The sequence below is a fragment of the Salvelinus fontinalis genome, chromosome 5 (genome assembly GCF_029448725.1).
Source record: "Salvelinus fontinalis isolate EN_2023a chromosome 5, ASM2944872v1, whole genome shotgun sequence".
Classification (NCBI taxonomy): Eukaryota; Metazoa; Chordata; class Actinopteri; order Salmoniformes; family Salmonidae; genus Salvelinus; species Salvelinus fontinalis.
The window spans coordinates 31,081,279-31,153,367 of NC_074669.1; the positions used below are offsets into that span (position 1 = coordinate 31,081,279).

A 72,089-nucleotide genomic window follows, 5' to 3' on the forward strand; every position below is an offset into this window, starting at 1 on the left:
TGGTATCTAAAGTTAATGCAAACCTCCCCCTCAACTTTCCGGGTTTCAATTCTACCGTCAGTCTGCAGTGATGGAAGGTTTAGATTACAAGTGTCCTCTGATCAGTGATTGGAGTGTTCCTCTCACCTGATTGCTAGAGTGGCCTAATTAAAATAAACATTTGAGTCAATATTCTCATCATTTAGTTTCCAGAATAACAGTTGACACACACACACATTTTGTATGAAACATTTATTAACATTTTTGTGGTACATTCATCCATACAGGTTTTCCTCTAGTGAAACAGAGGGAGAGGGTTTTCGATACAGACCTCAAATCCTCTCTGCTGCTCTGTAATAATCAGAATAAAACATGCATCAATTGAATCTCTGACAAGACACATCTCTTCTATCAATGTGATGAATATAAAATGTTGAAGTCTCATGAAGAACCTCCTCAGAATTCCATTTTCATGACAAGTTAAAGACTTAAAACTGGGAAAACCATATTTTTGGTTTACAACATTTCCTAGAAGAAAAACTTCCATAAGTGCCTCATAATAATAACTGTAGCTTCACAGAACCACATATGACCTTTTATCTATTTAGTTTAGGCTGGGTTAGATTTCCCAGACAAGGATGGCTGTGCTTGTTTGCACTTGTGCTTTTTAACATTCAACTGCATATCTTCCATATTCATCAGTGCCGTTTCTCAATTTTTGAGTTTCAGTCATGACTGCATCCCATTTCTATGACTATTTACATTATTGTAAGAATCTGAATGAATTATTATGACACTACGAAACAATAATCCTACATGAAAACATGAATAGTACTATGACAGTGCTGATGTTGCTGCTCTCTGTGTGCTCTAGGTCCCTGCTTGAAGGGAGAGAGGTGTCAGTCACTAGGCAAGTTTCCATTCATCCAGGTTTATTCAACAAAAGCAACGTTGGCAAAAAAAATTGCGACATTTGTAATGGAAACGGCAGTCGTAGGATACATTTTCGAAAGATCTAATACATTTATTCCATTCAAGGGGTGGATTTATTGTGACAAATGATGATGGAATAAATTAAGATTGCAAAAAGAATCAGAAGGTACGCTGGGCATGTGACGTTATCACGTAACTATAAAGCTCCACTCCACATTTATTTCTAAATGCCTACTGCTTGCAACATACATTTTTCCAACGAAAAAAATACTGTGTTTCTTCGCAAGTAGAGTATGGTTTTGACTTTCAACAATGCCTGAATTGCTTTACATTGGAACTTGAAGATTCACCATGAAATTGTTTCAAATCTTAATAACTAGTGCAAGTTACACCATGACACAGACCACGGCGATAAGTAGGCACATGAGAATGATAAAAATATGGCAAATATTAGTAAATTCTTGCAATCTATCCATTCTGGCTTTTGCGAGCTACCTGAGACATGAAACAGATAGGTGGGCACTTTATTAATGCACAATTTGCCAAAATTGATAATTTAAAACCCTTCAACAACCTCATTACATCTAGCTGTTTTTATCAACACAAGACAGTTCAATGTAAACGCACCGGGACGGACAATTGTTGCATCTACTTCCTATGCAATCTTTCTAAATGTCAACAAAAAATGACTGTACAAGCTAATGGAAACCTAGCTAGTGTCTAGCTGCGTACCGCCAGGTTAGTGACTTCCATGGTTCATGGCGGAGAGGTCATAGTTCTACTGCGCTCCTATTGGTGTAGGTAAGATCACCATCACCGACATAGCACCGACTATGTAAAAAAATGACATAATTTAAGAGAAATTGTAGAATTAGGCGGGGTTTATGAATTTGTGGCTGTCGTAACTAGCGACGACCTTACAAATCTAAAACAAACTTCAGGTCAGACTCTCTTGGTGTTCCCTTGGAGATGGAGGCGTGGCTTTCAGCTCCTCTCCTGACCAATCATCCACTGTTACCCCTGACCCGGGCAGGGCTTAGTCCAGTGCTTCCTGTTTGATGCAGATGAGGGTGGGGCCACGCTCTCCGTTGCTCCTCCCCTCCCTGCGTAGGACGTACTCGCTGAAATGGGAGGAGTCTACTCCTCCACCACATGCCCCTGCTATCTCGAACCCTCTCTGCTGCAACCTCTCCAATACCTGTCAATCAAACAGACATGCATTACAGACACCGCACACAAAAACACACACCATTGTGGTCAGAAGTCATTTCAGAGAGGGGCTGATTCAGGGTTGATAGTACCACACAGTCATATAGTCTGTGGAAGAAAACCAACATGTGTGTAAATGTGTTACTAACAATAGCACAAACAGTGCCCAAAATTCTAAACACAACATGTAAAGTGTTATACTCACAAAAAGCTTATTTTTCTCAAATTGTGTGCATTCATTTGTTTACATCCCTGGTGGAAGGCACTTCTCCTTTCCAAGTTAATCCACCACCTGACAGGTGTGGAATATTAAGAAGCTGATTAAACAGCATGATCATTACAAAGGTGCACCTTGTGCTGGGGACAATACAGTCCACTCTAAAATGTGCAGTTTTGTCATACAACACAATGCCACAGATGTCTCAAGTTTTGAGGGAGCGTACAATTGGCATGCTGACTGCAGGTATGTCCAACAGAACTGTTGCTAGAGAATGATGATTTCTCTACTATATGCCACCTCTATTGTCATTTTAGAGAATTTGGCAGTACATCCAACCGGCCTTACAACCACAGACCATGTGTAACCACGCCTGCCCAGGATCTCCACATCCGGCTTCTTCACCTGCAGGATTGTCTGAGACCAGCCACCCGGAAGCTGAAACTGTGGGTTTGCAAAACCGGAGAATTTATACACAAACTGTCAGAAAACGTCTCAGGGAAGCTCAACTGCGTGGTCGTCCTACTCACCAGAGGAGCACCTATACAAAAGTATGTGGACACCCCTTCAAATGAGTGGATTCGGCTATTTCAGCCACACCCATTGCTGACAGGTGTGTAAAATCGAGCACACAGCCATGCAATCTCCATAGACAAACATTGGCAGTAGAATGGTCTTACTGAAGAGCTCAGTGACTTTCAATGTGGCACCGTCATAGGATGCCACCTTTCCAACAAGTCAGTTAATCAAGTTTCTGCCCTGCTAGAGCTGCCCTGGTCAACTGTAAGTGCCTTTATTGTGAAGTGGAAATGTCTAGGAGAAACAACGGCTCAGCCGTGAAGTGGTAGGCCACACAAGCTCACAGAACGGTACCACCGAGTGCTGAAGCATGTAGCGTGTAAAAATCCTCTGTCCTCGGTTGCGACACTCACTATCGAGTTCCAAACTGCCTCTGGAAGCAACGTTAACACAACTGTTAGTCGGGAGCTTCATGAAATGGGTTTCCATGGCCGAGCAGCAGCACACAAGCCTAAGATCACCATGTGCAACGCCAAGCATCAGCTGGAGTGGTGTAAAGCTCACTGCCATTGGACTCTGAAGTAGTGTTAAAGCGTTAACTGGAGTGATGAATCACGCTTCACCACCTGGCAGTCCGACGGACGAATCTGGGTTTGGCAGATGCCAGGAGAACGCTACCTGCCCCAATGCATAGTGCCAACTGTAAAGTTTGGTGGAGGAGAAATAATGGTCTGGGGCTGTGTTTCATGGTTCGGGCTAGGCCCTTTATTTCCAGTGAAGATAAATCTTTACGCTACAGCATACAATGACCTTCTAGACGAATCTGTGCTTCCAACTTTGTGGACACAGTTTGGGGAATGCCCTTTCCTGTTAGAGCATGACAATGCACCTTTGCACAAAGCGAGGTCCATACAGAAATGGTTTGTCGAGATCGGTGTGGAAGAACTTGACTGGCGTGCACAGAGCCCTGCCCTCAACCCCATCAAACACCATTGGGATGAATTGGAACACCGACTGCGAGCCAGGCCTAATCGCCCAACATCAGTGCCAGACCTCACTAATGCTCTTATGGATGAATGGAAGCAAGTCCCTGCAACAATATTCCAACATCTAGTGGAAAGCCTTCCCAGAAGAGTGGAGGCTATTAGCGGCAAAGGGGGACAAACTCCATATTAATGCCTATGATTTTGGAAGGAGATGTTCTACGAGCAGTTTTCCACATACCTTTGATCATGTAGTGTGTTTATTCCCAGTCATGTGTAACCTATAGATGAAGGCCTAATTATTTAAATCGACTGATTTCCTTATATGAACTGTAACTCAGTAAAATCTTTGACATTGTTGCATATTGCATTTATATTTTTGTTCAGTGTATATTCAAAAATATATTTTAAAATATATGTTGCCATGTATTTTAATGAATGGAAAATTTAGCTTTTTACCTTACATACTGTAGCTTGGCTACATACAAATTAAATGCAGAAAACTACAAAGTGCAGCACTAAATTACAACAGCATGTTGTGGTGTAGTTTTAATGAATGACTCATGACTGAGAGAAATTGATGATAAAAATAGTGTGGGGGCTGTTTTGTTAGACTTCAGTGCGGCTTTTGACAATATCGATCAGTCTGCTGCTGGAAAAACGTATGTGTTATGGCTTTACACCCCCTGCTATATTGTGGATAAAGAGTTACCTGTCTAACAGAACACAGAGGGTGTTCTTTCATGGAAGCCTCTCCAACATAATCCAGGTAGATTCAGGAATTCCCCAAGGCAGCTGTTTAGGTTCCTTACATTTTAAAATCTTTACTAACGACATGCCACTGGCTTTGAGTAAAGCCAGTGTGTTTATGTATGCAGATGACTCAACACTATACGTGTCAGCTACTACAGCAACTGAAATGACTGCAACACTTAAAGACCTGCAGTTAGTTTCAGAACGGGTGGCAAGGAATAAGTTAGTCCTGAATATTTCAAAAACTAAAAGCATTGTATTTGGGACAAATCATTCACTAAACCCTAAACCTCAACTAAATCATGTAATGAATAATGTGGAAATTGAGCACGTTGAGGTGACTAAACTGCTTGTAGTAACCCTGGATTGTAAACTGTCATGGTCAAAACATATTGATACAACAGTAGCTAAGACGGGGAGAAGTCTGTCCATAATAAAGCATTACAGTGCCTTCTTTACAACACTATCAACAAGACAGGTCCAACAATCCTTAGTTTTGTCACACCTGGACTACTGTTCAGTAGAGTGTTCAGGTCCCACAAAGATGGACTTTACAATTGGCTCAGAACAGGGCAGCACGGATGACCCTTAAAAGTACTCAGGGAGCTAACTTTAATTATATGCATGTCAATCTCTCATGGCTCAAAGTGGAAGCGAGATTGACTTCATCACTCCTTGTTTTTGTAAGAAGTGTTGACAAGCTGAATGTCCCGAGCTGTCTGTTTAACCTACTAGCACACAGCTCGGACACCCATGCATACCCCACAAGACATGCCACCAGAGGTTTCTTCACAATCTCCAAGTCCAGAACATACTATGGGAGGAGCACAGTACTACATAGATCCATGACTACATGGAACTCTATTTCACATCAGGTAACTGATGCAAGCAGTAGAATCAGATTAAAAATCAGATTAAAAAACTGGTAAACATACACCTTATGGAACAGAAGAGGCACACACAAAGGTACAGACACACGCATACGCACTCTACACACACGTACATTGTAATATTGTTGTATGGTGGTATTATACATTTTGTATTATAGATATGTATTGGTGTAATAATGTTATAATGTTTAATCTTTTGTTTTAGATGCAATGTAAGTACCTTCATGTGTTTGGACCCCAGGAAGAGTAGCTGCTGCCTTAGCAGCAGCTAATGGAAATCCCTAATAAATACAAATACAAATGACCGACAAATAAAAGTGTGCTTTCAATAATCTTTATTTTTTTGCTCAAATAACTTGGTCCATTGTTGAATTGTGTCATGTTAGTCACTGGGAGGTGGAATCTGAAACACAAATTATAATGTACAAATTACCTCTGTGCAGTTAACATCTGTATTTGAACATCAAATTGATACAATGCAGATTCCTTCACCTCCAGTTTATATTTTCAGACTCACATGTTGAGAGTTACCCCGTGGATAACGCAGAGACAGAGTCAGTGAAACGCTTCCACATAAGATGAAGAATTAGGGGTTAATGTTCATGAACATCAAATTGATACTTAAAATGCAGATTCCTTTACCTTCAGTGTCCATTGCAGACTCAGTAGCCGAAGGTTACCCTGTGGATAATTTAGAGACAGAGAGTCAGTGAAACACTTCTACACAAGATGAAGAATAAATAAGGGGTTAATGTTCATGAACAAATTTAAATTTCATTGGGAACTAGCTAGCTAAATGATACAAAAGACTACTTACATTGGCTGTCCATAGGCAGCTGAGGCTCCAGACTAGAAGGATAATGGATAATGTTTTGCTAGAGATAATCTAGCAAGTATCAGAGACACCCAACCCTCACTAAAGCCAGCTAGGTAGCAAGCAACACAATGCTTGGTTGGCCAATAACATTTAATAATAGCTTTGGAAAATAAAATTAAAAAAAATACATACGGTGCATTCGGAAAGTATTCAGACCCCTTGACTTTTTCCAAAATGTTGTTAAGTTACAGCCTTATTCTAAAATAGATTTTTTTTAACTCAGCAATCTACACACAATACCCCATAATGACAAAGTGAAAACAGTTTTTTTGAATTTTTTGCAAATGTTTTACAAAAAAAAAACAGAAATACCTTATTTACATAAATATTCAGACCCTTTGATATGAGACTCGAAATTGAGCTCAGGTGCATTCTGTTTCCATTGATCATCATTCAGATGTTTCTACAACTTGATTGGAGTCCACCTATGGTAAATTCAATTAATTGGACATTATTTGGAAAGGCACACACCTGTCTATATAAGGTCCCACAGTTGACAGGACTGTGTCGAAGCACAGATCTGGGGAAGGGTACAAAAAAATATCTGCAGGATTGAAGGTCACCAAGAACACAGTGGCCTCCATCATTCTTAAATGGAAGAAGTTTGGAACCACCAAGGCTCTTCCTAGAACTGTCTGCCCGGCCAAACTGAGCAATCGGCGGAGAAAGGCCTTGGTCAAGGAGGTGACCAAGAACCAGACGGTCACTCTGACAGAGCTCCAGAGTACCTCTGTGGAAATGGGAGAACCTTCCAGAAGGACAACCATCTCTGCAGCACGCCACCAATCAGGCCATTATGGTAGAGTGGCCAAACGGAAACCACTCCTCAGTAAAAGGCACATGACAGCCCACTTGGAGTTTGCCAAAAAGCACCTAGCACCTCTCTGACCATGATAAAAAATAATCTCTGGTCTGATGAAACCAAAAGTGAACTCTTTGGCCTGAATGCCAAGCATCACGCCTGGAGGAAACCTGGCACCATCCCTACGGTGAAGCATGGTGGTGGCAGCATCATGCTGTGGGGATGTTTTTCAGCAGCAGGGACTGGGAGACTAGTCAGGATCGAGGCAAAGATGAACGGAACAAAGTACAGCAATTTTTTTATTTTTTATTTAACCAGGCAAGTCAGTTAAGAACAAATTCTTATTTACAATGATGGCCTACCTCAGCCAAACCCGGACAACGCTGGGCCAATTGTGTGCCACCCTATGAGACTCCCAATCACGGCCAGATGTGATGCAGCCTGGATTCAAACCAGGTACTGCAGTGAAGTCTCCTGCACTGAGATGCAGTGTCTTAGACCACTGCGCCACTCGGGAGCCTCAGAAGCAAGATCCTTGATGAAAACCTGCTCCAGAGCACTCAGGACCTCAGACTGGGGTGGAGATTCACCTTCCAACAGGAGAACGACACTAAGCACACAGCCAAGACAATGCAGGAGTGGCCTCGGGACAAGTCTCTGAATGTCTTTGAGTGGCCTAGCCAGAGCCCAGATTTGAACCCGATCAAACATCTCTGGAGAGACCTGAAAATAGCCGTGCAGCAAAGCTCCCCATCCAACCTGACAGAGCGTGAGAGGATCTGCAGACAAGAATGGTAGAAACTCCCCAAATATGCAAAAATGTCTAATAACCTATTTTTGCTTTGTCATTATGGGGTATTGTGTGTAGATCGATGAGGAAGAAAAACAATTTGATCAATTTTAGAATAAAGCTGTAACGTAACAAAATGTGGAAAAAGTCAAGGGGTCTGAATACTTTCTGAAGGCAGTGTACATGACATTAACTCTACTTGGCTCTATTCCAGGACAACTCTTATCAATTTTAATTTTCAAAACAATTCTTACCTTGGACAGGCACACTGCATGTTGGTGGCAAGCTAAAGAAGGAGCTACGTAGCTTTGTTAGCAAATTGATGAAAACTCAAGTGATCTTCTTCCTCTGTTACCCACCCGGTTAAAAACATATTTTAATTCAATGTTATGAACGTATAATCAAATAAAATGTCATTATCCACGAGAAAGTTTTTTGATGGTGGCACCTGCTCTTCTCCTTCTTCTATAGAAAATTCTAAATTGCAATGGCTGCTCTGTCAGTTGGAGGCGGGGCTTGGGAACGTTTCAAATTGTGATTGACAGCTCAGGAAATTTTTATTTTAATATATCTTAAAATATATTTACAGATATGTTCTACGTTCAAGTGACTTTTCGAAATAAACACCTTATTTAAGGTACAGTGCCTTGCAAAAGTATTCACCCCCTTGGCATTTTTCCTATTTTGTTGCATTACAACCTGTAATTTAAATTGATTTTTAATTGGATTTCATGTAATGGACATACACAAAATAGTTCAAATTGGTGAAGTGAAATGAAAAAGAATAAATATATATAATAAAAAATAAAAAAATGGAAAAGTGGTGCGTGCACATGTATTCACCCCCTTTGCTATCAAGCACCTAAATAAGATCTGGTGCAACCAATTATCTTCAGAAGTAACATAATTAGTTAAATAAAGTCCCCCTGTGTGCAATCTAAGTGTCACATGATCTGCCACATGATCTCAGTATATATACACCTGTTCTGAAAGGCCCCAGAGTTGGCAAAACACCACTAAGCAAGGGGTACCAGCAAGCAAGCGGCACTATGAAGACCAAGGAGCTCTCCAAACAGGTCACGGACAAAGTTGTGGAGAAGTACAGATCAGGGTTGGGTTATAAAAAAATATCCAAAACTTTGAACATCCCACAGAGCACCATTAAATCCATTATAGAAAAATTGAAAGAATATGGCACCACAACAAACCTGCCAAGAGAGGGCCGCCCACCAAAATTCACGGACCAGGCAAGGAGGGCATTAATTAGAGAGGCAACAAAGAGACCAAAGATAACCCTGAAGGAGCTGCAAAGCTCCACAGTGGAGATTGGAGTATCCGTCCATAGCACCACTTTAAGCCTTACACTGGGCTTTACGGAAGAGTGTCAAGAAAAAAGCCATTGCTTAAAGAAAAAAATATACAAAGACGTTTGGTGTTTGCCAAAAGGCATATGGGAGATTCCCCAAACATATGGAAGAAGGTACTCTGGTTAGATGAGATTAAAATCGAGCTTTTTGGCCATCAAGGAAAATGCTATGTCTGGCGCAAACCCAACACCTCTCATCACCCGAGAACACCATCCACACAGTGAAGCATGGTGGTGGCAGCATCATGCTGTGGGTATGTTTTTCATCGGCAGTGACTGGGAAACTGGTCAGAATTGAAAGAATGATGGATGGCACTAAATACAGGGAAATTCTTGAGGGAAACCTGTTTCAGTCTTCCAGAGATTTGAGACTGGGCAGAAGGTTCACCTTCCTGCAGGACAATGACCCTAAGCATACTGCTAAAGCAACACTCGAGTGGTTTAAGGGGAAACAATGAAATGTCTTGGAAAGGCCTAGTCAAAGCCCAGACCTCAATCCATTTGAGAATCTGTGCTATGACTTAAAGATTGCTGTACACCAGTGGAACCCATCCAACTTGAAGGAGCTGGAGCAGTTTTGCCTTGAAGAATGCACAAAAATCCAAGTGGCTAGATGTGCCACGCTTATAGAAACATACCCCACGAGACTTGCAGCTGTAATTGCTGCAAAGGTGGCTCTACAAAGTATTGACCTAGGGTTATGCACGCTCAAGTTCTGTTTTTTTGTCTTATTTCTTGTTTGTTTCACAAGAGAAACTATTTTGAATCATCAATGTGGTCAGCATGTTGTGTAAATGACATTATACAAACCACCCAAAAATCTATTTTAATTCCAGGTTGTAAGGCAACAAAATAGGAAAAATGCCAAGGGGGGTGTCACGCCCGTCGAAATGAGTAGACCAAGGCGGAGCGTGCATAGAGTTCCACATGTTTTATTCCGATGAAACTCACAAACAAAAATAACAAAGTGCAACGAAATGTGAAGCTATGTAGTGCTCGCAGGCAACTAGACATAGACAAGATCCCACAATCTAATGTGGGAAAAAGGGCTGCCTAAGAATGATCCCCAATCAGAGACAACGATAAACAGCTGCCTCTGATTGGGAACCATACTAGGCCAACAAAGAAATAGAAACATAGATTTGCCCACCCAAGTCACACCCTGACCTAACCAAATAGAGAATAAAAAAGGCTCTCTAATGTCAGGGCGTGACAGGGGGTGAATACATTGGCCGCGTGTGGCTCAGTTGGTAGAGCATGGCGCTTGCAACGCCAGGGTTGTGGGTTCGATTCCCACGGGGGGCCAGTACACAAAAAAAAATATATGAATGTATGTACTTGTAAGTCGCTCTGGATAAGAGCGTCTGCTAAATGACTTAAATGTAAATGTACTTTCTCAAGCCTCTAGACTCAACATTATCATCGGGGTAGAGAATGGTGTGAGTGTGTATTTTACACATAACTTTTACAAATACGTACATACTGTATATTTTATTTAGTTATATAATTGCTAAATACATTTTCCCAATATATTTAAATATTTAATTGAAATATAGTTCAATATATTATTTTTCCCTATGGGGTCACAGTTTGTTTCTGAGCAGGCAGAAGCCAGCCATCTCACTGTGTCCTTCCCTGATCTAAAAACACACATCCCCTCTCTCATGACAACTCACACATACAACACAGACAAACAGATGCAGACACAGATGCAGAAATATATATATATATAATAATATTGTCTGTGTCCCAAATGGCACCCTATGTAGTGCACTATAGGCCCTTGTCAAAAGTAGTGTACTAAATAGGTAATAATGTGCCATTTGGTAGGCAGACATTCTCGCTATAGCTGCAAGATGACATTCCATTAGCATGCCCTGAAGGAGCAGCTGTTACTCTATCCTCTCTGTCTGCCTCCATCCCTGGCTCTCTCTCTCTCTGTCTCTCTTACTCTGTCGCTCTCTCCTTCTCTTTCTGTGTGACTGTCACAGGCAGTACAATAGAAACCTTTGTTTGCCTCCATCTCTCTCTCTCTCTCTGTTTTTCTCTCTCTCTGCCTCCTGTCTGTCTCTTTCTCACTCTCCCTCCCTCTCTCTGTGACAGTTGCTTTTTCCTACCATTCCAGCAGACCCGGTAGTCGATGGCTACATTTTTTCATATCTAAACAGGATTAATCTCTCTTTCCCCTGGCTGGTCTGGCCCTGTATGAGGTTATTTAAGGTTATACTATGCTTATGCCATGGGTACTGGTTAGTGTGATGTTACGTGTACGGAGTTAAAGAGATTTTGTTTACTTTTTAGCCAGTAGTTCTGAAAGTAACACTCACAAGCCAAAAGGTTTCCCCGAACATTGCGTACTACGTCACATACCGTATGTGCAGATATGTACACAGCGTCATTGTGCTCCCTCTCGTTCTGCTGTGTGTGCATGATGTGCCTCTTGCTAGCTGTCACTCAAATGGCGAGGGGCTGAAGCTCATTGGTTGAACTGAAATTGCTAGGGGGCTGGCCCACGTGGGAGAAAATGTAGGGAAAATGGCGCAGCACAGCTTCCAGAAAAACAGTTGTTTTCAAACTAGGGATTTCATGGCTAATTGAGGTAAAACAGTAATTCTGCTCATAGATTATGCATGTATGAACTACACATTGACACATCCAGCGCAAAGATAAAAAATACTTTGTAGTCGCCAAAGTTCTGGAGCATGTCTTTAAGGCTACCTACACAGAGTTGAGGTGGTTTAACGTGATATGAGTTGAGGTGACCTTATTCGTTGTGAGTTGAGGTGACGTAATCTGTTATTTTAGGATGTTGGGTAGTTGTTTTCATGGTAAGCAGTGGTATTGAAAGGGTAGTGTCTGCCATGTTACCTGTACAGAGTTGAGGTGACAGTATCCATTGAGTGGAAAGCGTATGACGTGAGTAGAGTCATGATTCCAGCCTGCGTTCATGGAGTTACACATGACGTCCCCGACCTCTGGAAACACGTCCTCGATCAAAGCCCTGTCTCCACTCAGAGTGATCCTCTCCCCCAGCTCTGGAGCTACACGCACCACCACACACTCACACACACGCCACACACTCCTGGCCTCGCGCTCACTCCTCCAGCGTTCTAATTCTGCTTGTAGTGGGGATAGCTGGAAGAACCTGGCCTCCTCACAGAGTAGAGAGTACTCCTGGAACACATACGCACACGCACACGCACACACACACACACACACACACACACACACACACACACACACACACACACACACACACACACACACACACACACACACACACACTATGCTATCAGAAAGGAATTATGGACGAGGTTTTCCAGTATCTCTCACTCAGTGTCAGAGATACTCACTTTGAAGTCGTCAGGGAGGAGCAGTTTGGCCGTCCGCAGGAAGTTGAGGATGTAGCGGAATATGTGGCCGTCTCGGTCTATGAAGTAGTGCTGTTTCAGACTATCTAACACTATGGGCTCTGTCCCGTTGAATAGACGACCAATCCTGGTGGGAGGTGATATCATCATTGTGATTGTCATCAGAGTGTGCATGTTCATGTTTGAGGGGATCAGTTAGAGCAAGGCAAGGCGCAGAATCGCTAATCTGGATCACATAATGAGTAGTTATTTGGAACGCAATGTCATTTGTAGATCAGTGACTGTGCAATCCACTTCAATGTAGTTGATCTCAAACACCTTATGTGTGTGTGTGTGTCTTACCGTGACTCGGGGTACTTGGTTAGTGTAGCCAGGCTGCTGGTGTACATGTGTCCTCCTACATCTATGTGTACAGGGGCGTTGGTCTTTGTGAGCTGGGCGGGGGTGGGGATGCCCCCGATACCCCCAGAGCCCAGTGGAGAGGCAGGGGACTGGGAGACCAGCGGCCTACTGGCCATGCTGCTATTACGGCTATCCTGGGAGACAAGAAGAAAAATAAGAATACTTTATTGTCCAATGTACACAAATGTCAAACAAAAATTTGTCACACATACTGTAAACCGTTAAACACATGAGGCATTACAGAGTTCTTCCATGAGCGACCAAGTAGAGACAGGACACTAGTAAGGAGCAGTAGACTGAGACTTCATTCATACTGCGCCAACTCTTTGAGCACAGAACTCATGATGCACTGCACTGCATGACGAAGAGTGTGTTTGCCCTTTTCAGAGTCTGTGTGTATATCAGGGGTAGCTTTGGGTTGCGAAGAGAGATCTGAGTGTAGTTAAAGGAGCTCAGAGACAGATAGGAGTCAGCCTCCTGCTATACAGGTGAGGTTTTGAGACAGGTGAGGACATTACCTTATCGAGGAGGGTTTAAAAACCCTTGTAAATGCTTCACGAAAATCTGCACTTCAGAAAAACTAACAAGCTATAAAGTCTACTGGTCAGCATTTACTGTGGTAAGTGCAGTGAGGGAGAGAGACAGCCATGGCCGCAGGTCGGAGTCTGCCTCTTAAAGCTGAGAACACAGTAAATAGTAAGATACTGTAGATATACAGAGATAGAGGGAGATAAAGGGGCAGAGAGATGTAGCTGATAAAGCAGAAATCAGATGAGCAGAGCTGTTGGTAATGCAGCAGACATGTCCATCTCCCCGGGGCCACATAACAGGCAGGCTCATTAGAGGAATGGCTCAAAAACAGGAAACTCGTAAGAGACTGGACACGCACGCACACACACACACACACACACACACACACACACACGCACACACACACACACTAATTTTGTCATTGGAGGAAAGATACTTACTTGAGACAGCCTGCCATACTTTTTTTTTTCATTATAGTGCCTGTGTCTCAGAAAAATGTGAGCTTTAGGCGAATGGGTATAAGAGATGTGTGCTGTGTGTGTGTGTGTGTGTCCGTGAGAGCTTGCACGCTCTGGCTCTACCCCTGCCGGCTCCACTGTGGTGCATGGTTAATAACTGTGGGCCTGGGGTGCCCGTAACCCATAGCAACAGACAGAGTCCCAAAAAAACTCACTACTGTCCTCTCCTCTGCACTCACAGTGTGCATCCCAAACGGCACCCTAATCCCTATTTTTATTGAGCTTTTATTTAATCACGGGAGCCCATTGAGACCAGGGTCTCATTGTCAATGGTGCTCTGAGGACAAACAATTTCAACATGGACATTCCAATAAAAAAGAAATCAACAACTACAGGTTACAATTTCAAAAACTACAATTTCAACAGCACAATACATGTGTACATTTAATCAAAACAAATGCAATTCCCCGTTTAACAAATTCAACATTAGATTCCTAAACTGAATCAAGATGCAGTTGCACTACATCCGGAATACGGTGCCATTTGGAATGCAGGCACAATGCCCATGGCCTCTTTACTAAAGCACCTAGAACACCCAAAGAGAATACAAAACTCACTCCTACACAATACAAACCCACACACATCCTACAGGTCAATACTTTCACAGTAAATTGGATATTACGGTAGTCTCTATACACTTAAACACTTCATTAACACAGCAAATGGTGCGTGACCAAATGGCGACATAACCTATTACGCACTCATTTCATTTCCGCATTAAATCCGAGGACGTTTTTGAGAGGCTGTCTACAAGTAAGGTTATCCTGCATTACATTTAAAAGTGCAAAAGCATAATCTCTGTCCGTGCACTGTATGACACTCTATTACCTGCGCGGATACCACGTCAGTCAGTAAAGGAGCGGATTGCTGACGGTGGGGCTCCTGGGGTTGGATGTCCACGGGCTCTGTACCGTCCACTATGACCACAGGGGACATTGCGCGTTCTCCGGGACGCACACAGAGCTTCTTAGGAGAAGGAGGTCCCGAAAAACCGCAGAGAGCACGAGCTTTCCTTGTTGTTCTCTGCGGCTTCAGTTCCACTGTGTCTGTGACCTGTTGGATGTACGGGATCACGAGCTGGAGATGAGACTGCACGCCACCATTGACTGTTTCGGAGGCAATCTGAAGCGACACCAACTTTGACCCTATACCGGCAATGCTGTTGAGCGTTGCTATGGAGACGGCGCCGATGCAGTGGTTGGTGTAGGTCTTTGACAGTTTGGCTGCACGCGACAGCATCTGCATCCTCGTGCCAAGCAGGTTTTTACCAATGGCTTTGTTCTCATACCATGTTATGTCGCTTGCGCAGCAGTGGTCTCGTGGTCGTTGGAAGAATGCTTTGCACAATGGGTTCCGTTTCGAGACATACCTTACAAAGCTGGCATATGGACAAAACTCAGTTCCAGTCTCATACATGCGCGGCAAAGTATCTTCATCCGGGTCTGGTCTCTTTTTATTCCAACACGCGGAGCGAGACTTGTGATACGGCCCCAGTGCTTTGAAATAGATAAACTTTCTCCCATTCTCGTCTATGGCCAGGCCGAATGAATCCTCCTCCAGCTCGCGCTGATTCTCTCGCCCCCTCGTACAGAAATACATGCATGTCTCAAACCACACTTTGTTGAGCAGCCCGAACGGCGTATCAATGTTAAAAACACTGGAGGTGTAGAGTTTTCTCAGGTCCGCCCGCGTGATTGCCTGTTTCTGCACCACAGGACCAGCACCCTGCTCCTCCAGCTTTCTGATGACCGCGGCCAGGGTCAGGTTGGCGCTGCGTAGCTCCGGGTCTTTGGTGAGATCCAGGGTGCGACAGTACGGTGGCTCATTCAGGTAGCGGTTCAGAGAACTCCGAATGCTAATGAGGGAAGACTTGCTATAGAGCTGGCCGCTTTTAGAGCGTGCCTCCGCGTAGAAGGACTGCAGGACCGCGCACAGCGCCTCCTTGTCCAGAGTTTCAAAGTCAGGACTTTGGGATTTCTCGCTCAGGTACTCCCGGAAGATCCGTACCGCATACCTGGTAGCCAGGCGGGTGTTCTCGCTCAGTCTGGAGCGGTCAGACGGCTGCAGGTCTCCCTCCGGATCCGAGTCCAGTCCGGGGATGTGAAACAGTCCAGGGTTCGCTCCCGGTCCCAACCCGCTGCACTGGTCCGTACTACGCATAAGGACCGCTTCTGTCTCCATAGCGGAGCAGCTGCTGGGGTCTGCGCACTCTGCCTCCCACTCCAGTTCATCCTCCCCGTACTCCTCCCCGGTGATCTGTACCTCCTGGATCTCATCATCCTCCTCATCTCCGCTCCTCTCAGTCTCCGGGCAACTCATGTGCTCCTCCCGCTCTGTCCCCGCTGTGTCACTAGGGCAGTTTGCGCTGCCAGGCATTCTCGCCATATTGCAGTCTGTGTAGCAGTCCTCAGGCAGAGCGCATGCGCTATATTGGACCACGGAGATGTGAGAGCTTTGTGTTTAGTGACCTTCAGCTAGGCACGCACTCTTAAAGGTGCAGGGAGCGAGCGCTGCTAGTGGGTAAAGGGAGCGCGCTCCCAAAAAAGGCTGCAGTATTGGACTGCATATTGGACCACTCACAAGCAGCATGGGATTTATCTAACAGGGTTTCAGATCTTGCTTTATTGGAAGTAACTACTGCAATATCTGACTAACACACACACACACACACACACACACACACACACACACACACACACACACACACACACACACACACACACACACACACACACACACACACACACACACACACACACACACACACACACACACACACACACACCTGCCTATTCGAACAGTGTTGCCAGCTCCAACAGCTTGATTTGAGAGGATGCAGCTTTAAAGATCCACAGCTTCTATCTCAATGCCATCAGACTGTTAAACAGCCATCACTAACAATGAGTGGCTGCTGCCAACATACTGACTCAACTCTAGCCACTTTAATAATGGAAAAATGTATGTCATAAATGTATCACTAGCCACTTTATATAATGCTTTCAAACCCTACATTACTCATCTCATATGTATATACTGTACACTATACCCTCTACTGCATCTTGCCATCTTGATGTAATTAAATGTATCACTAGCCACTTTAAACAATGCCACTTTATATAATGTTTTCATAACCTACATTACTCATCTCATATGTATACACTGTACTCTATACCATCTACTGCATCTTGCCATCTTGATGTAATGTATCACTAGCCACTTTAAACAATGCCACTTTATATAATGTTTTCAAACCCTACATTACTCATCTCATATGTATATACTGTACGGTACTCTATACCATCTACTGCATCTTGCCATCTTGATGTTATGTATCACTAGCCACTTTAAACAATGACACTTTATATAATGTTTTCATACCCTACATTCCTCATCTCATATGTATATACTGTACTCTATACCATCTACTGCATCTTGCCATCTTGATGTTATGTATCACTAGCCACTTTAAACAATGACACTTTATATAATGTTTTCAAACCCTACATTACTCATCTCATATGTATATACTGTACTGTACTCTACACCATCTACTGCATCTTGCCTATGTCGTTGTGGGCATCACTCATTCATATATTTTTATGTACATATTCGTATTCATTCCTTTACACTTGTGTGTATAAGGTAGTTGTTTTGAAATTGTTAGGCTAAATTATTTGTTAGATATTACTTTATGGTCGGAACTAGAAGCACAAGCATTTCGCTACACTCGCATTAACATCTGCTAAACAGATAATAACCATGTAGCATGTTCACATTATTCTTGCTGCACAAGGACATGATAGATGCTGGAGAAAATATAAATCAACTTTTTATTGGACATACTTTCCTGGTAGTCGTATACAGTACTCCATCTGAGTGCTATGTGAGATGTGTTGTTAGACTTGTGCATTGATTTGAGAATAAATGCCAATTCCTCAGAAGTGCAAAGCAATTATATGATATTATTTTTAATATGGAACATCATCACCCTGCTGTACCTCCAGGCTAAGAGCACTGCTTCTCCCCTGGGCACCCATGACCTTAATACAGCCTCATACATGGTGTTCTCCATACGATGCTCCTTTTACAACTTATAAAGGCTTTATGTGCTCTTATAAAGGCTCATAGGTTAGCTCCGTTGCCCTTGTGAAGGTACAGTTGAAGTCGGAACTTTACATACACCTTAGTCAAATACATTTAAACTCAGTTTTTCACAATTCCTGAAATGTAAATCTTGTGAAGATTCCCTGCCTTAACAGTTAGGATCAACACATTATTTTAAGAATGTGAAATGTAAGAATAATAGTTGAGAGAATATTTTATTTCAGCTTTTATTTCTTTTATCACATTCCCAGTGGGTCAGAAGTTTACATACGCTCAATTAGTATTTGGTAGCATTGCCTTAGAATTGTTTAACTTGGGTCAAACGTTTCAGGTAGCCTTCCACAAGCTTTACACAATAAGTTGGGTACATTTTGGCCCATTCCTCCTGACAGAGCTGGTGTAACTGAGTCAGGTTTGTAGGCCTCCTTTCTCACACACGCTTTTTCAGTTCTACCCACACATTTTCTATGGGATCGAGGTCAGGGCTTTGTGATGGCCACTCAAATACCTTGACTTTATTGTCCTTAAGCCATTTTGCCACAACTTGGAAGTTTGCTTAGAGTCATTGTCCATTTGGAAGACCCATTTGCGACCAAGCTTTAACTTCCTGACTGATGTCTTGAGACGTTGCTTCAATATATCCACAAATTGTTCCTTCCTTATGATGCCATCTATTTTGAAGTGCACCAGTCCCTCCTGCAGAAAAGCACCCCCACAACATGATGCTGCCACTCCTATGATTCACGTTTGGTATGGTGTTCTTTGGCTTGCAAGCCTCCCCTTTCCCTCCAAACATAATGATGGTCGTTATGGCCAAACAGTTCTATCAGACCAGAGGACATTTTTCCAAAAAGCACGATCTTTGTCCCCATGTGCAAACCGTAGTCTGGCTTTTTTATGGCGGATTTGGAGCAGTGGCTTCTTCCTTGCTGAGCGGCCTTTCAGGTTATGTCGATATAGGACTCGTTTTATTGTGGATATAGATACTTTTGTACCCGTTTCCTCCAGCATCTTCATGAGGTCCTTTGCTGTTGTTCTGGGATCGATTTGCACTTTTCACACTAAAGTACGTTCATCTCTAGGAGACAGAATGTGTCTCCTTCCTGAGCGGTATGACGGCTGCGTGGTCCCATGGTGTTTATACTTGCGTACTATTGTTTGTACAGATGAACGTGGTACCTTCAGGCATTTGGAAATTGCTCCCAAGGATGAACCAGACTTGTGGAGGTCTACAATTTCTTTTCTGAGGTCTTGGCTGATTTCTTTTGATTTTCTCATGATGTCAAGCAAAGAGGCACTGAGTTTGAAGGTAGGCATTGAAATACATCCACAGGTACACCTCAAATTGACTCAAAAGATGTCAATTAGCCTATCAAAAGCTTCTAAAGCCAGGCCATAATTTTCTTGAATTTTCCAAGCTTTATAAAGGCTCAGTCAACTTAGTGTATGTAAACTTCTGACCCACTGGAATTGTGATACAGTGAATTAATGTCTGTAATCAATTGTTGGAAAAATGACTTGTGTCATTCACAAAGTAGATGTCCTAAACGACTTGGCAAAACTAGAGTTTGTTCACAAGAAATGTGTGGAGTGTTTGAAAAACGAGTTTTAATGACTCCAACCTAAGTGTATGTAAACTTCCGACTTCAACTGTACATACTTCTGATGCTGCTCTTGTGTAGGTTCATTGTTATGCTGCTACCTTAGGTTCATATGTCCTCCATACGCTGCTGCTATTACAGCTTATGAGGACAGTATGAACTGTTCCTACTAAGGTCAATAGGTTAACTCTTTAACCCTTGTGAAGGTTCATAGACTTCTTATGCTGCCCACTTAGGGTTCATATAGACATACACTAAAAGTTTCCCTTACTTTCCCCTAACGAGATGGCGTAAGAGTTGTTAATGACCCTCTTCACCAACTATACCCAGAGTAATAACACAGGAAGACCTGTGAGAAGCCAAGTACCTAACAAAGCTGTTAGTTAAATTCAAGTATAATATGACAGTTAACATATCTCAGACTATCTCTGCTGCTACATGACAGTGCTGGATGTCGTGGGGGATTTGGTGTTATGTGTGAGAGGTGGCAGTAATGGATATCGTCAGGCAGACAGTCTCGACAGTGTGTATCTACGGGGAGTGTGTTAATGGCATTTATTACAATTGAAAAAGCAGCGTGATCCACTTCAATCCGTCACAGTAGTGCAGAGAATAGAACAGAGCAATATAAACATATTTCCTGAGTGAGTGTGTTGTGATGGGATTGTGTCAAAATGTTATGTACAGTATGTGAGGAAATTAATATGAGCACACATTGAGGGCCCTTTCCCAACCCACATGAAGCCTGGTCCTGGACTGAAAATCACTTTAAATGGACATTTGTCATGTGGAATGCTTTTTTGTCCAGGATTAATATTAATCTGGGTCCATTATGGGAAGGGGTCAGGTATGGGAAGAAGCAACCAACAAGCAAAGACTGCCCTACAGAAACAGTCGTTGTGAATCCTTCCTTCCTGAAACCTTTTTTCTCGCTGACTGTGTTCCAGCTCCCCGGCATGTCACAGGAAGGACGGCTGAGACAAAAATAAGAAAAAATACCCACGTTTTAATTCTTGTTAGCAGCACCTCGTTTCGCAACTCCATACCCAATTAGCAATTAGCTAGCTCTTTAAGTTGAGACCTTTCCCGTGGTGTCTGATCCCAACCTGATTTGTATGCCGCTTGTGCAGTTGATGATAAGAAGAGGCCCCCAGAATATGGAGTTTTACATTTCATTTTATGATGATATGCATGCCAGGAGAGCCTTCGGGGTTTGAGGAAATAACATGGCCGCTCTTCAAAAGGAGATCTATGCGCCGCGTGGCAGCAAAGTGTGTAGGATTGCGCTTTTTTGTGTGCAGGCAGGTAATTCACTCCCTGACTAATCTGCAGAGATAGGGAGAAGCTGTAGAAGAAAAAGCACTTACACAAAGAACAAGGCTCTCTCTCGCTCTGAGGCTCCTTGTCAAAAACCTTGGGAAATTAACACCAAGGTGTGATAGCTAGAGCTGCTCCCGTAGCCTAGGGCTGGCATGAAAGAGTAGAGGGATGTGTTAGTTTGTGGGGGTGTGTTTGTGGGTGTGTGGAAGAGTGTGTGAGCATATCAATTTCTTCGGTGTGTGCATATGTGTGTGTGTGTGCACTCTCTTATAAACAAAAAGTCCTCACTCTACACCTGCCCTTTACACACTGCCCAAATTGGACGTGTTGCGTGCGCGAGCGTTGCAAAATTTATTTACACATACATGTTATTCAGTCATTGGACACACACTGCTCGCACGTGCCAACGAGCATCTGAGTTGCCAGGCACTAAAATAGAAGTTACTTCTATTTGTGACGCCGAAAGCTATGCAAGTCCTGCCTCTCCCATCTCCTCATTGGCTTTTAGAAGCATATACCCACGTGCCATCTCCTCATTGGTTATACCCACGTGGGTCATTGAAAGATGAACTGAGGTTGGTTGTGGTAATACACCTTATTATGAAAGTTCAATCGCCATATAAAGTCCAAAGAAGATAAAGCCTGGAAGAAGTACACATTTTATGTGTGTATTAATTGTCAGAGTAGAGGACCTTGTGCATTTCAGGTAAAATAACAACTTAATGTTTATATCCCAGGACAAATTTGCTAGCAACTGCAAGCTAGGTAGCTAAATTTCCATAAATGTTTAATGCTTTTCGACCTGTCCCCAAATTAATATAATTGGTTCAGAGTTTGTTTTGATATTTCAACCTGCATGTCGTGATCGTGTTTGGTGTGGGGGGACAAAATCAATTTGCGCACTTTTTTATTTTTTAAAATATTTTTTCTTTCACCTTTATTTAACCAGGTAGGCTAGTTGAGAACAAGTTCTCATTTCCAACTGCGACCTGGCCAAGATAAAACAAAGCAGTGTGACACAGACAACAACACAGAGTTACACATGGAGTAAACAATAAACAAGCCAATAACACAATAAACAAGTCAATGACACAGTAGAAAAAAGAAAGTCTATGTACAGTGTGTGCAAAAGGCATGAGGAGGTAGGCAATAAATAGGCCATAGGAGCGAATAATTACAATTTAGCAGATTAACACTGGAGTGATAAATGAGCAGATGATGATGTGCAAGTAGAGATACTGGTGTGCAAAAGAGCAGAAAAGTAAATAAAATAAAAACATTATGGGGGTGAGGTAGATAGATTGGGTCTGCTATTTACAGATGGACTATATACAGCTGCAGCGATCGGTTAGCTGCTCAGATAGTTGATGTTTAAAGTTGGTGAGGGAAATAAAAGTCTCCAACTTCAGCGATTTTTGCAATTCGTTCCAGTCACTGGCAGCAGAGAACTGGAAGGAAAGGCGGCCAAATGAGATGTTGGCTTTGGGGATGATCAGTGATATATACCTGCTGGAACGTGTGCTATGGGTGGGTGTTGTTATCGTGATCAGTGAACTGAGATAAGGCGGAGCTTTATCTAGCATAGACTTATAGATGACCTGGAGCCAGTGGGCCTGGCGACGATTATGTAGCGAGGGCCAGCCGACTATAGCATACAGGTCGCAGTGGTGAGTGGTATAAGGTGATTTGGTAACAAAACGGATGGCACTGTGATAGACTGCATCCAGTTTGCTGAGTAGAGTGTTGGAAGCTATTTTGTAGATGACATCGCTGAAGTCGAGGATCGGTAGGATAGTCAGTTTTACTAGGGTAAGTTTGGCGGCGTGATTGAAGGAGGCTTTGTTGGGAAATAGAAAGCCGATTCTAGATTTGATTTTGGATTGGGGATGTTTAATAGGAGTCTGGAAGGAGAGTTTACAGTCTAGCCAGACACCTATGTATTTATAGTTGTCCACATATTCTAGGTCGGAACCGTCCAGGGTGGTGATGCTAGTCGGGCGGGCGTGTGCGGGCAGCGAACGGTTGAAAAGCATGCATTTGGTTTTACTAGCGTTTAAGAGCAGTTGGAGGCCACGGAAGGAGTGTTGTATGGCATTGAAGCTCATTTGGAGGTTAGTTAGCACAGTGTCCAACGAAGGGCCAGAAGTATACAGAATGGTGTCGTCTGCGTAGAGGTGGATCAGGGAATCGCCTGCAGCAAGAGCGACATCATTGATATATACAGAGAACAGAGTTGGCCCGAGAATTGAACCCTGTGCTACCCCCATAGAGACTGCCAGAGGTCCGGACAACAGGCCCTCCAATTTGACACACTGAACTCTGTCTGCAAAGTAGTTGGTGAACCAGGCGAGGCAGTCATTAGAAAAACCAAGGCTACTGAGTCTGCCGATAAGAATAAGGTGATTGACAGAGTCGAAAGCCTTGGCCAGGTCGATGAAGACAGCTGCACAGTACTGCGTTTTATCGATGGCGGTTATGATATCGTTCAGTACCTTGAGTGTGGCTGAGGTGCACCCGTGACCGGCTCGGAAGCTGGATTGCACAGCGGAGAAGGTACGGTGGGATTCGAAATGGTCAGTGATCTGTTTACTAACTTGGCTTTTGAAGACTTTAGATAGGCAGGGCAGGATGGATATAGATCTGTAACAGTTTGGGTCTAGGGTGTCACCCCATTTGAAGAGGGTATTGACTGCGGTAGCTTTCCAATCTTTAGGGATCTCGGATGATACGAGAGGTTGAACAGGCTGGTAATAGGGGTTGCAACAATGGCGGCGGATATTTTTGAAAGAGAGGGTCCAGATTGTCTAGCCCAGCTGATTTGTACGGGTCCAGGTTTTGCAGCTCTTTAAGAACATCTGCTGGCTTGGGCGAGTAGCTGTGGGGGAAGGTGGGTCTGTTGGCCGGGGTTGGAGTAGCCAGGAGGAAGGCATGGCCAGCCGTTGAGAAATGCTTATTGAAATTTTCGATTATCATGGATTTATCAGTGGTGACCGTGTTACCTAGCCTCAGTGCAGTGGGCAGCTGGGAGGAGGTGCTCTTGTTCTCCATGGACTTTACAGTGTCCCAAAACTTTTTGGAGTTAGAGCTACAGGATGCAAATTTCTGCTTGAAAAAGCTAGCCTTTGCTTTACTGACTGACTGCGTGTATTGGTGCCTGACTTCCCTGAACAGTTGCATATCGCGGGGACTATTCGATGCTATTGCAGTCCGCCACAGGATGTTTTTGTGCTGGTCAAGGGCAGTCAGGTCTGGAGTGAACCAAGGGCTATATCTGTTCTTAGTTCTGCATTTTCTGAATGGGGCATGCTTATCTAAGATGGTGAGGAAATTACTTTTAAAGAATGACCAGGCATCCTCGACTGACGGGATGAGGTCAATATCCTTCCAGGATACCCGGGCCAGGTCAATTAGAAAGGCCTGTACGCAGAAGTGTTTTAGGGAGCGTTTGACAGTGATGAGGGGTGGTCATTTGACCGCGGACCCATAGCGGATACACGACGGCAGACGCACGCACACTTCTGGTTTGGGCATGGTATTACACTCATTATTGACTACAACAGCCAATCTTCCCAGGAGTAGTTTGTAACGAGAACACAGTCAGGAACAAACACTCTGTTTATCTGTCAGTCCCATAGGAGGGACCTGCAACACTCTGTACACATACACTAAATCAAACAACAGGTGTGCACACACACTCATTCGGAAACTATTTGCACACATACAAAGCCTATTAAAGCAATACTTGTCACAACAAAGAATGAAGGGAAAACCTTGAAGACTAGCTAACACAGCCAGTAGGACACCATCCCTTACATACACAATATAATTAAGCAATAAGGTGCGAGGGGGTGCGGTATATGGCCAATATACCACGGCAAAGGGCTGTATCCAGGCACTCCACGTTGCGTCGTGGTAAAGAACAGCCCTTAACTTAACCGTGGTATATTGGCCATATACCACAAACCCCCAAGGTGCCTTATTGCTATTATAAACTGTTTACAAACTTAGTTTGAGCAGTAAAAATAGATGTTTTGTCATACCAGTGGTATACGGTCTGATATACCCCCGCCTTCAGCCAATCAGCATTCAGGGCTCGACCCACCAAGTTTATAATGAACATTAATACACAAAATACCTACACAACTGCACAATCATTGTTAGTGCAAAGACTTTACAACAGTGTAATAACCACATGTGAAGTAAGCCTACACATCAATATAACATAACACCTTTAATACCTTACCTACTCTCTATCAAATATACTTTCTGATCATATATTTGGTATTTTATCCTCCTGAAACATGTCATTATCCTGAAGAGGTCTAAACAGCTGGAGTACAGAATGTTTTCGGAATGTGCATCTATAAGCATATTTCTCTCCCTGCCAGCCGGTGTAAATAGCAAGCTGTCACTTCAGCTTTAATGAGTTCTAGGATCCATTATTAATGACATGCCAAACAACTGGATGGCTCAGGGGTGACTGCATATCCTATACAGTACACATTGTCTGCTCCACTACCTCTACACACACACACACAAATGTGCATGCACTCACACACGCACACATGCACGAGTGCAAGGAACCACACACACACACAAATACACCACACCAGGGTTGGGCTCAATTTGAAATGAAGGCAATCATTTCAGGAAGAAAACTAAAACTACAATTCAATAATTTAACATTTATTTGGGCATTTATATACAATGACTTCTCAATAAATGGAAAAGACAAAGTTATTTATTTCCACACACACACACACACACACACACACACACACACACACACACACACACACACACACACACACACACACACACACACACACACACACACACACACACACACACACACACACACACACACACACACACACACACACACACACACAGTCCCAGAGTGTGGGGAAATATGAAACAAAGTATGATGAGATGCTAACTGGAACAATACAACTGCAGTATAACAACAAAATATTGTCATTATTCTATTTCCATATTTAACTTTACATTTGAATAAAGTATAGTGCCAAGATAAGGCATTCCCAAATGGGACACACCAGGGAGCTGTCCTTTCAGCATAACATTTACCTGGACAGCAACCCTAGACAAGCCATCAGCACCCTCTACATGTGCAGGACCATGGACAGCGACACATAACAAGGCTACAGAGCTTAGAATTTCCTCACCACAAGTGATGAATCATTTTGGCAGCAAATTGTAGCGCTTCTCCACTACCCTAGCACATGTGTAAAACCCCACTGCTCGCCTAACCAACTCCACAAGCTGTACGAGGAAATGAAAAACTAACCCAATCTCAGACAGTTCTTACCTGAAACATCCAACATCAATCCTTGGCTTCCTGATCTGAATCCAGGCGATATGCTGCTTCCCCGGCGCGCCAGAGAGAAAAGGCTAGCGAGGGAGGGAAGACAACCACATACAGTGAACAGGCGCTCCAAGGCTCCGCTAGCCCCTCAGGCTAAGATCAGAAAACAAATGTAGGCTATTCCTCCATTCTCTGTACACACACACAACAGAGACAACAACCTCTATCAAATCAATATTATTCTGGCTTCCATTTATAGCTTTTATAATAATCAACCCTATACAATAATAGTTATACTACAGTGCATCTGGGAAGTATTCAGACCCCTTCCCTTTTCCACATTTTGTTGAATTTCAGCCTAATTCTAAAATTGCTCAAATATTTTTTTCCCTCATCAATCAACCCATAATGACAAAATTAAAACGTGCTTTTTACCAATTTTTGCAAATGTATTAAAAATAAAAAACATAATTCAGAATTCAGAACCATTGCTATGAAACTCGAAATTGAGCTCAGGTGCATCCTGTTTCCATTGATCATCCTTCAGATGTTTCTACAACTTGATAGGAGTCCAACAGTGGTAAATTCAATTGATTGGGTATGATTTGGAAAGGCAGACACCTGTCTATATAATGTCCCTGAGTTGACAGTGCATGTCAGCGCAAAAACCAAGCCATGAGGTCAAAATAATTATTTGTAGAGCTCCGAGACAGGATTGTGTCGAGGCACAGATCTGGGGAAGGGTACCAAAACATTTCTGCAGCATTGAAGGTCCCCAAGAACACAGTGGCCTCCATCATTCTTAAATGGAAAAAGCTTAGAACCACCAATACTCTTCCTAGAGCTGGCCGCCTGGCCAAACTGAGCAATCAGGGGAGAAGGGCCTTAGTCAGGGAGTTGACCAAGAACCCGATGGTCACTCTGTCAGAGCTCCAGAGTTACTCTGTGGAGATGGGATAACTATCTCTGCAGCACTCCACCAATCAGTCCTTTATGGTAAAGTGGCCAGACGGAAGCCACTCCTCAGTAAAAGGCACATGACAGCCCGCTTGGAGTTTGCCAAAAGTACTCTCAGACCAGAGAAACAAGATTCTGTGATCTGATGAAACAAAGATTGAACTCTTTGGCCTGAATGCCAATTATCACATCTGGAGGAAATCAGGCACCATCCCTACAATAAAGCAAGGTACTGGCAGCATCATGCTCTGTGGATGTTTTTCAACGACAGGGACTGGGAGACTAGTCAGGATCAAGGGAAAGATGAACGGAGCAAAGTACAGAGAGATTCTTGATGAAAACCTGCTCCATATTGCTCGGGAACGTACTGGGGCGAAGGTTCACCCTCCAACAGGACAACAACCCTAACCACACAGCCAAAACAATGCAGAAGTGGCTTCGGGACAAGTCTCTGCATTTCCTTGAGTGGCCCAGTCAGAGCCCGGACTTGAACCCGATCGAACATCTCTGGAGAGACCTGAAAATAGCTGTGCAGCGACGCTCCCCATCCAACCTGACAGAGCTTGAGAGGATCTGCAGAGAGGAATGGGAGAAACTCCCCAAATACAGTTGTGCCAATATTGTAGCATCATACTCAAGAAGACTACCAAAGGTGCTTCAACAAAGTACGGAGTAAATAGTCTGAATACTTAAGTAAATGGAATATTTCAGTATTTTTATTTATTTTTAATTTGAAATAATGTATAAAAACCTGTTTTTGTTTTGTCATTTTGGGGTATTGTGTGTAGATGAATGAAGAAAAACATCAATTTAATCCGTTTTAGAATAAAGCTGTAACGTAACAAAATCTGGAAAAAGTCAAGGGGTTTGTTTGGATAGGTTCCCCACCATAGAGTCCAGTCTCTTTCGCGCTCCTGCCTTTTAGCTGGCCTCCAGTGCTCTCCATATCGCGGGAGAGGCTACGAATTAAAAGGATCTCGGCCTTGATGTTAATCGTGCTGTGTGGTTTTGACGGAGACACTCAGCAGGTGGTTTTCTTCTAATGGATGGAGAGCTACTGCTGTCGGTGGTTATGTAAACTGTAGCTTGTGTCAACCGCAAGTATTTATCCAAAGCTCTTGATTCGAGCAAATGTGTAGGCCTACTGTACATTAGAGAAAAAAGACCTCTTGGACACTATTTGACCAATCAACAGTGTGCATCTCAATCAAGAGGAAGAGATAGGAGTCCGACTGTGTTGACTATTCAGGAAGGAATGGATAAAGTATGTATCAACATCTCTGATTTCATTATTGTGTATGCTGACCTGTATCTATAGAGAAGAGATGATGCTGACCTGACTCATGTTTGCCCTGTGGGCAGCTGCACTGTAAACCCCAATGTTTGCACATTATGCTGGCTCGAAACATTTGAGGAAAACCTTTGCCCTTAATAAACAGTTTACTTAAAGTGATTTTGTAGTTATTACTCAAACCCATAGAGTAACTGTGACCCTGTAGGACACATGTGTCAAACTCATTCCAATAAGGGCTTAGTGTCTGCGGGTTTTCACTCCTCCCTTCTACTTAATTAATCAATTAAGGTCACTAATTAGTAAATAACGCTTCATATTTGATTTTCTAGGTCTTAATTGAAAGGACAAACAGAAAACCTGCAGACACTAGGCCCTCCATGGAATGAGTTTGTGTCACCACTGCTGTAGGGGGTCCAGATTTGAGTTGCATCAGCTTGAAAATGTTGAGTAACGCCTCCAGTAAGCCACGCCTCCAATTTAATTTCCCAGTGTGCCTTGCCTTTTCGAGAGAATTGTAGAGTTACCACTCATGACTGTATTTGTAAGTGATATAGATATGGTTGTTGAATATATTCATTTTCAGTCCTGTGGCCTTCACCAAGTGAGTTCCTTGGTAAATATTATCATTATAATTAAACTCTTTATGTCAATACCTTACATATCTCATAAGGCCTTGTTCTGAGGAGTAGCTTAATTCTAATACAGTGGCCTGAAACTCATGGTTTACAGGCCACATCAGGCTCACAAGTAGAGTTACAAAATTCTGCCAAATTCTGATTGGAGCATTACTTGGAATCTTCCAACTGGTGTTTCTGGAAAACCTGTGAACTTTACCAGAATTTCTCAACCCTACCTGCAAGTAACATTATGCTGGCTTGCAAAGTGATGTGTAATTACTATTGGAATCCATCCAGAGTTAGGATATCCAGTTGGCATCCTCTCCTGATCATTTTGGAGGTTGCCTTGTTCACTCTAGTATTCACTCGTCTGCGTCCCTACAGGTTACCATGCCGACGATGTACCGCAGGTGGTCCACTTGCTGTTTTTTCCCACCCAGAAGGATATGGTCCCTATTGACCAAATGGATAGTGTTGACTTTGTGATACCATAGCAGTCTTGTGGTGATTTGTTGAATATTGTGCCACAGACAGTCAGGGAGACAGATGGCATGTGGGCAGAGCCACCCTTCAGGCATGTCTCCTTTGATTGGTCTCCTGTGATATCCACCACGGTGGTTAATATTAAACACCAGTCAGTCAGTCAGACATCTTTTAATATTTAAATTGTATACTTCCTCAGTGGAAGAACAATGGCTGCACATGGCTGTGTGTGTGTGTGTGTGTGTGTGTGTGTGTGTGTGTGTGTGTGTGTGTGTGTGTGTGTGTGTGTGTGTGTGTGTGTGTGTGTGTGTGTGTGTGTGTGTGTGTGTGTGTGTGTGTGTGTGTGTGTGTGTGTGTGTGTGTGTGCGCGCGCTCAGTGTTTTGTTTAGCCTGTAACTAAGTGAGTTTTAAGCTCACATTTTTTGGTAATCATCCTCCTGCCCTCTTTCGTTCTCCTTCAGTCTTGTCATCTGGTGCCTCCCATTCACTGTACAAGGAGGCTGTATGATTTCAGACACAACAACTCCCAACATCTCCATTGCCAGAATTTCCAGCAAAAGAACAAGGTATTGACATAGCCCTTTCTGTGTGTCCCTGTCTCTATGTCCTTGTGGCATTTATGTGCAACTACAGTATGTCTGTGTCTTGCTTCTCTGGTCATTTAACTTTTAATGAGAATGTGTTTTTTCTCCCGCCAATTAATTTAAACGGAGCAATTATATAAACACATTTAATAAATAGAAATTGCCACATGATAGAACACAGCTCTGTGAGGAGAGAGGGGCTTCACTGTACCAACAGCACATTTTACTAAGCACTTTCTTGGGAATGGCCTACTGTACGTACACACACACACACACACACACACACACACACACACACACACACACACACACACACACACACACACACACACACACACACACACACACACACACACATGCTCTAACCCCTTATAGAAAAAACACATTATTTTCACATGTGATCACATATGATTTAGGTGGGGGGAAAATACAGGTGGGCTCATGATAAGGTCTAATATATATGTAAATTAATCATGTAACAATTAACCCATTAGTAACTTGGGGCACCATGGAAAAAGTTTGTTTAAAGAGTTAACGTTTCCCGAATTAACTCAAGAATACATCAGAATATATCGTTATCATACCAGTCATCCATTAATAATTTCCTCATTTCAGTCTCCTTCTGAACGTCACTGACCTCGTAAATCGCACAAACCCGAGCCTAAAAATGATGATCCAGCGATTCACAAATTGTCTTAATCGTTGGGGGGCTATCTGTTTGCCCTGTGCCGAGCTGATCTGGTGCCTATGATCCTCACCCAAGAGAGAGAGTCATGACAATGGTTATGCGGATGCAAGTTGAACACATTCTTCAACACTGTCTGTTCTGCAAACTTTGTAAAAACAAGTGTCACTAATGAGCTACTCTGTAAAAAGGTTATGGTGCATTCTCCAGTAATTTAACTGGAATCCATTTGTCAGTAAATGAGTGTAAAACTCACAATAACACACACCAGTAACCTACTGTGCCTTAACTGACTCTTCTGTTGATAAACATTACTTGCTAATTGGCAGCATACTGTAGCAGTGGCAGCCTCTCAGAATAGTGCAGGTGTGGCTTATTGGAGGCGCCTTGCAATTAGCTCTTTTTGTTCTCCCATGAGAGGTAATGTCATCCCAATTAATTAGCTCTGTTGAATTCTGTAGTGAGACAATAAGCTTGAAAATGGTACGGTTTCCAGCCTTGTGAATACCTGGCATAAGTGCATGTGATACAGGTCATTGTAATGCTAACTTTCCTGCCATACCATCAGGTCAGTGAGTGTGGCACAGAAGCTACACTAAGTTCCTTTGATATGTACAGTAACTGACTTGCAGCTAGTTGTCAGTGACTTATTGAAAGTTTAAAATTAACTTTATGAAACAGCTGTCATTAAACTGCTGGAAAATGCACAGTAATTTCTTCACAGTGCAGCTCTTGGTTGTCACAAGATCTTACCAAGATGGCAGAACTGACAGTGTCAAATAAGGTGCTCAACCTTCATCAACATAATGATAAACCACTTCAACTCGTACCTTATATTGAATACAGTGTGTACAAAAATGTACCATTATACTAGATTATCCACACATGTCCCCTAAAAGGTATCGGCCAGTACCAAGTGAATTCCTATGTGTATCTCTGATTGTACCTTATGTGTACATTTGGCATTTTTTAAAACCAGGGAACAACATTGTACCGTAACCATACTCTTATTTTTGAGAGTGTGTGGATATATGTTTTTGGTAAGGATCTGGTGGCAGTGCTGAGACATTAATGAAATGGTGGTTTTAAAGTTAGTGGTACACAGTTCAGCATACGTGTAAGCATAAGTATAAGTTCAGCAATTTGAGGGTTTTCTGTATATTTGTCTAATGTTGGTGGGGCATATATTATTCTGTTTTAATGTTACTCCTGTATCACTATGATATGAGTATATTTTTAACAAAGCTGAGATTCACTGTGTAAGTGTAAAAATACAGGTGGAATCAGTTATTAACACAGGTGTGGTGGAGTAGCAGAAAGATTGGAATACTGTGAACCAAGAGATTGTGAGTTCAATAGTCCTGAATGATAAAGTATTTTTGAAGTCAGTTCCGTTTCGGTTCGATTACAAAAACGTTATGTTTTTTTCTATTTTATTTTTCTATTATTATATATATATATATATTTTTTTTTACGTCAAATGAAAATTGTATTTGTCACAGACGCCGAATACAACAGGTGTAAACCTTACCGTGAAATACTTACTTACAAGCCCTGAACCAACAATGCAGTTTTAAGAAAACAGATAATATTTACTAAATAAACTGAAGTAAAAAAAGTAACACAATAAAATAAAATGCACTTTGCATTATGCAGATCGAATGCTATAACAACACAGAATAAAATCATGAATAAAAGTCCCATGATGGTAGTGACTGCCCATTACTGCTTATCAGTCATTAACCATCATTTTTAACAGTCATTAACCATCATTTATTCACATGACTTTACTTTAATAAAATACTTAATTCGTGCATATTACATTTGTTTTATTTGATAACTATTGTTTAATTCAAAGTCATCATCTCATCTATGGAGAGCTACTTCCTATGCTGCCTGACAAAATCCCTATTTTATTAGTTGTTCAAAGTAAATAAGGTATACTTTTATGACTGCTGAATATCAACTATCAATCAATATTTTCAGGCAGAGATACCTCACGACTGCTCTCTATCCCTCTAGAGATCATGCATTCTCCTCTCTCCTCTCTCTCCGTGTCTGCCCCACACTAACCTGAGGTAGCATATAAGAAACACACAGACCGTACAAGTGGGTGTGTAATGGATTATGGTCATTGTAGTTAAATACAATGTTTTCTGCGCTGAACTATGTAGCATATTGTTGGAAACTAAATCTCCCTACTACATTGCACCGTTCTGGCTTGATCTGCTATATCTCTAGAGAAAATGTTCAATGTGTGCATTGAGTTCACAAAAAAATAAAATAATAATAAACGGAATTCAAATAAATTCACCAAAGTCGGTCAATTAGTTGTCACAAAAAAATCCACACTTTTTGGTTAATGGCTCAGCACTAGAGTTCAAATCCCATGTGCTTTTCTACATGAGAAATCATGTGTTTTTTTGGTAAGGGGCACATACCTATGTGCTCACAAACGAACATCACATACATACTGTACGTACATGCCTGTGCTTTCCCTAAAACTAAAACTTCCAACTCAAGCCTTTCCTGACGTCGTTAGTGCCCTCTGCTGTTAGACAGCGGTAAGTACACCAGTTTAACTTTGGGGAAAGTGGAATACAAGTAATTTGTACATAGCTGAATGCATTCAACTGAAATGTGTCTTCCGCATTTAACCCAACCCCTCTGAATCAGAGAGCTGCGGGGGGCTGCCATAACCGGCATCCACGTCTTCGGCGCCCAGGGAACTGTGGGTTAACTGCCTTGCTCAGGGGCAGAACAACAGATTTTTACATTCTCAGCTCAGGGGTTTAATACAGCAACCTTTCGGTTACTGGCCCAACGCTTTAAGCATTTCTAGCCTCAAACATACGGGGGATTTGTTTTGGAAAACATTGTATCCCATAGTGCTGGGATATGGAAAAAATTCTCTACATTATAAATCATTTTGCTAAATCAACCAATCAATGAATCAATCAATTTATCAACCAATCCATCAGCCAGTTAACTTGATTAGTTATGAGGTACCTCAGTATACTGCAGCACAGCTCAGGGGAGAGGCAATTGATATTCAATTCAAGAAATATGTCCAACATATTAACAGTAGAAAAACAACATGAAACAGCTACATTATCTGCTTTTTATACAATCCCTCTATAGATTATAGTACTTACCTAAAAAGGAGGAAGATCAGTCTGTGAGTGTATGTAAGTGTGTGTGTCTGTGATTAAGGGCTTGAATTCTTCATATCACTGAGGCTATAGCGTGATTGCAATTTAAAGGTAATTTCCGATCGAGCTCAGATATGCAGTCTCCACTAACGTGGGAAAATTGCCTTTAAATTCCTATGCCCTGTAGCGCAGCTCTTCGCACTACGGATTGAATCGAGCCCAAAATATGAGAGGGATAGGAGGGGAGGACATATTAACAAAAGCAAAAATCGTAAGGAAGGGAGACAATAAAAGAGTTCAAATTAATAAAGTAAAAGTAGAATAAATCTCTCCATCCCACCTCCAATAATCTTTATTCATGAACATTGTTCAGCCCTGCCACATCTTATATACACATGTAAGCAGTGTGTATTTGCTAGCTAGTTAGCGGAGCACGCTAGTGGCATTTCAATCGATGACATCACTTGCTCTGAGACCTTGAAGTAGTTGTTCCCCTTGCTCTGCAAGGACTGTGGCTTTTGTGGAGTGATACAGTTAAAGTTGTAAGTTTACATACACCTTAGCCAAATACATTTAAACTCCGTTTTTCACAATTCCTGACATTTAATCCTAGTAAAAAGTCCCTGTCTTAGGTCAGTTAGGATCACCACTTTATTTTAAGAATGTGAAATGTAAGATAGTAGAGAGAGTAGAGAGAATGATTTATTTAAGCTTTTATTTCTTTCATCACATTCCCAGTGGGTCAGAAGTTTACATACACTCAAATCGTATTTGGTAGCATTGCCTTTAAATTGTTTAACTTGGGTCAAACGTTTCAGGGAGCCTTCAACAAGCTTCCCACAATAAGTTGGTGTAACTGAGTCAGGTTTGTAGGCCTCGTTACACGCACACGCTTTTTCAGTTCTGCCCACAAATTTTCTATAGGAGTGAGGTCAGGGCTTTGTGATGGCCACTCCAATACCTTGACTTTGTTGTCCTTAGGCCATTTTGCCACAACTTTAGAAGTATGCTTGGGGTCATTGTCCATTTGGAAGACCCATTTGCGACCAAGCTTTAACTTCCTGACTGATGTCTTGAGATGTTGCTTCAATATATCCACATAATTTTCCTGCCTCATGAAGCCATCTATTTTGTGAAGTGCACCAGACCCCCCTGCATCAAAGTACCCCCACAACATGATGCTGCCACCATGCTTCATGGTTGGGGGGGTGTTCTTGCAAGCCTCCCCCTTTTTCCTCCAAACATAACGATGGTCATTATGGCCAAACAGTTATATTTTTCTTTCATCAGACCAGAAGGCATTTCTCTAAAAAGTACGATCTTTGTCCCCATGTGCAGTTGCAAACCGTAGTCTGGCTTTTTTATGGCGGGTTTGGAGCAGTGGCTTCTTCCTTGCTGAGCAGCCTTTCAGGTTATGTCAATATAGGACTCGTCTTACTGTGGATAAAGATACTTTTGTACCTGTTTCCTCCAGCATCTTCACAAGGTCCACAATCTTCACAAATGACAACATTTCCTGGAATTTTTGAAGCTGTTTAAAGGCACAGTCAATTTAGTGTATGTAAACTTCTGACCCACTGGAATTGTGATAGAATGAATTATAAGTGAAATAATCTGACTGTAAACAATTGTTGGAAAAATTACTTGTGTCATGCACAAAGTAGATGTCATAAACGACTTGGCAAAATTATAGTTTGTTTTAATAAGAAATTTGTGGAGTGGTTGAAAAACGAAATCTAATGACTCCATCCAAAGTGTATGTAAACTTCCGACTTCAACTGTAGGTAGTGATGCTTCTAAGGTGACTGTCATAAATGTGTTCAGAGAGTCCCTGGTTCAAGCCCAGGTTGGGGTGAGGAGAGGGATGAAAGCAACACTGTTACATACATATAAACTCATAAATTAGTAAATCAATATCTTTTAGCTATTGGAGTAACATCTCATATTGATCATTCAGGCCATAAAGGATAAGAAGAGAAAGAGAGGAGCACCCAGTAGAAAGGGTGGAGATTTGAACACGTACACTGAGAAAGGAGGACCGCTACTCTATGTTATCCAGGGGTTGGTCTGTGTTTGTGTCTATATTGCAAGTGTCTACATACGAAGTATGCTGTATGTGTTAACTTCTTATGGCTGGGGCAGTATTGAGTAGCTTGGATGAATAAGTTGCCCAGAGTAAACTGCCTGCTACTCTGTCCCAGAAGCTAAGATATGCATATTATTAGTAGATTTGGATAGAAAACACTCTGAAGTTTCTAAAACGGTTTGAAAGATGTCTGTAAGTATAACAGGCAAAAACCTGAGAAAAAATCCAACCAGGAAGTGGGAAATCTGAGGTTTGTAGGTTTGCCTATCCAATATACAGTGTCTATGGGGTCATATTGCACTTCCTAAGGCTTCCACTAGATGTCAACAGTCTTTAGAACCTTGTTTCAGGCTTCTACTGTGAAGGATGAGGGAATGAGCGCTGTTTCAACCAGGTGTCTGGCAGAGTGCCATGAGCTCACTCAGGCACGCCCCCGTGAAAGGTAGCTGCGTTCCTTTTTGTTTCTAAAGACAAAGGAATTCTCAGGTTGAAACATTATTGAAGATGTATGTTAAAAACATCCTAGAGATTGATTCTATACATCGTTTGACATGTTTCTACGAACTGTAATGGAATTCTTTGACTCTTCGTCTGGCCTGCACGTCATGAATTTAGATTTTTGAAATAAACGCGCAAAAAAAAAGGAGGTATCTGGACATAAATTATGGACTTTATCGAACAAAACAGACATTTATTGTGGAACTGGGATTCCTGGGAGTGCATTCTGATGAAGATCATCAAAGGTAAGTGAATATTTATAATGTTATATCTGACTTCTGTTGACTCCACAACATTGCGGGTACCTGTATGGCTTGTTTTTGTGTCTGAGCGCCGTTCTCAGGTTATTGCATGGTGTGCTTTTTCCGTAAAGTTAAAAAAAATCTGACACAGCGGTTGCATTAAAGAGAAGTTTATCTAAAGTTCCATGTGTAACACTTGTATCTTTTATCAATGTTTATTATGAGTATTTCTGTAAATTGATGTGGCTCTCTGCCAAATCACCGGATGTTTTGGAGGCAAAACATTACTGAACATAACGCGCCAATGTAAACGAAGATTTTTGGATATAAATATGAACTTTATCGAACAAAACATACATGCATTGTTTAACATGAAGTCCTATGAGTGTCATCTGATGAAGATCATCAAAGGTTAGTGATTAATTTTATCTCTATTTCTGCTTTTTGTGACTCCTCTCTTTGGCTGGAAAAATGGCTGTGTTTTTCTGTGACAAGGTACTGACCTAACATAATCAGATGGTGTGCTTTCGTCGTAAAGCCTTTTTGAAATCGGACACTGTGGTGGGATTAACAACAAGCTTATCTTTAAAATGGTGTAAAATACTTGTATGTTTGAGGAATTTTAATTATGAGATTTCTGTTGTTTGAATTTGGTGCCCTGCACTTTCACTGGCTGTTGTCAAGTCGATCTCGCTAACGGGATCGAAGTCGTAAGAAGTTAAGTCTGTCTGTTTCTCTACAGAAGGCAAGTCTATTGTTGTGTCTATAGTCAGTCTACAGTCTTTGACTGTCAGTTTGCGTAGCAAGTCAGTCTCTGTAAGAGGTCAAGTCATTCATAAGAGAAAGTCTTTAGATCGGAAAGTATTTAAGATGTCAGTCTATCAGTCTCTATAAGAGGTCAGTTTCTTTGAGGGGAGGGTATAGGTTAGGGGACTGTACAGTGGTCTGGTCTTCTCTACCAGTGCACCTCACTAGTCATACAGAGGAGAGCACCTCCCCTGACGTCTCCCTCTCCCTCTCCTTCTTTTCAGCTCTCTCCACATCCATCACGGTGAAGGGGTGTTCTTTGGCCAGTTGGTCACGGTCTATCCTTAAGCTGCTCTGGACCTCGCGATATTTGGTGGAGGTGAAGCCAGTCTTGGAAAGGACCTCAGTATAACATCTCTTCAGCTCAGGGTCGGGACAGAACAAGTACTCATACAGAGTTGCAGCTGTCACACCACCCAGCACTGGGCCTACCCAGTACACCTGAGATGAGACAGAGGGAGAACTATTAGTATATTGTATTTACCCGTGTGGGTATGTATGTGTCGGTGTGTGTGTCTATGGGTGCATCAGTATGAGAGCATAGCAGTGTGTGTGATGTATATGATGTATATAAGTTAAGTTCTGAGACAGGATGTATTTGGCTTTGTTTGAGTGATTGCAAGTGGTTGTATATTATTGTGTGTAGTTTGTATATGGTTGTATGTGATTGTATGTGCATTGTGTATCATTTGTTCTCTCTTACCCAGTGGTTCTCCCGGCTCCAGGTGACCATGGCAGGTCCAAATGATCAAGCAGGGTTCATACTGGCACCAGTGAAGGGGATCTAAACAGAATAGTATAGAGATATTACACAAATATACTAATTGAGACATTCCAACCCGAGGACTTGTGTAGTGTAGTTTCCCTGGTTCATTTGGCCCCATGTAGCAACATGGCCAGTTTGGCAACTGGCTATGCCTAGGGTTGCAATGGAACATTCAGTAATTTTGGTAATTAACTGGTAATCTATGGTAACTTTCAGAATTTATACTTGAACAACTTGTGTTATTCAAAATGTTTTCATATATACAGTAGTATTCCAGTTTTATATCTGTGTCCATATTGTCCATGAGTTTCTAGTGGATGGATAGACCATATGGTTCAAGAGGAAATCGCCATAGCAGGGCCCTGCGACGAAATATTTTGATGTGCGACCAGAGGTTTTATTTTGGGAGCACTGGGACTATGAAAAAATAACCAAGATAATAATTATTGTAATCATCAGGCTACCCTGTACCGTTGTTTCCGAGTGCTTTAGAGAAACAAGCGAGTGACGATTTGTTTGTGTGAAGGTTGAATCGTTACTACAGCGAAAAGGGCTTGCTTCTAGCCCAACAAGGTCAAAAGATCTGACCCATTTAACAGGTGTTGTGCCGAAAATCTCCCCCCTGCCAGAATCCCCCCTTCTAATTCTCTTAATTTTGTAGCTAGAGTCAAATACTTTCTATAGAACAAACTTCACGTCAGGATAGGCAACCAAAAATGAATAATTCATGTATGTGTGTTATATTCATTATAGAGGAGGGAGTAAAATGTTGGCAAGCAATAAACATTTCAGAACAACTATGGCTGAATTATTATCCTTACACTTTCAAAAATGCTAGTCGAATAAGACATGGGAGAGATGACGATTTTCAAAAATCATGTCCCGGTCTTTTTTTATTTTTTTTATTTAACCTTTATTTAACCAGGTAGGCAAATTGAGAACACGTACTCATTTACAATTGCGACCTGGCCAACATAAAGCAAAGCAGTTCGACACATACAACAACACATAGTTACACATGGAGTAAAAACAAACATATAGTCAATAATACAGTGAAAAAAATAAAAAAAATAAGTCTATATACAATGTGAGCAAGTGAGGTGAGATAAGGGAGGTGAAGGCAAACAGATATATGTATAAATAAATAAAAATATAAAAAGGCCATGGAGGCGAAGTGAGTACAACACAGCAAGTAAAATAAAAACTAAAAAAAACACTGGAATGGTTGGTTTGCATTGGAAGAAAGTGCAAAGTAGAGACAGAAATAATGGGGTGCAAAGGAGCAAAATAAATTAATAAATAAATACAGTAGGTAAAGAGGTAGTTGTTTGGGCTAAATTGTAGATGGGTTATGTACAGGTGCAGTAATCTATGAGCTGCTCTGACAGCTGGTGCTTAAAGCTAGTGAGGGAGATAGGTGTTTCCAGTTTCAGAGATTTTTGTAGTTCGTTCCAGTCATTGGCAGCAGAGAACTGGAAGGAGAGGCGTCCAAAGGAAGAATTGGTTTTGGGGGTGACTAGAGAGATATACCTGCTGGAGCGCGTCCTACGGGTAGGTGCTGCTATGGTGACCAGCGAGCTGAGATAAGGGGGGACTTTACCTAGCAGGGTCTTGTAGATGACCTGGAACCAGTGGGTTTGGCGACGAGTATGAAGCGAGGGCCAGCCAACGAGAGTGTACAGGTCGCAGTGGTGGGTAGTATATGGGGCGTTGGTGACAAAACGGATGGCACTGTGATAGACTGCATCCAATTTATTGAGTAGGGTTTTGGAGGCTATTTTGTAAATGACATCACCGAAGTCGAGGATTGGTAGGATGGTCAGTTTTACAAGGGTATGTTTGGCAGCATGAGTAAAGGATGCTTTGTTGCGGAATAGGAAGCCAATTCTAGATTTGACTTTGGATTGGAGATGTTTGATGTGGGTCTGGAAGGAGAGTTTACAGTCTAACCAGACACCTAGGTATTTGTAGTTGTCCACATATTCTAAGTCAGAGCCGTCCAAAGTAGTGATGTTGGACAGGCGGGCAGGAGCAGGCAGCGATCGGTTGAAGAGCATGCATTTGGTTTTACTTGTATTTAAGAGCAGTTGGAGGCCACGGAAGGAGAGTTAAATGGCATTGAAGCTCGCCTGGAGGGTTGTTAACACAGTGTCAAAAGAAGGGCCAGAAGTATACAGAATAGTGTCGTCTGCGTAGAGGTGGATCAGAGAATCACCAGCAGCAAGAGCGACATCATTGATGTAAACAGAGAAGAGAGTCGGTCCAAGAATTGAACCCTGTGGCACCCCCATAGAGACTGCCAGAGGCCCGGACAACAGACCCTCCGATTTGACACACTGAACTCTATCAGAGAAGTAGTTGGTGAACCAGGCGAGGCAATCATTAGAGAAACCAAGGCTGTCGAGTCTGCCAATGAGGATGTGGTGATTGACAGAGTCAAAAGCCTTGGCCAGGTCAATGAATACGGCTGCACAGTATTGTTTCCTATCGATGGCGGTTACGATATCGTTTATGACCTTGAGCGTGGCTGAGGTGCACCCATGACCAGCTCTGAAACCAGATTGCATAGCGGAGAAGGTGTGGTGTGATTCGAAATGGTCGGTAATCTGTTTGTTGACTTGGCTTTCGAAGACCTTAGAAAGGCAGGGTAGGATAGATATAGGTCTGTAGCAGTTAGGGTCAAGGGTGTCCCCCCCTTTGAAGAGGGGGATAACCGCAGCTGCTTTCCAATCTTTGGGGATCTCAGACGACACGAAAGAGAGGTTGAAGAGGCTAGTAATAGGGGTGGCAACAATTTCAGCAGATAGTTTTAGAAAGAAAGGGTCCAGATTATCTAGCCCGGCTGATTTGTAAGGGTCCAGATTTTGCAGCTCATTAAGAACATCAGCTGACTGTATTTGGGAGAAAGAGAAATGGGGAAGGCTTGGGCGAGTAGCAGAGGGGAGGGCAGTGCTGTTGTCCGGGGTAGGGGTAGCCAGGTGGAAAGCATGGCCAGCCGTAGAAAAATGCTTATTGAAATTCTCAATTATAGTGGATTTGTCGGTGGTGACAGTGTTTCCTATCTTCAGGGCGGTTGGAAGCTGGGAGGAGGTGTTCTTATTCTCCATGGACTTTACGGTGTCCCAGAACTTTTTTGAATTTGTGTTGCAGGAAGCAAATTTCTGCTTGAAAAAGCTAGCCTTGGCTGTTCTAACTGCCTGTGTATATTGGTTTCTGGCTTCCCTGAAAAGTTGCATATCACGGGGGCTGTTCGATGCTAATGCAGAACGCCATAGGATGTTTTTCTGTTGGTTAAGGGCAGTCAGGTCAGGAGAGAACCAAGGGCTATATCTGTTCCTGGTTCTAAATTTCTTGAATGGGGCATGCTTATTCAAGATGGTGAGGAAGGCATTTAAAAAAAATGACCAGGCATCCTCTACTGACGGGATGAGATCAATATCCTTCCAGGATACCCCGGCCAGGTCAATTAGGAAGGCCTGCTCGCTGAAGTGTTTCAGGGAGCGTTTGACAGTGATGAGTGGAGGTCGTTTGACCGCTGACCCATTACGGATGCAGGCAATGAGGCAGTGATCGCTGAGATCTTGGTTAAAAACAGCAGAGGTGTATTTGGAGGGCAAGTTTGTTAGGATGATATCTATGAGGGTACCCGTGTTTACGGAATTGGGGTGGTACCTGGTAGGTTCATTAATAATTTGTGTGAGATTGAGGGCATCAAGCTTAGATTGTAGGGTGGCTGGGGTGTTGAGCATGTTCAAATTTAGGTCGCCTAGCAGCACGGGCTCTGAAGATAGATGGGGGGCAATCAGTTCACATATAGTGTCCAGAGCACAGCTGGGGGCAGAGGGTGGTCTATAGCAGGCGGCAACGGTGAGAGACTTGTTTTTAGAGAGGTGGATTTTTAAAAGTAGAAGTTCAAATTGTTTGGGAACAGACCTGGATAGTATAACAGAACTCTGCAGGCAGTCTTTGCAGTAGATTGCAACACCGCCCCCTTTGGCCGTTCTATCTTGTCTGAAAATATTGTAATTGGGGATAAAAATGTCTGAATTTTTGGTGGTCTTTCTAAGCCAGGATTCAGACACGGCTAAAACATCCGGGTTGGTAGAGTGTGCTAAAGCAGTGAACAAAACAAACTTAGGGAGGAGGCTCCTAATGTTAACATGCATGAAGCCAAGGCTATTACGGTTACCGAAGTCATCAAAAGAGAGCGCCTGGGGAATAGGAGTGGAGCCAGGTACTGCAGGGCCTGGATTCACCTCTACATCACCAGAGGAACAGAGGAGAAGTAGGATAATGGTACGGCTAAAAGCTATGAGAATTGGTCGCCTAGAGCTACCAGAGCAGAGAGTAAAAGGAAGTTTCTGGGGGCGATAAAATAGTTTAAAGGAATAATGTACAGACAAAGGTATGGTAGGATGTAAATACAGTGGAGGTAAACCTAGGTATTGAGTGATGATGAGAGAGATCTTGTCTCTAGAAACATCATTGAAACCAGGTGATGTCATCGCATATGTGGGTGGTGGAACTGCAGGGTTGGATATGGTATAGAGAGCAGGGCTAGAATCTCTACAGTGAAATAAGCCAATAAACACTAACCAGAACAGCAATGGACAAGGCATATTTACATTAAGGAGAGGCAAGCTTAATCGAGTGATAAATAAGGGTCCAGTGAGTAGAGGTTGGTTGGGGTCGTGGCGATCCAGACAGCTGGCCGGGTATATGGCTATCGGTAGCAGCATAGGATGGAGGTCTGTTTGTAGATACCTCGTGCGTTTCCGTCGGTAGGTTCCGTGTAGTGGGGTTTTGTTCAGATAGCAGCCGATAAGACAGCTAACGATTAGCGGGCCTCAGATGAGCGTTCAGGTAACGCCGGGACGGAGGTGCCAGTTGGATAAATCCCTCGGGCAGATAACGTCGGCAGTCAGTCGTGAAGGCCCGGTGGGGTTCCGTATCTGCAGCAGCAACAAAGAAACGGGTCTGGATGGTGATGGAACTCCTCAGCTGGCTAGCTCCAGCATGATTTGAGTTAGCTCCGGGGTCGACGTAAGCCAATAGTCACACGGTATGCAGCTAGCTAGCTGCGAAATCAAGGTGCAAGTGTCCAGAGGCTGCGGTTGGAATCCGGGGAAACTGAGAGAAAAAAAGTCCCGGAATGCTCCGGTCCGAGTCGCGTTGCACAAAAGTGCCGGTAGATTATCGAGCTAAAGGAATAGCTGATGACCGCAAAACGTGGGCAGCTGAAACACCAACGCTAGCCAGCAAACCGGCTAATTTCGGGGCAGCTACAGATTAGCTTCTGGCTAGCTATCGGAGTAGCTTCTGGTTAGCTTTCAGGCTAGCTTCTGAATTAGCCCCTGGCTATCTTCCACGATGGATTTTCAGATTGAGGTAAATAATACTCATTGTAATTGGTGAAGCGGGTTGCAGGAAAGCTTTTGCAGGAAAGCTTTTGTAGTTGAGTTCTTGGATAATAAAATAAATAAAAGATATGTGAAGAAAAGGTGTAAATATATATATATACAGGACACGACACGACAACACGGAAAAATACGTCTGAACTGCTAAGCCACCTTGGGCGCGTCGACGTTGTTAACCATTTGTATATACTTTGTTCAGTCATGTTACATCATTGGCTAGCTAGCTCGCAACCTGGTAACTTTAACCAGTATATCTAAACATTTGGGGGCACAGAAAGAAAGGAAGAGGAGATCAAAAAAGGGGTTGTCACTAGTTAACACAGCCACAAAGTCATCATTTTACCTAAACCCTGCCTATTTCTACTATTTCTCGTCTTAAGATCCGGTGTTAAATTTAACCATCAATGTAACCATAACCTTAACCACACTGCTAACCGTATACCTAACCCTAAGCTTAAATTAAGACCAAAAAGCGTTTGTTTTCATGCATTTTCATAATATAGCTATTTTTTTTATTTGTGGCTGTGGTAACTAGTGACAACAATATTTAAACCTAATATTCCGCAAATGACTTTGTAATTTCAATAAAAAATATTCCTATCAACATTATAGCTTTTATAATTTACAGTGTTACATATTAGTTTCTATGACACAACACGTGCTTAAAAAATAGCTAGAAACTCATATAGGCCCAATACAGGCTGTATTTCATTCAAAAAATGTTATTTCCTGGTGCTCCTGAATATCATGTGGTACACATAACATTTTGAATTTGGGAGCTCCAATGCTACCAATGACATTTTTTCATTTAGAGCCCTGGCCATACATCAGACCTACCTCTTCAAAGAGTATCTTTAATAATCCTACAGCACCCACTGTCACATCTGCTCTTGCCACACCCCCTAGTGGACATCCGGTGTCTCCTTCACCTGCAGCCATTCCCCTAGTTCTCTTTCCCTCTCCCTCTCTCTCTGTGTGTGATTGCGTGGTTGGAGACAGGTGTGCTGGAGTCAGAGCAGTTCCCCACCAGCTGCAACCCGTTCCATAATCAAGACCTCTACAAATACTCAGTCCTGCCACTTCCACTCTGCCATATTGTAATCTCCGTTCAGTCAGTCATGCTGCTAGCTATTTGTTATTTAAGATCCTGTATCCTGCTGTGCCTTTTTACTTGCTGTTTCTCCTCTCACTACAGTTTTGCCGCTCTGACTCTGGTTCCTGTCTCCTGTTCCACAACTCACCACCCTGCTACCCTGTTCTGGATTCAACTCACCATCACTGTCACGTTCTGACCTTAGTTCCTTTTTTATGTCTTTATTTTAGTTTGGTCAGGGCGTGTGTTGGGGTGGGCATTCTATGTTGTTTTTCTATGTTTTGTTCTAGTCGTTATATTTCTATGTGTTTGGCCTAGTATGGTTCTCAGAGGCAGGTGTCGATCGTTGTCTATGATTGAGAATCATACTTAGGTAGCCTGTTTTCCCACTATGGGTTGTGGGTAGTTATTTTCTGTTTAGTGTTTTTGTTTGCACCTTACAGAACTGTTCGTTTGTTGTTTTTTGTTCAGTATTCATTCTTTATTAAATTATTATGAATATGTACCACGCTGCACTTTGGTCCTCTTCTCCTCCCACCAACGACAACCGTTACAATCACTTCATTGGAGTCCCCTACGGGCCTGTTTACCCTGTCCCAACCCAGCTCACTCCAACCTCAGACTCCACATCTGGTTTCCTACAACTCATCCGAGCTTCCCTGGATCTCTCCCTGTTACAATAAATATCTTGGTTCATTCATCCCTGTGTTCTGGTCTGAGTCTGTTCTTGGGTTCCCCTGTGCTGCTCCGCCTAACACCCACACCCTGCAAAAAAATACAAATAACTCCCTTGCCATTCGTGAACTACCACTCACACCTGACGTTTTCCTACTAGCACTGCCTTTGCTGATAGATAATTTATTTTGGAAAAATGTATAACTGAGATGTGTCTCACCTAGGCATCTTAAAATGAACGCACTAACTGTAAGTCACTCAGGATAAGAGTGTCTGCTAAATTACAAAAAATGTAATTTAAAATGTAGCCTAATGAGAAAACACTCCAACTACTGTCTGTTTTGGTGCTAAAAAGTTTACGACAAAGACAAATTGACATAGTAAAATATATACAAGTGTGTAAAAGAATATATAACATATTTCAAGCTGAAACACTCATGAATGGTATTCATTAGGTTGATGTTTTATATTTATGATTTACAGCTTTGTCATTACATGTTTTAATCATACCTGATTATTTTATATATTTTACATGTAATAAGGCCACCCAGAGGGCCAGAGATAGACGCTTGTGATAATCTGAAGTAGCTACCAAAATGGCCACTAGATGTCATGCGATAAAATTCCCCTAAACCTTGAAAATTACCAAAATTCTGATAGTTTACAGGTGAACTTGAAATGTTATCAGTAATATACCCTCCCTTTGCAACCCTAGCTATGGCTGAAAACAGGTTAGAGTTGAGGGTAGGGCTAGAGTTAGGTTTAGGGGTAGGTGTAGTGTTAGGGTTAGTGTTCATTGTTAACTGATGAAGTATTGCTAACTATTTTGGCTACCTGAGGTACTCCTCACAGCAAACAGGTGTCCAATGCAGACAGAGAAGCCAATGGCCAGGGCAGCCAGGCCCTTCAGGTCGCTGCGTTTGGAGTCAAAGGTGGCGAACACGGTGAAGACGAGCTCAAAGGTGATGAAGAATTCTATCACTAGAGCGTGACCCACGGAGATACTGATGCTCACCTGGGGAGAGTCATGACCTTGGTTAGCCAACAGGACAGGATGTAAGGCCCATGCCAGACATGAGGACAAGGACTGAGTCCCAAATGACACCCTATTTCCTAAACTTTCTGTGGAAAGGGTTCTACATGGAACCAAAAAGGGTTCAAGGATTCCCACTGGGCACACACTAGTTGAATCAACGTTGTTTCTAGGTAATGTCAATGAAACTACGTTGAACCAACGGGAAATAGACGTTGAATTGACGTCTGTGCCAACTGGATTAGTTTATGGGGCCAGCCAAATAACATATTTAAGCTCTAGATATAGCACCTTTTTTTCTAAGTGTGTAGTTTCTCTTCAATGATAATGAAAACAGCTAACATACCCTATAATCAGTTTAAATAGGTCAACAGAATTGGATTTCAGACAAAAGACTCTACACACTCAACTTATATTCATTCTACACTTAAGACAACTATTTCAGTCACATCCAGATTATCAATGTTAAAGTCCAGAGTCAGTCTCCCCCCTCCTCCTTACTGATGTGACACCCATCTCGCCCCTGACGGAGCCTGGAGTAACCCAGTAGAGCACAGCAGGCCTCACCACTGCCCCCAGACACTGGGCCAGCAGGTAAAACACATTCTTTGCCAGGCTGAGTCTCCGGGTCACCACCATGGCAGTGTGAGTGAGTTTGGAAGTTTGAAAGTGACCTTGAAGGCAGTGGTGGAAAAAGTACCCAATTGTCATACTTGAGTAAAAGTAAATATATCTTAATAGAAAATGATTCAATTGAAAGGGAAAGAGTAAAATTCTACTTGAGTAAAAGTCTAAAAATATTTGGTTTTACAAGTAAATTTAATTGCACAAATATACTTAAGTTTCAAAAGAAAAAAGTAAAAGTGTAAATCATTTCAAATTCCTTATATTAATCAAATCAGATGTCACACATTTTATTTATTGTATTTACTGTTAGCCAGGGGCACACTCCAACACTCAGACATAATTTACAACGAAGCATTTGTGTTTAGTGAGTCAGCCAGATCAGAGGGAGTAGGGAGGACCAGGGATGTTCTCTTGATAAGTGTGCGAATTTGGCAAATGTCCTGTCCTGTTAAGCATTCAAAATGTAACGTACTTTTGGGTGTCCGAGAAAATGTATGGAGTAAAAAGTACATTATTTTCTTTTGTAATGTAGTGGAGTAAAAGTAAAAGTAATTAAAAATATATAAATAAAAAAGTAAAGTACAGATACCCACAAAAACTACTGAAATAGTATTTTTACTTAAGTATTTTACACCACTGCTTTAAGGATATTAATAAAGGTCTAACCACACATTTCCAACCCAGTCAGCCCTCGAGTTAGCCCTTGGTCATGACTCTGTTCCATTACATTACACACGTTGGCATCTTCTATACAGGGGAGTTATGTTACGAGCCCAGATGCTAAGTCTGAACAACCCCCTAGAGTCGATTGATGCACTTATACATCATAAGGTAAATTCATTTTAATATTGAATAGCTCCCTGTGTGTTTACGCTAGAGACTTGCCGTTTCTTGTAGTGGCTGCAGCTCAATGCCTTCTTTCCGCTGATATAACGTTTGCTCCTATTCCATATCATGGGGCTTATGAAAGCAGCCTTTTTCTACGCGAGAGCATCCGGACAAGACAATTATAACGAAATAGTCTGTAAGTTGTTCTGCGTTACAATGCACACAAGCTTCTGAAGGTAACCTAGTACCAGGCTGTAACATTTGCTAAAAGTGCATAGGGGGTCAAATGTGTCATAAATAAGGTGACCAGACATGGGTCTAAAAATATATATATTTCTCCTGTTTTCTTATATCTCTCAGAGACTTAAAATCCTTGTTCCTTATGATTTATTTTTTGACTGTCTGTGTACAAATGTGTTATTCAATGCATTTCTATGGGCTATAGCATTTGAGGCCAAATTCAATGTTTCATCAAATAATTATTACAAATATTTTTTTTATAACTAACAAAAATTATGCAAATGTTTTAGTTTTAGAGTTAATTTCGTGCAATTATATTAATTTTGCCATGGGGCAGAGAGGAAAATTAGCAGTTTTATAGGTAATTTCCTGCAGTTCTACACATTTTGCCATATGGTGGAAAGAAATGTTTGCAGTTTTTTGTATGATATCTGAGGGAGACTGACTAACAAAATCAATGGCCTTGATTCCTACAAGTTTAGATAGCTGGCTGGTAGACTAATTTACCAACCTATAACATTTTAGCTGGCATGGGCCAATTGTGTGACTGTCAGTGAATTGACATAACAAGAGAAAAACTGTTGATGCACAATAGTGTTTTACTATTTGACCTTGTACGTTGAGACCCCGACAAAAGAAAGTATTTAAAATTGGTCCAAGGGCCTTCAAAAGCTGGGCCACCTACTGTCCAGGGGTTTAACACACATCCCTTGCGGTACGGTTTTGGAAGCATTAGGACTTTATCTTTCATATCAGCGAGAAACCATTTTCAAAGAACAAAACGTTAAATTGATACACACCTTTATGGGGTCAGGGTTAGTGTTACCACATGACCATATCGCCAAGTTAAAGCGCGTTTTTATGGAAGACAGAGGGAAGACAGAGGGACCACCTGTCTTCCCTCTCTATTAGCTATCTAGCATGCTCCCAACACCTGTGTGTAATGACAGAATGCCCCCAGAAATGTGTTGTCGCATAACAATACTGTTGGCTACAACTGTGATAAAACACATCTATACACAGTATGTGCAAATGAGGTAGGATAAGGGAGGTAAGGCAATAAATAGGCCATGGTGGCGAAGTAATTACAATATAGCAATTAAACACTGAAATGGTAGATGTGCAGAAGATTAATGCAATTAGTGCAAGTAGAGATACTGGGGTGTAAAGGAGCAAGATGAATACATAAATACAGTATGGGGATGAGGTAGTTGGATGGGCTATTTACAGCTGGGCTATGTACAGGTGCAGTGATCTGTGAGCTGCTCTGACAGCTGGTGCTTAAAGCTAGTGAGGGAGATATGAGTCTCCTGCTTCAGTGTTTTTTGCAGTTCGTTCCAGTCATTGGCAGCAGTGAACTGGAAGGAAAGGCGGCCAAAGGAGGAATTGGTTTTGGGGGTGACCAGTGAGATATTCCTGCTGGAGCGCGTGCTACGGGTGGGTGCTGCTATGGTGACCAGTGAGCTGAGATAAGACGGGACTTTACCTAGCAGAGACTTGTAGATGACCTGGAGCCAGTGGGTTTGGCGACGAGTATGAAGCGAGGGCCAGCCAACGAGAGAGTACAGGTCGCAGTGGTGGGTAGTATATGGGGCTTTGGTGACAACACGGATGGCAATGTGATAAACTGCATCCAATTTGTTGAGTAGAGTGTTGGAGGCTGTTTTATAAATGACATCGCCGAAGTCGAGGATCGGTAGGACGGTCAGTTTTACGAGGGTATGTTTGGCAGCATGAGTGAATGATGCTTTATTGTGAAATAGGAAGCCGATTTTAGATTTAATTTTAGATTGGAGATGCTTAATGTGAGTTTGGAAGGAGAGTTTACAGTCTAACCAGACACCTAGCTATTTATAGATGTCCACATATTCTAAGTCAGAACTGTCCAGAATAGTGATGCTGGACAGGCGGGCAGGTGCGGGCAGCGATCGGTTGAAGAGCATTCATTTAGTTTTACTTGCATTTAAGAGCAGTTGGAGGCCACGGAAGGAGAGTTGTATGCCATTGAAGCTCGTCTGGAGGTTAGTTAACAAAGTGTCCAAGAAGGGCCAGAGGTATACAGATTGGTGTCGTCTGCGTAGAGGTGGATCAGAGAATCACCAGCAGCAAGAGCGACATCATTGATGAATACAGAGAAGAGAGTCGGCCCCTAGAATTGAACCCTGTGGCACCCCCATAGAGACTGCCAGAGGTCCGGACAACAGGCCCTCCGATTCGACACACTGAACTCTATCAGAGAAGTAGTTAGTGAACCAGGCGAGGCAATATTTTGAAAAATCAAGGCTATTGAGTCTGCCGATAAGAATGTGATGATTGACAGAGTCGAAAGCCTTGGCCAGGTCGATGAATACGGCTGCACAGTATTATCTCTTATCTATGGCGTTTATGATATCGTTTATGACATTGAGCGTGGCTGAGGTGGACCCATGACTCGCTCTGAAACCAGATTGCATAGCGGAGAAGGTACGGTGGGATTCGAAATCTGTTTGTTAACTTGGTTTTCGAAGACCTTAGAAAGGCAGGGTAGGATAGATAGGTCTGTAGCAGTTTGGGTCTAGTGTCTCCCCCTTTGAAGAGGGGGATGACTGTGGCAGCTTTCCAATCTTTGGGAATCTCAGATGATACGAAAGAGAGGCTGAACAGGGAGAGAGAGAGGGTCCAGATTGTCTAGCCCAGCTGATTTGTAGGGGTCCAGATTTTGCAGCTCTTTAAGAACATCAGCTATCTAGATTTGGGTGAAGAAATGGGGAGGCTTGGGCGAGTTGCTGTGAGGGGTGGAGGGCTGTTGATCGGGGTAGGGGTAGCCAGGTGGAAAGCATGGCCAGCCGTAGAAAAATGCTTATTGAAATTCTCAATTATAGTGGATTTATCGGTGGTGACAGTGTTTCCTAGCCTCAGTGCAGTGGGCAGCTGGGAGGAAGTCCTCTTATTCTCCATGGACTTTACAGTGTCCCAGAACTTTTTTGAGTTTGTGCTACAGGATGCAAATTTCTGCTTGAAAAAGCTAGCCTTAGCTTTCCTAACTGCCTGTGTATATTGGTTCCTAACTTCCCTGAAAAGTTGCATATCACAGGGGCTATTCGGTGCTAATACAGAACGCCACAGGATGTTTTTTGTGCTGGTCAAGGGCAGTCAGGTCTGGAGAGAACCAAGGGCTATATCTGTTCCGGGTTCTACATTTTTTGAATGGGGCATGCATTTTTAAGATGGTTAGATAGGCACCTTTAAAGAATGACCAGGCATCCTCTACTGACGGGATGAGGTCAATATCCTTCTAGGATACCTGAGCCAGGTCGATTAGAAATGCCTGCTTGCTGAAGTTTTTTAGGGAGCGTTTGACAGTGATGAGGGGTGGTCGTTTGACCGCAGACCCATTACGGATGCGGGCAATAAGGCAGTGATCGCTGAGATCTATTTGGAGGGCAAGTTGGTTAGGATGATATCTATGAGGGTGCCAGTGATTACGGATTTGGGGTGGTACCTGGTGGGTTCATTGATAATTCGTGTGAGATTGAGGGCATCAAGCTTAGATTGTAGGATGGCCGGGGTGTTAAGCATGTCCCAGTTTAGGTCACCTAGCAGCACGAGCTCTGAAGATAGATGGGGGGCAATCAATTCACATATGGTGTCCAGGGCACAGCTGGGGCAGAAGGTGGTCTATAACTAAAGAAACAATAGTGACAACCATACAATACACCAATTGTTTCTAAATACTATTATATTTGGGTCATTTAGCAGATGCTCTTATCCAGAGTAACTTACAGTGCCTACATTTTCATACCGGTTCCCTGTAGGAATTGAACTCACAGCCCTGGTGTTGCAAGTGGCATGCTCTTTTAACTGAGCTAAATGGGACTAGAATGTTTGTAAACTAATTCGACTGTCTTTACACAAGCAGCTCAATTCAGATGTTTTTTTTAAACACTAATTGGTCTTAAAAAAAACAAAATGTATTTAACTAGGCAAGTCAGTTAAGAACAAATTCTTATTTACAATGACATCCTTCCAAAAGGCAAAAGGCGCGTATGGGGGCTGGGATTAAAAATCTAAATAGATTAAATAAAAATATAGGACAAAACACACATCATGACAAGAGAGACAGCACAACCCTACATTAAGAGAGACCTAAGACAACAACATAGCATGGCAGCAACACAGAATGGTAGCAACACAACATGACAACAACATGGTAGCAACACAACATGGCAGCAGCACAAAACAGGGTACGAACATTATTGGGCACAGACAACAGCACAAAGGGCAAGAAGGTAGAGGCAACAATACAACACGCGAAGCAGACACAACTGTCAGTAAGAGTGTCCATGATTGAGTCTTTGAATTAAGACATTGAGATAAAACTGTCCAGTTTGAGTGTTTGTTGCAGCTCGTTCCAGTCGCTAACTACAGCGAACTGAAAAGACGAGCGACCCAGGGATGTGTGTGCTTTGAGGACCTTAAACAGAATGTGACTGGCAGAACGGTGTTGTATGTGGAGGATGAGGGCTGCAGTAAATTTCTCAGATGGGGGGGGTATGAGGCCTAAGAGGGTTTTATAAATTAGCATCAATCAGTGGGTCTTGCGACGGGTATACAGATATGACCAGTTTACAGCGGAGTATAGAGTGCAGGGATGTGTCCAATAAGGAGCATTGATGGCTAATCTGATGGCCGAATGGCAAAGAACATCTAGCCGCTCGAGAGCACCCTTACCTGCCGATCAAATAAATTTTGTCTCCGTAATCTAGCATGGGTAGGATGGTTATCTGACTCAGTATTAGTTTGGCAGCTGGGGTGAAAGAGGAGTGATTACGTTCGAGGAAAACAAGTCTAGATTTAACTTTAGCCTGCAGCTTTGATATGTGCTGAGAGAAGGACAGTGCACAGTACAGTCTAGCCATACTCCAAGTACTTGTATGAGGTGACTACTTCAAGCTCTAAACCCTCAGAGGTAGTAATCAAACCTGTGGGGAGAGGGGCATTCTTCTTACCAAACCACATGACCTTTGTTTTGGAGGTGTTCAGAACAAGGTTAAGGGCAGAGAAAGCTTTGTTGTAGAACATTTAACACAAAATCTGGGGAGGGGCCACCTGAGTATAAGACTGTATCATCTGCAAATAAATGGATGAGAGAGCTTCCTACTGCGTGAGCTATGTTGTTGATGTAAATTGAGAAGAGTGTAGGGCCTAGGATCGAGCCTTGGGGTACACCCTTGGTGACAGTCAGTGGCTGAGACAGCAGATGTTCTGACTTTATACACTGCACTCTTTGAGAGAGGTAGTTAGCAAACCAGGCCAAAGACCCCTTATAGACACTGTTACTCCTTAGCCGGCCCAAAAGAATGGAATGGTCTACCATATCAAAAGCTTTGGCCAAGGCAATAAAAATAGCAGCACAAAATTGCTTAGATTCAAGGGCAATGATGACATCATTGAGGACCTTTAAGGTTGCAGTGACACAGCCATAACCTGAGCGGAAACCAGATTGCATACCAGAGAGAATACTATAGACATCAAGAAAGCCAGTCAGTTTATTATTGACAAGTTTTTCCAACACTTTTGATAAACAGGGCAAAATAGAAATAGGCCTATAACAGTTAGGATCAGCTTGATCTCCCCCTTTAAAGAAAGGACGAACCGTGGCTGCCTTCCAAGCAGTAGGAACCCCCCCAGAGAGGAGAGACAGGTTAAAAATGTCTGAGATAGGCTTGGCGATGATAGGGGCAGCAACTTTGAAGAAGGAAGGGTCTAAACCATCTGATCCAGATGTTTTTTGGGGGTCAAGTTTAAGGAGCTCCTTTAGCACCTCGGAATCAGTGACTGCCTTCAGGGAAAAACTTTGTAGCGGGGCAGGGGAAAAAGAGGGAGAAGCATCAGGGCTAGTCACATTAGAAGCGGGTGGGAGATGAGGAAATGTTGGACGGGCAAGCAGGCATGGCTGAGTCAAATAGGAATCCTGACTTTATGAAGTGGTGATTAAAGAGCTCAGCCATGTGCTTCTTGTCAGTAACAACCACATCATCAACTTTAAAGGACATGTGCAGCTGTGAGGACGAGGGTTTATTCTATAGGTCTTTAACCATTTTCCAGAACTTTTTGGGGTTCCGGATAGCCTGAGTGCACTTATTTCTCATTTGCATGAACGAGAGCCAGCCAGCCTGAGTATGCGTGTGCCGAGCCTTCCGCCGAATGCAATTCTTGAGGTGGAGTAACTCTGCAAGATCACGGTCGAACCTGTGGATGAACAGGTTTTAATTCTCATTTTCTTTATGGGGCGTGTTTGTTAACAATATTACTGAAAATATAAAAAAGAAGGTCCAAGCGTCTTCGACAGAGGGATCAAGCTGATTCTATACCAATTTACAGAGGCCAGGTCATGAAGGAAGGCTTGCTCATGAAAGTGTTTTCCCAAGCGTCAATGACAAATCAGGACAGGTAATTTCACTGAGCAGACATTACGAACACAGGCTGTCAAACAGGGATCACTAAGGTCATTACAGAAAACACCCGATTGATACCTATGAGGATTATTTGTGAGGATAACATTTCCTGGGTGTTTGGAGTCATACCTTGTGGGATTGGGAATAATCTGAGAAAGATTTAGGGAGTCCCATTGCTTTAGGACTTTTGACCAATCAGATTAGCTCTGTAAAAAAGCTGACGTGAAAAGATGTGATGGTATTGGTCAAAAGACCAATTAGTGGAACCAATGTTAGAATTGGGCTGCCTGTGTAAACGCAGCCAATGGGTTGCCATTTGTGATGCAAGGTAACAACCTAAAACCACCACAATAAGCCTACTGAAACAACAAATAAAGATGACAATTATAGGGTAGGCTAATTAGGGTTGCCATTGCTATGGCAGCAGGATGACAGCAGGTAAAGCATAACTCGAAGTGATAGGCCTACATTAGGCTACATGTCATAAAGATTGCAACAAGTGGCATATTTGTCCATGTTCAACATGTACTCATATATAGATTTTTTAAATAATTAACCCTAACCATAAATCCTTAAATCAAATAATATAATTCATGTTTATTTTTAATTGCAAGACACTATTTCGATTGAGGGACACATAGGCTTCTTCTCAAGAAATTCACATTGTACCAAGAGATCAGAATTGTACATCATTGTCTAACATTGAGCAACCATACATTGTCCTTCAAATGTATAACAAAATTATATTTTCATCCAAAAGCAAATAACATTTTCATTGGAATGTAGCCTATTCTAACGGGTGTAAATATAAATACAAATAAAAAGAGTCCAGAGAACACACTGTCAAATTCCTCTGACTCGTGATACAAAGTTGCAATCAAAGCTTCACAAACACTGTATAGGCCTTTATCCCAGACAGACCAATCGTCAAAACACACCAGACAAGCCCACTTAAATAATTATATATATTTTTTTATCTGAAATGCACCATATCAAAAAAGTATCCAGATCATCAACCCAAGGCGATGCATGGAAGCATCATATAATAACATGTTAACCTGTAAAACCCCGTTCCCAAACACTAGCATTCCCAAGACGCACCCTTCCGCCCTACTCACCTCAGGCGTTCTGCTGCCCCGCTCTCAGTTGTCATACCTTGCCATGCAGCCGACCCCGATTGTGTGTGTATGTGTGTGACTTTATAGGTTGGTCTATGTTGTGTGTTCTCCCCATCCCTTTGGCTCCTCTCATCTTTCTCACCTCCCTCATCTCTCCCCTCCCCCTGCTCCCGTCATCGTGCAGCTGCACCCCTCTAGAGGAGCCACGGACACAAACAAAGTAAGTTTGAGCAGAACCAACTTTGACAGGACAGAAGGAGGTTGAGAAGGGAGAGTGATGGAGGGAGAGAGATACAAGGGGTGTAAAGAGGGAGAAATAGAGATAGCAATAAAGAAAGAGAGAGGTGGAGAACGGGACAGAGAGAGTGTGAGGGAGAAATCGGGAGGGGGAGAGAGAAGGAGGGAGAGAGACCAATAAAGAACAGTACTGTAGCGGGGAGAGGGAAGAGATTTTCCAGGTTTAGTCTGCTTTTCTCTTCTCTAATACACATAGATGCTGTCCTTTATGACAGAAGAGTTTATCTTATTCTCTACCTATCCATTTTTCTAGTTTCAGGGCAATCTTTGTGTGTTTGAGGAGTTCAATATGTGTTAGAGTGTGTGTTTTAGGAGTATTTTCAGTTCAAAGTGGGGTCCACAGTGTACATGGCTTGCTGAGTGTGTGTCTGATTGGTGTGTGTATGAAGACAGGCAGCAAAGACACATTACTCATTCATGCCTGCTGCAGATTCCTGAAAGAGTGAAACTCCACAGAATGAAACACTGGCTGATCCAGTCAGCCAAATCAATAGTTCTGAATAGAGGAGAGAGAAGAGAGAGGAGAGGACTAAAAAGGGTTCTCTCACACCCCTCTCTAGTCCCATCAAACCCCTTACCTCCTCCCTCTTTCCCTCCCCTTCACTCCCAACCTCAACCCCTTACAGAGCCCCGCTGTTTCATACTGCAGAGAAGCTTGGCAATAGCAGTTGCCCTAGTGTACACCTCAGATAGCGAGAGAGGGAAAAGAGGGAGAGAGAAGACATAAGAAAAAGATTTAGTGATAATTCATCACACCTTTTTCTTGTTCAAGAAATCAAGAAAGTCAAAATCTTTCAGCCTAAATCTGAATTGACAGCCTGGTCTCATAGACTAGACGTAACATAGTAAATGTAAATCTGGTACACTCAAATTAGGGAAAGGGAAAGGGGGATATCTAGTCAATTGTACAACTGAATGCCTTCATCTGAAATGTGTCTTCCGCATTTCGTCTTTTCATCCACCCCGGCCAACCACCCTACTTTCGTTTTTTGTCCTGAATAACCATCTGTCTTATGTTACCCTACAAAATGTAACCTTGTCAGCACGGGGATTCGATCCAGCAACCTTTCGGTTAAGTATGATAAGTTACGTTTTACATTTACATTACATTTAAGTCATTTAGCAGACGCTCTTATCCAGAGCGACTTACAAATTGGTGCATTCACCGTTTTGTAGGGTTACATAAGACAGATGGTTACTCTCTAGGCTAGGGGGCAGTATTTTTTCACGTCCGGATGAAAAGTGTGCCCAAAGTAAACTGCCTGCTACTCAGCCCAGAAGCTAGGATATGCATAGTATTAGTCGATTTGGATAGAAAACACTCTGAAGTTTCTAAAACTGTTTGAATGATGTCTGTGAGTATAACAGAACTTATTTGGCAGGCGAAACCCCGAGGACAAACCATCCAGGATTTTTTTTGAGGTCACTCTCTTTTCAATGGGTTTTCTATGGGGATCTGGATTTCTAAGGCACTTGCTTGCTGTTCCTATCGCTTCCACTGGATGTCAACAGTCTTTAGAAATTGGTTGATGTTTTTCCTTTGTGTAATGAAGAAGTAGGGCTGTTCAGAACGAGGCTCGAGTCTGTCAGTTTGTCAGAGGTGCGTGACCTGAAAGCACGCTCCACTTTGTTTTCGTCCAGTATTGAACAAAGTTTTTCCCGTTTTAAATTTGATCGATTATTTACGTAAAAAAAATACCTAAAGTTGTTTTAGGAAAGTTGTTTGAAATGTTTGGATAAAGATTACAGGTAACTTATTAGATATTTTGTAGTCATGTTGCGTGAGTTGGAACTGGTGTTTTTCTGGATCAAACGCGCCAAATAAATGGATATTTTGTATATATAACGACAGAATTAATCAAACAAAAGGACCATTTGTGATGTTTATGGGACATATTGCGGTGCCAACAGAAGAAGCTCTTCAAAGGTAAGGCATGAATTATATCGTTATTTCTGAGTTTTCTGTCGCGCCTGGCGGGATGAAATATGATTGTCTGTGTTTGTTTGATGGGGTGCTGTCCTCAGATAATCGCATGGTTTGCTTTCGCCGTAAAGCCTTTTTGAAATCTGACACCGTGGCCGGATTAACAAGAAGTCAAGCTTTAATTTGACATATTGCATGTGTATTTTCAAGAATGTTAAATATTTACAATTCTGTAGTTTGAATTTGGCGCCCTGCACTTTCACTGGATGTTGGTCAGGTGGGACGGTAGCATCCCATCTAGCCTAGAGAGGTTTTAAGACAAAAAACAAAAGTAGGGTGGTTGGACGGGGTGGATGGGTAGGCATATAATGTGAACGTCTAGCAACCCAAAGGTTATGAGTTCGAATTTCATCACAGACAACTTTAGTATTTTCAACTACTAACTAGTTTTTAGCTACTTTGCAACTGCTTAGCATGTTAGCTAAACCTTCCCCTAACCCCAACCTTAACCCTTTTAGCTACAATTCCCCTAACCTTATCCCTTTAAACTAACTCCTAAACTTAACCCTAACCTTATCCCTAACCGATAACCCTAACCCCTTGCCTAGCTAAAGTTAGCCAGCTAGATAACATTAGCCACCTAGTCACCTAGTTACAATCTGTAACATACTGTATCGTACGTTTGGCAAAATTGTAACATATTGCAAGTTTTGTAAATTCATAACATATTGTAGGTTTTGCAAATTTGGAACATGCAATACGAATTGTAATTCGTAAAATATCACATGTAATGGGTGATGGCCATCCACAAATTAATACATTCCATACGAAGCGTAGCATACTAAATTGAGTGTCTCGGATTGCGTACAGAATAATACGAAATGCTCTGAGGTTGTTGGAGTCCACCTTGACCCGACAAAGAATCATATAGCCACAGAGAGCCATAGAGAGAAAGAGTCCTATGAGTTCACTGCCTTTGAACCTGCAGTTAGGTAGTCTATGCCTGCTCAGACATCATCAATGGCCTTTCATCATTACATAGATTATGGTCTTCAAATACTCAGTGATTGCAGGAATCCACCATGCTGAGTTTGATTTATCTTTCCTGATGGTGTAGGAAGTGTCTGAGCGTTAACTCATTATCAAACCACACACGGTCTCTCTCCCTGCACCCCTACAGAGAAGCTAATCTGGGGCTGGCTCTGGGCCAGAACACACATACACATGCAAAAACATACACACACACAGAAACAAGCACAAAGAAACGCATGCAAACAGACATGTACACACATTACTGGTAAGTGTTTAAACAGTTGGGTTGGCTGAGAGAAGGGTGAGGGTTGGAGGAGAGGAGTTGGAGGTACATTGGTTCCAAGCAAACACAATGGAGTGTAAGATTTTGCACACACACAACAACAACAAAAACATTCATACACGCACCATAATGGGGACATTGTTGGGTCATAGCCCCACTTTCCTGATGTGCGCAGAGATGTCCACGTTATTAGTGTGAAGAGGTTTTACATTCATTTGAATAGTATTCCCATGGTGTTGTGGTTGAATTTCAAGGGATATATTGCTCTCTATGGCATTCTGTATTTATCAGTATAAAAGGACACTAGCGACAGACGATCACATTACATCAGGGATCATCAACTAGATTCAGACTCGGGCAGATATTTTCTGTGGATGGTCGGGGGGACGGAAGATAATTGCAAATAATTTGTAGACTGTAAACTGACCACAAGCCTCCCAAAGAGATATAATATTTGACTAAAACATAATCATTTCAAACCTTGCTTACTTTTGTATATACTGAACAAAAATATGAACACAACGTGCAACAATTTCATTTATTTTACTGCGCTACATATAAGGAAATCAGTCAATTTAAATAAATTCATTAGGCCCTAATCTATGGACTTCACATGACTGGGCAGGGGAGCAGCCATGGGTGGGCCTGGGAGGGCATAGGCCCACCCACTGGGGAGCAAGGTCCAGTCCGATCAGAATCAGTTTTTCCCCACAAAAGGGCTTTATTACAGACAGAAATACTGCTCAGTTTCATCAGCTGTCCGGGTGGCTGGTCTCAGATGATCCCACAAGTGAAGAAGCCGGATATGGAGGTCCTGGGCTGGCGTGGTGACATGAGGTCTGCGGATGTTCGGTTGGAAGTACTGCCAAATTCTCCAAAACAACATTGGACGTGGCTTATGGTAGAGAAATTAACCTTCAATTCTCTGGCAACAGCTCTGGTGGACATTCCTGGAGCCAGCATGCCAATTGCATGCCAAACTCCCTCAAAAGTTGAGACATCTGTGTCATTGTGTTGTGTGAAAAACTGCACATTTTTGAATGACCTTCATTTCTGGGATCTTTTATTTTGACATTGATATTGACGTTGATATTTTTGTTTAGTGTATATGACCTCTGTCTCCATAATTAAAATCAATTGGAGTTGATTTCCTGGTGTTTTTACAGTCTTTTATGTCCAACAATTAAATACATTTTTTATCTCAGAAAACTTGGGGGGCCAAATAAACCAAATAAAACTGGCCCACGGGTCGCCAGTTGCGGAACTCTACATTACATGAAAGTTTGACTAAGAGCTATACCTATAGAGGGCAGCAGAGTTCTTTAGAAAGTACATTCACCGAACAAACTCATTGTGGTGGTAAAGTGATTACAATCTCTCTCGTTCTCTTTCTCTCTCTCATTCTCTCTCGCCACTCCCTCCTCTCCCTTATCCCTCTCTCTCTGGCTATAAAGAATGTTCTACTCGTCAGGGACTGGCTAATTGATCCTGACATTTCCACAGCCTGATCATTGATAATTTCCTCCTGTCCTGAATATAAATGTGTGTAAATGTCTTTCTGAGTTTGCATGTAACTGAGTAGGAGTGTGGTGCATAGTGTGCGCCAGCGGAGGCTGCTGAGGGGAGAACGGCTCATAATAATGGCTGGAACGGAGCGAATGAAACGGTGTTTGATACCATTCCACCTATTCCGCTCAGAATTTAATTGAGAATGACACATAAATTCCAATTCAACACTTGAATTTGAATTTAAGTAGTAAACAGGATACATAATTGCAATTCAAATTTGAAGTGAAATTCAATGAAATTCAAACGCATCTCCTGTTCTATATTAGGTTCATCTCGTACATAAAACATCAAACACGTCGTTATATACTGGCTGGGATTAAAAACAAAAATATAGGACAAAGCACACATCCAGACAAGAGAGACACCACAACACGACATAAAGAGAGACCTAACAACATAGCATGGCAGCAACACATGTCAACACAGCATGGTGGCAACACCACATGACACCATGGTAGCAACACAACATGGCAGCAGCACAACATGGTAGCAGCACAAAACATGGTACAAACATTATTGGGCACAGACAACAGCACAAAGGGCAGGAAGGTAGAAACAACAATACATCACGAGATGCAGCCACAACTGTCAGTAAGAGTGTCCATGATTGAGTCTGAAAGAAGAGATGGAAATAAAACTGTCCAGTTTGAGTGTGCTGCAGCGAACTGAAAAGAGGAGTGACAAGGGATGCGTGTGCTTTGGGGACCAGAATGTGACTGGCAGAATGGGTGTTGTATGTGGAGGATGAGGGCTGCAGTAGGTAATACTTAATAGTGAGTCGTTTATTATTATTTTCTTTTAGACTTAAGACTTGTTTCAAACTGTTAACCTTTGAATTGTTTCTGTAACCACGCAAAATGAATGGGTCAAAAATAAACGTTCATCCATAATATGTCGAATTTTGAAGATCTTGTTGTGATCTTGTTGCCGCTGGGAACTGGGACTGAGTCAGTGCTTTGAGTTGGTTGTTTATACAATGTTGGATAGGCAGAGTAGCGTAAAATCAAGATTACAACTTCAGCACTGTGATAAATGGCATAAATGCAGTTTAATAATAATAATAATAATAATAATAATCAAAGTAAAATCATTGGGTTATGAATTAGTGATGAGGATGTTTGAGAGTGTGTGTGTGTGTGTGTGTGTGTGTGGGTGCGTGCATGTGTGCGTGTGTGTAACTACCTACTCCATTCTCAAATTGGGCCAGGGTGTCACCACTGTCTAATGCTGACTGGGTCCTGCCTCCAGCCATACATAATAGAACAGGACAGGTCAATAGAGACTAGAGTTGGTGCTACAGTGTGTACTCTGTGTGTGTGTGTGTGTGTGTGTGCGTGTGTGCGTGTGTGTGTGTGTGTGTACTGGTAGTATATGGATTACTTTAACTGCTATAATATGGACTAGTTTACTCTCTTTGTAGCTGAAAGTGGTATGGACTACTTGGCCATTCAGATTCCTCAGCAACATTAGTCGCCTGATGATTGACTGAGAATGTCTGCTTCAGTAAGACATCTATTCCCTCATACAGTAGGTGCAGGGACATCAAATCTATAATATTCACAACCACATGAAATTTGGCTGATCTCTGGGGGCACTGAAAAGAGGGCAATCACAGCCGCTCAGAATGACCTTTTATGTCATCCATTTTCTTAATTGCGATGGGACTTCAGCTTTCAAAGCATTGGCTTATACTGTATTTCATGAAAAGCATGAGCTGGTGCACACACAGAGACAATTATTTTGAGTACAGGTGCTGACTAACGGCGAATAAACTGTAAGCTATGAAAATAAATAGAGTCGCACACGGTGCATTCGGAAAGTTTTCAGAACCCTCGACTTTTCCACATTTTGTTACGTTACAGTCTAATCCTCAAAATGATTAGAAAAAAACACAATACCACATAATGACAATGCAAAAACACATTTTTTTTTGCACATTTATTAAAAATAAAATACGGAAATATCAAAGGATCTCGATGTTAACTCCTCTCCTTAGTAGAGTAACATGCTGAATGCCTGTGTATTTGAGGAAGGAGATTTAAACACATTTTATTTCACCTTTATTTAACCACGTAGGCTAGTTGAGAACAAGTTCTCATTTACAACTGCGACCTGGCCAAGATAAAGCACAGCAGTTCGACACATACAACAACGCAGAGTTACACATGGAATAAACAAATATACAGTCAATAATACAGCAGAAAAAAGAAAAATCTATATACAGTGAGTGCAAATGATAAGATGGTAAGATAAGGGAGGTAAGGCAATAAATAGGCCATGGTGGCGAAGCAATTACAGTATAGCAATTAGACACTGGAATGGTAGATGTGCAGAAGATTAATGTGCAAGTAGAGATACTGGGCTGCAAAGGAGCAAGATAAATAAATAAATACAGTAGTGATCTGTGAGCTGCTCTGACAGCTGGTGCTTAAAGCTAGTGAGGGAGATATAAGACTCCAGCTTCAGTGATTTTTGCAGTTCATTCCAGTCATTGGCAGCAGAGAACTGGAAGGAAAGGCGGCCAAAGCAGAAATTGGTTTTGGGGGTGACCAGTGAGATATTCCTGCTGGAGCGTGTGCTACGAGTGGGTGCTGCTATGGTGACCAGTGAGCTGAGATAAGACGGGGCTTTACCTAGCAGAGACTTGTAGATGACCTGGAGCCAGTGGGTTTGGCGACGAATATGAAGTGAGGGCCAGCCAACGAGAGCATACAGGTCGCAGTGGTGGGTAGTATATGGGGCTTTGGTGACAAAACGGATGGCACTGTGATAAATTGCATCCAATTTGTTGAGTAGTGTTGGAGGCTGTTTTATAGATGACATCGCTGAAGTCGAGGATCGGTAGGATAGTCAGTTTTACGAGGGTATGTTTGGCAGCATGAGTGAAGGATGCTTTGTTGCAAAATAGGAAGCCGATTCTAGATTTCATTTTGGATTGGAGATGCTTAATGTGAGTCTGGAAGGAGAGTTTACAGTCTAGCCAGACACCTAGCTATTTGTAGTTGTCCACATATTCTAAGTCAGAACAGTCCAGAGTAGTGATGCTGGACAGGCGGGCAGGTCCGGGCAGTGATCGGTTGAAGAGCATGCACTTAGTTTAACTTGCATTTAAGAGCAGTTGGAGGCCACGGAAGGAGAGTTGTATGGCATTGAAGCTTGTGTGGAAGTTAGTTAAAGCTAGGGGGCAGAATTTTTATGTTTGGAAAAATAACATTCCCAATGTAAGCTGCCCATTTCTCAGGTCCAGATGCTAGAATATGCATATAATTGATAGAGTAGGATAGAAAACACTCTAAAGTTTCCAAAACTCTCAAAACATTGTCTGTGAGTATAACAGAACTGATTTTGCAGGCGAAAACCTGAGGAAATCCAACCCGGAAGAGACTCTTATTTTGAAAAATCACTGTTCCATTGCCTGCCTTTCGTCCATTTAAAGGGATATCAACCAGATTCATTTTCCAATGGCTTCCTCAGGGTGTGAACAGTCTTTAGACATAGTTTCAAGCTTTTATTCTGAAAAATGAGCGAGATTTATCAAATCGCGTCAGTGGATAGACGGATGTCCTTCCATTAGTTCATGCGCGCGACACTGTTAGCTCGACATTTTCTTTCTCATCTGTATTGAATAGTTTACAGTCCGGTTGAAATATTATCGATTATTTATGTTAAAAACAACCGGAGGATTGATTATTAAAAACGTTTGACATGTTTCTACGAACTTTACGGATACTATTTGGAATTTTCCTCAACCCTTGATGACCTGCCTAAGGCTGTGGAATACTGAACATAATGCGCCAAACAAATTTAGTTTTTTTATATAAAAATACACTTTATCGAAAAAAAGGAACATTTATTGTGTAACTGGGAGTCTCGTGAGTGCAAACATCCGAAGATCATCAAAGGTAAGCGATTAATTTTATTGCTTTTCTGACTTTCGTGACTTATCTACATTGCTGCTAGGTATTTGTAATGTTTTGTCTAGTGATCGATAAACTCACACAAACGCTTGAATTGCTTTCAAAATATGCTGTAAAGCATATTTTCAAAATCTGACACGACAGGTGGATTAACAACAAGCTAAGATGTGTTTTGTTATATTGCACTTGTGATTTCATGAATAGAAATATTTTAGCAATTTTTTTTTACATTTGGTGCTCTGCAATTAAGCGGTTGTTGATGAAAATGATCCCGCTAAAGGGATCCGTGCGTCAAGAAGTTAACACAGTGTCCAAAGAAGGGCCAGAAGTATACAGAATGGTGTCGTCTGCGTAGAGGTGGATCAGAGAATCACTAAGAGCGAGAGCGACATCATTGATGTATACAGAGAAGAGAGTCGGCTGAGAATTGAACCCTGTGGCACCCCCATATAGACTGCAAGAGGTCCGGACAACAGGGCCCCCCGATTTGACACACTGAACTCTGTCTGAGATGTAGTTGGTGAACCAGGCGAGGCAATATTTGAGAAACCAAGGCTGTTGAGTCTGCCAATAAGAATGTGGTGATTGACAGAGTCGAAAGCCTTGGCCAGGTCGATGAATACGGCTGCACAGTAATGTCTCTTATCGATGGCGGTTATGATATCATTTAGGACCTTGAGCGTGGCTGAGGTGCACCCACGACCAGCTCGGAAACCAGATTGCATATTGGAGAAGGTACTGTGGGATTCGAAATGGTCGGTAATCTGTTTGTTGACTTGGCTTTCAAAGTCCTTAGAACGGCCGGGGCTAGCAAGCTAACAGAAGGGCCTTGGAGCGACGTCGCAACGGAAGAAAGTCTGTTGTGGCCCCCTCGTGCTATTATATTGGCAGATGGATCAGCAGGGCTCCGTGTGGTAAACCAGGTCAATCGGCAGAACAGGTATAGTGGCCAAAGAATTTGTCCGGTGGGCCTCTTAAGCTAACAGTCCGATGTGCTCTGGACAGCTAGCAGGCTGCGGCTAGCATGCTAGCCAATGGGATTTCAGGGGACAAAGCGACGGCGGAGCCAGATGAGAAAAACCCCATCGGGCGAATCACGTCGGTGGTCCAGTCATGATGAGTATAAAGATAGCAGATCCGTACTACATTGGGTGAGGCGGGTTGCAGGAGAGTATATTCAGTCCGTAGATAGAAAGTGATATTAAAATATTAAATATATATACAAGAACAAAAAAAAAAGGAAAAATGATGTTTACAAGGGACAGGAAGGGACAAGACAAAAACACACGTCCGACTGCTACGCCATCTTGGGAAAGAAAAATAGGATGGTTAGCTTCAACAAAGTGAGCTGCTACTGGATAGTCAATGTTCTTACACCTGATGGAGCTGCTACTGGATAGTCTGTTCTTACACCTGATTGAGCTGCGGTGTTCAGCTATGTGTTGTTTTAATTGTCTTCTCGTTTGTCCTACATAGGCTTTTCCACATGAACAGGTGATGAGGTAGATTACTCCCTTTGTGTTGCATGAGATGATACCGCTAACAGGGATTTTTCGACCTGTATGTGAGTGTCTGAAGAAGGATGTTTTTGTAGTGTTATTGCACTGCGCGCATGAGCCACATTTGTAGATCCCATTTGGAATGTGTGTCAAGAGTGTCTGAGTGGGCTCAGGGGGCAGGTCAGATCTCGCTAAGCTATCGCCAATTCTGCGACCACACTTATAGACCACCAGTGTTTTTTTTTTGTTGTCTGATTGCATAATATGCCAGTGCTTCTTCAGGATTGCTTTCATTTTCTCTGAACACTTGGTGTACTTAGTGAAAATGACTGTTGCATTTTTTTCTTCTTTGGTTTAGTTTTTAGCAATTCCTCTCTTGGTTTTTGAGATATTTTCATCATTGCAGCATCAAGAGTTTTGTCCTTATAGCCTCTCATTTATGAATGTGTCTGTCATTTTCTTAGCATTGCTGTCAATATCTGACAGGTGGCCACAGATTCGTTTAACCCTGCATAACTGGCTATATGGTAAACCCTTCTTGAGGGGAAGGGGATACATACTATCCGCACGTAGCAGGCTATTGAGGTATTTGGGCTTTGTGTATAAGTCTGTGTGTAATACACCATTCTCTTTGATGAACCAAAAGTCCAGGTAGTTTATTTTTCTCTCGTCAGTCTGCGTGGTGAATTTGAATTTAGTTCCTGCTGACTTACTTCCCAGAGTACAAAGACATACTGTATCTCCACCATGTAAAATGTTTTAAAAAACTGTTGGATTTGGAAATGAAAACAAAGAAGTGAAACTACCTAGGGTCACTGTTCTGATGTTATTTGGAAAATTGCCACAGTGTTTAACTGGTATTGCTGGAAAAATAAACATTTCTAATTCTTTTGTAATTTGTATTTTTGCTAAACACAGCACAATGCTAAAATAAAAGTTCAAATAATAGTGTGTGCGTTTATGTATGTATGTGCATGACTGTTCATACATGTGTTTTGTGTGTGTGGCATGCTTAACTGTGTGTACTGATGTGTGTGTAGGCCCTGTAAGTCTCTGCTATACAAATATTACTGAAAAGATGAATGAGATCAAATAGGCAGTTGGTCAAGTGAGTGCTAACAGTGGAATGACCTTTTGTAGGTGCATAAGCTCTCCCTCCGCTCGGTGCAACATGAAACGCCAACCTCTTCACAGCAGGATCTCGTCATAGAAACAAGGTGGCCCTGTGACGGTGACTGTGTTAACTAGAAACCTCAAGTGAAACATAATTTCATTAGCACAGCATGGAAGAGAATAATAAAGAGATGAACAGTTAATACAAATTATATCAATTGATATGTGAAATAAGGGTGAAATAATATTTGTTTTTTGTCACCCGTAGTAATTATTTCTCTCTGTAGCTAGGTTTCTATCAAATTGACTTGATAAAAGGCTGTGAGTGATGACATAGTGTACATAAAAATACCTTCTGCAGGTAAATTCCCATGTCCCAAATAAACCATAGAAGTTAAGTGGGTTTCCATCACATTTTCAAAAAAAATGGCGTTATATAGCGAGTGTACCCTTATGGCGTTATATAGCGAGTGTACCCTTATGGCGTTATATAGCGAGTGTACCCTTATGGCGTTATATAGCGAGTGTACCCTTATGGCGTTATATAACGAGTGTACCCTTGGAACGTGCGCTCTAGCCAACAGCACTATTTGTTCGCTGTTGGCTAGAGAGCATGTATAGCCTACATGAGATTATTATGGACAAAAAAGCAAGATTAGACACCAGACTAAGACCCTCAAAATATTTATTGGAAAGGAGAATCAAGATCATCACCTTGCACTTTCACCACCCTGTGAAGTTCATCGTAACTTTTTTCATCTGTAGTCTAATAAACTGCATGCTTTCCCGACATATCATTGCTTGACTCCAAGTTTACTTTGATATAATTAAGCAATAAGACCAGAGGAGATGTGCTATATGGCCAATATACCATGGCTAACGGCTGTTCTTTTGCACGACTGCCTGGACACAGCCCTTAGCCGTGGTATAGTGGCCATATATCACAAACCCCAAACCCCTTAACCGCCTTATTGCTATTATAAACTGGTTAACAACGTAATTAGAGCAGAATAAATAAACTTTTTGTCATACCAGTCTGATATACCACGGCTGTCAGCCAACCAGCATTCAGGGCTCGAACCACCCAGTTTATAATGGTTATGATATCAATATTTGCACATAAAGGCGTTTCCACCACCATTTCTCGCACACAAAATTTTACTGACACAAGCTCCCACGATGTCAACTTAACAAATTATCTGCCGGCATTTAAAAAATTGTACTGAAACATCCTGTTTCCATCACAGCTGTCAAGATTTTTTGTTTGTTTAATATGGTATGACTTTACTCGCATAACTGTGGATGGAAACGTGGTTTGTGACTGATGTCTGACTATATGGATGGTTCTACAGAGGTGGTGTAAATTGCTGTCCCACCCCCCAAAAAACTATTTTAAAAACCAGTTAAGTCTCCATACCTAAGACATTTATTCACATCATGATATGTTCTTATACATTCCAAGGCAATGACAAACACATTGTTAAATTAATAGATAATAAAAAGAGAGACTATAAAAAGCAGGAGCTGAGCTGGTTGACTTGACAAACAAGACGAACTGGAAACAGAAAACACAGGTATAAGTACCCAAGGGGAAATGGGGAAACAGGAGACAAGGGGCAGTAAGACATGGTTTTAACTCTAGACACAGAAAAGGTTGGATAAATACGGAGGGTACCGGGCAACAGATTACGAACAGCGGGGCTAATGATTTTGGAGCGGGAGGGAAAGGTCTCGGGCTTCCAGGGGTGTAGCCGAGGCACTATATCGGCATGCCAGCGCCTCAGGCTTGACCTTCTTGGATACCAGTCGGTGCTGCGGAAGCGAAGTGGCCTTACTTAACCCCTCCCGGAGGTCCTGGTACTCTGCGGGGCTGGCGGAGAGGTCCGGGGGGATTTTCAAGCCCCCAGGAAGTTGTCCCGGGGCAGGCAGAGCTGACTTCAGGCAATGAGTGTGGCAGGATGGGCTCCAACCCACAATGGCACCAGTAGTCCAGTCAATGGAGGGATTGTGTCACTGAGCCAAGAGAATCCCAATACCACAGGAACCTGCGGAGACTCAAATATCAGGAATTGTATCGTGTCGCTATGGTTCCCTGACACTCGTAGTTTGATGGGGATGGTATGGTGGGTGACCCGGCCTAGAGAGCACCCGACCAGCGCTCTAACATCCATAGGAACGGAGAGGGGTTGAGTGGGGATGCCCAGCTTGGACGCCAGCGTAACGTCCATAAGACTCACATCTGCCCTGGAGTCGATGAGTACCTGGAGAGACTTGAACTGGTCGCCCCACAGCAGGGTGGCATGGAGAGGGGGTTGCATAAGTGGAGAGGAACAATTATCTTTAAGACCCACCAGTGTACTCACTCCAACGAATGAGCTAGGTCTCTTGAAGGGACAGGTAGACACAAAATGACCAACAATACCGCAATACAGACAACTCTGGGTTTCAAGTCTGCGTACGCGTTCGACAGGAGACAGCCTAGCCCTACCAAGGTGCATACGCTCGGGAAGAGGTGAATCTGCAATCTTCGGAGGATCTTGGAGGAACTCGGGTAAACTCGGGTCCTCTCGGGGACGTAGATGCCGGGAACTTCCAGGATGTTCCTCAGATGCAAGGTGGGATCCTTGAGTGAGAGATTGGGACTGCAATCAGACCTCTTCTCCTTCCTACGTTCCAGTAGCCGACCATCAATCCAGATGGTTAAAGCGTTGAATGAGTTGAGATCTGGCTGTAGCTCTCGAGCTACAAGCTCGTTCTTTACTTCCTCCGATAGATAATCCATGCAGGAACGTGTCGAACAGCGCTTCCGGATTCCTGGAGTAACTTCCGGGCAGCTTCTCTCCCAGATACTGGAGCCTCAAAAACTTTCTTCACCTCTGCTACGAATTCCTCCAGACTGGAGCAAACGACCGACTGTTGTTCCCAAACGGCTGTAGCCCAGGCATGGGCCCTCCCATACATCAGTGTGATGAGGTACGCTATCTTAGAGTGGTCCGAGGGGAAGTAGGAAGGCTGCAGCTCCATGACGAGGGAACACTGAATGAGAAACGCCCGACAGGTGCCAGATTCTCCATCGAAACGCTCCGGGGGAGGTAAGTGGAGTTCCCGGGAAACCAGCCGGGTTACTGAGGGGTTGAGAGGTTACAGTCGTGGTAGGCTGCCTAGTTGGCAACCCACGGACTTGCTCCAGCAAAATAACCAATGCTTGGACGTGACGTTCGAACGTGACCTGGAACCCCTCCATCAGACTGCAAAGCAACTCCTCGTGCCTACCAATTGTGTCTCCTTGGGAGGAGATGGCATAGTGGAGCTGGTTCTAGTCTACTGGGCCAGTCATGGCCAGTTCGTACTATCACGTTTCAGGTAAGACCCAAATGCAGACTGTGTTGAAGTAACAATGTTTATTACAGCAACAGGGGCAGGCAAACGACTGGTCAGGGTAGGCAGAGGTCAAATAATCTTGAGGTGGGGCAAAGGTACAGGTCGGTAGGCAGGCTCAGGGGCAGGCAGAGTGGTCAGATACGCTGGCTCAGAGTCAGGACAGGCAAGGGTCAAAACCAGGAGGGCGAAAAAAAGAGAGACTGGAAAAAGCAGGAGCTGAGACACAAAACGCTGGTTGACTTGACAAACAAGACGAACTTGCAACAGACAAACAGAGAACACAGGTATAAGTACCCAGGGGATAATGGGGGAAATGGGCGACACCTGGAGGGGGGTGGAGACAAGCACAAGGACTGGTGAAACAGATCAAGGCGCGACAACCAAGACTATTTGCATTGCCCCCCCCTCTTTTACGCGACTAACCGGTGCCCCCGCACATTAACTCTGTAACGGTCCCCCCTGTATATAGCCTCGCTGTTGTTATTTTACTGCTGCTCTTTATTAATTTGTTACTTTTATTTTTTGTGGTATTTTTCTTTAAACTGCATTGTTGGGTAAGGGCTTGTAAGTAACCATTTCAATGTAAGGTCTACATTTGTTGTATTCGGCGCATGTGACAAAGTAAATTTGATTTGATTTGATGTGGGTAGAGGACAAATGCACACTTCAGAAGAAAAGTGAAGAGTATTGCAATGCATAGCCAGCACGGGGCTCCAACCGTCCAAAAGCCCAAACATTGAAGTCTATAATGTGCTGCACTTTACTATGGTGCACTGATATAAATGTGTTTCCCACCCCCAGTTACCCATATAGAGAAGATTTAACCATTGTGTTGTCTTAATGGTCAAAAATGACCCGCTACTATGTTTAACAGCAGAGAAAACCCCCTAAATGAAACTTTTTTCAACTTGAAATTTGATGAGTTTTCCTAGAGTGACCCCAAC

General features: G+C 42.6%; 1 protein-coding gene across 2 annotated transcripts; it reads right to left on the reverse strand.

Annotated features, from left to right (window-relative positions):
- Window positions 1-216: 216 nt before the first annotated feature.
- LOC129855467 (BTB/POZ domain-containing protein KCTD1-like) lies at window positions 217-26,610 on the reverse strand. 2 transcript variants are annotated; one of them, XM_055923171.1, is made up of 5 exons: window positions 26,495-26,610; window positions 13,032-13,225; window positions 12,672-12,816; window positions 12,187-12,492; window positions 217-2,110 (listed from the first exon to the last, which is right to left on the reverse strand). In XM_055923171.1, the coding sequence occupies exons 1-5, from the start codon at window positions 26,501-26,503 to the stop codon at window positions 1,949-1,951; spliced, it is 816 nt and encodes a 271-aa protein (XP_055779146.1). In that variant the 5' UTR covers window positions 26,504-26,610; the 3' UTR covers window positions 217-1,948. The 2 variants fall into 2 exon arrangements, with proteins under 2 accessions (XP_055779146.1, XP_055779145.1); XM_055923170.1 differs by lacking the exon at window positions 26,495-26,610 and adding an exon at window positions 14,969-16,644.
- Window positions 26,611-72,089: the final 45,479 nt, after the last annotated feature.

Excerpts from the sequence above, each read along its gene's own strand:
- LOC129855467 (XM_055923170.1), bottom strand. The coding sequence starts at position 16,525 with ATGGCGAGAATGCCTGGCAGCGCAAACTGCCCTAGTGACACAGCGGGG. Across the intron at positions 12,493-12,671 it reads TCCTCCCTGACGACTTCAAA|GAGTACTCTCTACTCTGTGA; the intron begins GTGAGTATCTCT and ends TATGTGTTCCAG. Across the intron at positions 2,111-12,186 it reads GTCACCTCAACTCTGTACAG|GTATTGGAGAGGTTGCAGCA; the intron begins GTAACATGGCAG and ends TTTGATTGACAG.